Below are 58304 nucleotides of genomic sequence, written 5' to 3' on the forward strand. Positions count from 1 at the left end.
TTTTCACTGCGGTCACTAATACCCCTTTAAGGTTTAAGACTAAATGTGTGGCCTGTTTTAGCTCCAAAGAGGAAGGAAACCACAAAGTTCAATGGGAAGATTCATTTTTCCTCGGTTCTCAGGCCGAAGATGTGATGTAATCCAGGCCTGTGTAACGACGAGTAAATCACTAAATCTGCAAGCAAGGAATTAAACTACTGTAAACTATTTCATGGTGGTACAATCGTTATAATACTGCTGACCGATACACCTGAGAAACTATTCATTTCAACACAGACTGAATAAATAAAGAGTTTTTAACCACGATGGACACTGAAACAGAAGCTGTTCATCTAAATCCCTGAAAACTTAAAGCCAGAGCCAGCGAATATTTCAACATCCTGAAAACAGGATGAAACTCAAGATTTATTGGTTTACAAAGTACACAAAATTCCTTCCATATTCATTTGTCATTTATGGAACGCCTTCCATCAAAAGCTTTGACATTAAGACTTGACATCAACAGGTATACATGCATCATTAAATAAACAGAAACACAGGTATTAGAACATATAAAATTGCAAAACACATCCTACCAGCATTGTGTTTTTAATAAAAATAAATAAATTAAGAATCGGTTAGACACGCAATAAACGTGGGGTGCTGGGATAGAAACTTCTGACCCACGTTTCGAAATGAGAATCTTTTTTTTTCCGATTCAGATGAAAGAGCAAAGTCACGCCTCGTTGTGGATGACGCGAAGCTCAAAGTACTGAAATGGGGAAGAACATCAAAACAATACTGTGGTCCCAAACGTTAAAATAACACCACCCTGAGCAAAAATAAAGGACGGCTTCGATTCATAGACAACAACTAAATGCATAGAAAACCCTTGGAGTCAAAGTGTTGGTTAACAAATGAGAGTCAGCAGGGGAAGGACATGAATGGAACAGCACAACGTAAGTAACCAACTAATGAAACACAGCTATTATTACATTGTTTTGTTGCTTTGTTTATTCCACTGTGAGCTCAAGTTTTATTGGGATCTCGGTACTGAGGTAACACGTCTCCAGTGGAGGATGTTTGCGTGTCTTCACTTGTGTTCCAGTCGCAGCAGCTGCTCTTTGCCATTAATGGTTAATGAGCGTAGCCGGCCGTCCTCTTCCACCTCAACTCTCTCCTGACCGTTCTCTACAATTCTGCAGAAACAGAGAGCATTTACACCATCTTAATCGTGAAAATCCGTTTACACGTAAATGGGAGCAGCATTCGTACCGCTCGTCTGCTGGTGCAGTGTTTAGTCTGCTGAGATGTTGCTGAGATGATGATTAGGCCGGTGTAAACATGAGTCTAACTAAGCCTCACCTCCTACTTCCTTCCTACTCTCCTTAACTCCTGCCTACACTTCAAAAAAAGAGCTGTTTTTTTTGCACACTGGGTTTTTTGGAAACTTCCCTCCAAATTAAATGGCAAAAGTGTGTTTGGCTCTTTCTTCTTGATGCTGTTGTACTGAACAAAGTGCTGAAAATTACACCGGAAACACCTCTGGCTGCTTCTATACACCGATTCAAGCAACGGATCTTTTCCACTCCGAGGTTGCAATTTGACAAATGTTTCATGGTAAATGGTTCTTATATAGCGCTTTTCTGCTCATCTGAGCACTCAAAGCGCTTTACACAACTAACATTCACACACATTCATTTGGGGTTAGTATCTTGCCCAAGGATATTTGGCATGTAGACTGCCAGGAATCGAACCACCAAGCTTCCGATCAGTGGATGACCGGCTCTACCGCCTGCTACAGCCACCCCATGTTCATGTTGGTTCAGTTTGAAATGAAACCATCCATTTGTCCTATGCACTGATTTGATGTGTCGTTTGCAGGCAGAAGTTGGAATTGATTTAAACCAATAAAAAAAGAAACTGTGTGAATGTGAGCACCTGTATGGAAAGTGTAACCTGCACACAGGAACACCGTGAAGAGTTAAAGGCACAAATGTACAGGACTGGTCCAAGTCTCGATTTTAAATTCACAGTAAGACTGTCCAAAAACATTCATTATCCATCATCTATCAGACCACGTTTAGATCATTTTATAAACATCAGGGATTCAAAATGCAATAAGCCACGTCTGATGAAACTGTGACTCTGTGGAAAGGTAAGAAACAAAAAATGTTAAATAATGGTAAGTAATAAGGCGACCTTAAACTGGCAGAAAGCATGAAGCATTTATTCATATCATCTCCGATCATCTGGCTTTTGCGATGCAAACATCCGTACACGGTGCTGATAGCAGTCAGGAAAAACCTGTGGCAGAAAGCTTAGACCTTTTTCTGATTGATACGATTTCCACAGCAGTTCACAACTATCAGTGACAAACGTGCCACTCAAGGGGTCCAGAACAGAACTCAGAAAACATAGAGCCAGTTATGTTGTTGGACATCCACACAACAGGTTACATGCACTGGAAACACTGGAAATCTTCTGGGTTACAGAACGCGAACGGTTTGTTTACATCAAAGTGACTGTAAGTATAAAGATTGTGGGCTTCTTCCCGCTCACAGACCAGGAACACATGGACATTACAAAGATGGCTGCCATGTGATGAGACTATTACTACAAGATCGCCGCTGTACTAAACCTCAACCAACGTCTGCAAAGCTGATACCAGGAAACCTTCAGCCTAATCTGACTGATCTCAGCTGTGATTAAAAAGCATTCAGTTTTCATACAGTACATCCAGCTGAGGACGTTCCTCTGAGAATCGGTGTCGGCCAGCTGCTCTCGCTTCATTTTTAACCTGTGAAAAGCTGCTCAAACAGCTGCTTCCCTGACAAGTGATGCATTGAAAGGCCTCACTGTGTTGCTACACCAGGACGCGGTGATTTGTGTTCATCTCTCATTAAAGTTCGCACGACTGTTTGGTTTAGAATTGGGCGACACGGAAGCTGAGCTCACTGATGACACCACAGGATGGAATAAAGATTTGTGCACGATAACTAAGAACACGTTAACCGTACGATGCACATCACTGCTATGTGAAGATTTTGTCACATGCTATCTGGCAGGTCAGTACCTTTTAGTAGTGATCTTCCTGCCGTTGACGGTCTTGGTGGAGGTAGACACAGATCGAAAGTTGCCCATGCTTCCTCCACCTCCTCCTCCAAAAGAGGTTGATGAGAAAGAGGTGAAGCCGCCTCCTCCCATACTGCCCATTGTTGTCATGTGACCCATGTGACCGATATGACCCACGGCGCTCATGGAGCCAAAAGAACCAAAGGCTAAAAGTAAAAAGTTGATCTGTTTAATTCATTTAAGCAAAAGATCAACGTTGCCAACAGTTTTGGAGCCACTCTGCAGCAGCGGGAGCTTTACGCTGGCTAACAGCTTACCTGGGTCAAAAGGGGAGAAGCCGGCACCGAAGGCTGGGAAACCAAAGCCCCCCAAAAAAGGGCCACCTGTCCGGCTACGACTTGCCCGGCTTTGGTGCCGCCGGCCACTACCAAAAAACGAGTCATCACTAAATGGATCTGCACCTGAGAGGAGAAAGAGTCAGAGCGCAAGAATAACTGAGAACCACAGCAGGAGGCCCAAAGTCTTCAAACATGCAGCTCAAAGCTGGACGCAGTCACAGACTCAGTGATGCAGCTTTGTTCAGCTGAACGGAGGTCTTACCAAAAAAGTCTGCAAACGGGTCTCTGGCACCAAAGAATTCCCTGAAAACATCTTCTGGGTTACGGAACGTGAAAGGTTCATGGAAATGCTCTCCATTGTGGAAGTGCGCCCCTGAAACATCAAGTCAGTCAAAAGTGATGTTAAAAGTGTACATCCGGCCGGAGCCGGAAAATAATTCCAATTCCTTGGAATCGTTAAATCTGCCCGCCTAACGATGCCGCTTATCAGGTCTCGCACTCTCGCTATGATCAGCTGATTTCGTGTGTCGCTGGAGGGAAATAGTGACGCAGTCTCCAGCGTGGACATTCATTTTTATTATACAAAAGGATGAGAGTGCATGAGTAGTGTACTGCATTACTTTTAAGAAAAGTGTGTGTAATATGTGCAGTAATGACTGAGTGATGGGCCCAGCACTGATCACAACAAAGAGGGGAAGCACCTCCAACATGCACAAACATTTGAAACACAGCATGGAATTATTCTGTGGAAGGGAATTGATAACGGGAACTGGAAGTTCCATCCCTCTGTGCACGATTTGACAATCTCCATGGAAAATGTTAAAGTGAACGCGATCACATCGTAAAAATGCTGTAAATGTGATCTCGTGCCAGTGTTCAAACCAAGCAAACAAAGTTACAGGTGCATTTAAAAAGAGACGCTTACCTCTTCCACCGTTGCTCCCTGTCAGCCCCTCTTTGCCATAACGATCATATATACTCCTCTTGTTTGCTAAAACAGGAAAGTGACAAGTTTCAAAAGCTGAAAACAAACTGTGGGAGAACAGTAATAAATACAATACAGAAATACAAGGATCACCGAAGAGACAGTCGTGTGTTTTCACTGAGTCAACCTCAATGAAAACACACCGTCACACACAGATGTGATACAAACCATCAGACAGGACTTCATAAGCCTCCGACAACTCCTTGAACTTCTTCTCAGCCTCCTCTTTGTTCTCTGGGTTTTTATCTGGGTGCCACCTCAGGGCCAGCTTTCTGTACCTGCACACCAGAAGTAAAAGGTGCTGTTGCAGTGAAAACAATGAAAGCATGGCTTTTACCATCAATGAAAAAGTACAGACGTAAAAGAGCAAAACATGAGCACTTCTGATCTGAATTTTCTGACCAGATTTCAAAGTGAAATGTGCCGCCATGTGCCAGCTGAAGCCTCGAAGCACGCAGCACAGCGCTATGTTACGCGTCACGTTATTCATGTACATGTCAGAGGGGAAACTATGACTCTTCTCACAAAGGATAGTTCATTCAGCTCCCAGGTGGTGCAGATGTGACGCAGCTCTGCAGCATTTACCTGTTAGCTTGAACTCCTTCAGCAGTTTATTAATAAATAACCAGACACAGCCTGAGAAAACTGCAGGCGATGGCATCTCTGTGCAGGTTCTCAGCTAGGACCACATTTAAAACTTCAACTCACGCTTTCTTTATGTCATCTGCAGACGCATCCTTCCGTACTCCTAAAACCTGGTAGTACTCCACCATGATGAGTGGATGACTGGAGAAACTTCAGAGAGCCTGGTGAACCTGAAACAGTGAAGACAGCCACTGCTTATTAGCTTGATCGACTTAGCAGTGAGAAAGTCTGCAGAAATGTTGAATTCATGCCTCTCTGGAAGACTTTGGATTTGAGGAAGTCTTTTTGTGGGATCGCAGTCAAACAATCAATTTGTTAAGAAATGTTCCAGACCGAGCCGAGTGCCTGAGATGTGTTTGCGTGGCAGCTGTAATAAGATTAGATCAGATTCTCTTAACAACAGATACGAAACTACACTGGCTCCTTCATTACCTTATTCAGCAAAGAGGCACTTCCAACGTGAAGCGCGTGTTGCATTAGTTTCTAGAGAAACCGAATGCTTTAATAAAAGTCAAGATGAATCAGGTTTCAGAAGTATAAACAGCTGGGTGCTGAAAGGAATTCTGTGAAACTCCACACAGAAATGGTGGTGCTGGTTCCCAGGATGTTCCTTCTGTGAGGCAACAGTGCACCACCATGCTGCCTCATAGGATTTAATTACTTCCAGGGTGGAGTACTGTAATTCGTTATTATCTGAAAAGTCTTCAGCTGATCCAAAAAGCTGTACTAAGAGTACTGACCGGGACTAGAAAGGGAGCGCACCCTTCTCATACTGGCTTCCTGTTAAATTCAGTGCTGAATTTAAAATCCTGATCCTCACATACAAGGTCTTGAATGATCAGAGCGGATCTCAACTTGAAAACCTGACAGTACCGTCTGAGCCTGATAGAGCCCTTTGCTCTCAGGCTGCAGGCTCACTCGTGGTTTCCAGGATGGCAACTACGTCCTTTGTGTGACTGTTGGGTCTTTACCCACAACACGAAGCTGTTGTTGTGATTTGGTGTTTTAGAAATAAAACAGAATTGAACTGAAATTGAAAACTTTTTTAAAATGAACATTTATGCATTTCTCTGGCACAGGGCGTTTCCAGGGGTAATGGGTGGGACTGTGTGATATGGTGTTTTTATGCTCACTGTACACAGAGCGTGACGTGACATCAGCTGGTGCTTCGACCTCTTGACTTTTGTAACCTGGCACGTTGCGCCATGGCCACTGCAGCCGGGTTGAAGATACGATCGTGTTGGTTTTTATTACCATTTTAATGATATTCCAGCTCAGGAGTTAAAGGGGAACAGTTTAAAAAGTTTGCAAAGTCCTTGCTTCCAGTTGCGACTTCTTCTCTTCCAATATCAGCTCTCATGTGGTGGTATTATCTGAGGCGTCCTGCGCCTTAACCACGGGCAGCGATAGAGCAGTACAGAGGCTATACTGCCGCCCTTAGCCCGATCCCTGCTCTGGTACAAAAGGATTAAAAATAAAAATGACATTATCAACAAGAACCTTTGTGGTAATTTTTAAGGTCCCACCTGGTGAGAATTTAGTTAAAATAACAGGTTAAAACTGGCCCAGTAAGTGGAACTCTTCCTTTAGAGAGGCAGCGAGGATCACAAAGCAAACATGAGCGAATGCTGTTGATGGCTGTGGGACACTGAATCAGATGCTGTGTCATAAGGTGGAAAAGGGCTCCCCCTGGTTCAGTGTAGGCAGGTTATGAGGTCTTCTGATCATTTTGAGTTATAATTCTGTGGATCAGTCATAATGTTGTACTTTATAGTTAGTTTTCATTTGGACCTTTTAATCCAGTTTAATTTGGAGAGCGGGCTTGCTCGCTTCAGTTTTATTGGTTGTAAACGTTTCGTTTCAGTTACTTTAGTTTAATTTCAACCTTAGTATTAGTCTTTTTATATGAGCGTTATTAAAGTATGGAGGGCATATGCCGTGATTCAGAAAAATCGGTGCAGGTATTACAACAAAAAACAGAACTTTTTGAAAGCAGCGCCACTCTTCAAATTAAAAATAACTGAAAGACTTTGACTCTTCCGAGCTCCACCTTTCAGTATTCTGAACATAAAGATGTAGTTCAGCCCTGTGAGCCCCTCCTGTGCACAGACGTGTGGCCTGAACATGAAGACCAACAGCTGTGTCTCGACTTTTATCTGCCAGCTACATAAATAGTCTGAAAACAGGCAGACTGAGAAGATTTAAACGTAAAATGGAAGAATGCCTTTCAGTTACCATCTGAACCGGACGAAAACTCACTGGGCTTCACTTCTCTGAGCGGAACCCAGAGTAGCTGCTGCTACCCGGCTAACAAGGGCTGAAAGAGCCGCTAATGGTAACAGCGAGAAGACTAAACATAAGTATATTCAACAGAAAGCGACCTCACTGAAACACTACTCGTACCAGTAGCTGCTTGGCGAACCTAAAGTAAGCTAGCTCTGGCCGGCAGTAAACAAAAGTCGCCATATCGTGAAGGCTATCAGTCTTACCCAGCGGAGGATCGGCAGCCTGCACTCTCAGTCGGTTTGTCGAGCAGACACACGGTCTGATAATTGGGACGTGACAGAAACTAAAGAGGTTTATTCATCTTCAGCAATCTGCACATTCTCAGATTTAACACAACGTCCTGTTTCTTTCTTCTTCCCCGCCTCGCGTCTTCTTTAGCTACGACGCTTAACAAGCTTAGCGTCTCTATACCGCCGCCCACCGGACACAGGCTGCATAGCTGCTGACCACTCGCTGAAGTGTCCAGGATTTGGACAATCATTAAACATTTCCAAACAGACGTATGGGAATTCGTCTGTCGTATACTTTTACCCACTGTCAGTATTCACAGCATGTTCCGTGTCTAACACCAGCACTGTACAGAACCTGGATACAGAAACTTCTTGAAAGAAGACATGCTTCCTGCCACAAAGACATGCATGCTAGGTTCATTGGCTGTAGGTGTGCACAGTTGTCTCTCAGCAACAGATTGGTGACCTGTCCATGGTGAACCCCACCTCTTGTCCCACAACATCTAGGATGGGGTCCGGCCGAAATATGACAGTGAATGAATTACACTAGGAGAGCATCAGCTGATTCTCTGGAACCTTTGTCTGGTTGGTTCTAGCTTCTGGTGATTACCAGAACTTTTTGATCCAGGTGTTTTTCATGTGAACTTTCTATGAAATATATTAAAAAACAAACACTTGAATACCACGGCCTCTTGAGTTATTTTTCTCTTAAGGTATCCTGCTTTTGTTCCATTTCTTTTCATGCTCAGTCCATACAGGTAATGTGAAGTATCGGCTATTAAAAATGAAACGAAGTTAACTGAATGCTGTACACAAGTCAGGGGACAGCTAAGGTAAAGAAACATGACTGACAAGAAACAGAGTAACACAGGGAAGTTCAGTAAAAGGAGAGGACATAAAGTCTTGTGATGCAGTCCATTTAGACAATACAAATTGTATTTGTTTAAGCAGGCATGTGATCAGGAAAGAAGGAACAAAATGAGTGAATACAGAAAACAGGCTGCAAGAACCAGTGAAAAATAAAGTATCCTTTGTTATGCTAGTGTGACCGAAGGAGCTGGACATGGAAATAGGCTTTATTTTAGCAGCTTTGAGGTTGCCATGGAGGTCATTGTAGTCATGGTCGTCATGGCAATGGTGGGCACAGCGACGTCTTTAAAAATGGACTGTGTGACACCAGAATGTGACACTTTATTCTCGCTGAGCGTTCCGATGATCATCTGCCGCATCTCCCTGCTGGCATCACCACGCACAGCAAGCAGCGCCTGGATGTGCTCCTCCCTACAGAGAGCCGGAGGGACAAACAACCTCAGCCACATATAGGCAAACTCCTTATAGACACATGCTGTATTCCGCGTGGTGTTGATGGCCTTGGTAGCACTGTCACGGCTCACTCGGTGATCAGGCACACTTCAACATTAGTTGAGGCACTCTCTTTTTAAACTAAGTCTGAAAAGCTTTTTTCTCATGGCACGGTCATGCTTAACAGAAAGAACACCAACACGATTCAGCGTGCACGCCCTCATCAAGATGTGTAAACAGATTGCATGAAAAACTCTCGTTTCTAACGCTGCGACGTCAGGAGCAAGTTCCCACCTGGAGTCAGAGTGGAATATTAATCAGTTCATGTTTTAACTTTGTATGTCTTCCTTCCAAAGAGCACTTTAACCAGAAGCATTTCAAAGTGGACATGAAGCACTACATGTACAAAGGCGAACTTACACCATGGAGCTCTGCTCTCAAAGATGTGATTCTGTCTGTGAAGCTGGGTTTAAGAAACAAAGTTTATAACCTTTATAAAATTTTATAAAGGTTATAAACTTTTATAAATAAAAGTTTATAACCTGGTGATGTAACCTTGTGTACTGACAGAAGATGGCGCCAAACACTCAGAAATGTAAGCACTTCTTAAATCCAGCTACACAGACACTGTTACAGCTCTGTCAGGTTTGGAGAGCAGGGCTCAGTAAATGAGCTTTATACACTTAGTGCTTAATGTGCACTTAAAGCTCCAAATCAGTAAACACACAGCATTGGGAACAATAAAATTGATAACTAAAATGTATCAAATGAAAAAACTATACCTGCACACGAGAGGCAAACACTTGAATATTTAATCCACTATAAGTTTGTTAGAAGCTGCTTGATTTCTTTGCCCTGGTTCCCAGCACCAGTTCTGGATCTCCATTGTGGTTCCCTATAACTGCCACGGAGTCTTTCTTTTAAGTCTGTTTCCTGCAGCCCGTGTTTGGGTCATCACTCGTGGTGGTCTAATGGCTGCACTGTCGCAGCAAAAGTGTCTTGAACCCTGGCTGGGGCCTTTCTATGTTCTCCCTGTGAGCGTGTGGTTTCCTCTGACTACATCCTCCCTCAGTCTAAAGGCATGCATGGATGTGAGGTAGATATATAGAATAAAGTGTTGGTTAAGCTTAAAAACGAATAAATACTATATGAATGTGAGTATGTTGCATTACTCCTACACTAAACACACACCTAACAATAAGTACTTTGATGACACGTTCAATACTTCCAGATAAATCCAGCGTTACATCTATATCAGTCTCTGAGAGCAGGAAGTACTCTCTGTGCAAACTGTCCCGTTTCATTTTACTAGCAGACTTCACAGCTTTTTTTTTTTTTAACTGTTAATTATTGTCAGCCACTCCTTGGCCACGAATGTCATGTGACACTGTGCAGCTACAGTAGAAATGTATTGTGGTGGGTAAAAACCTTATTTTAAGGAAAAGCAACCTAATGTCTTTTATTCAAACTCAGATCTGACTGGTGACACTATTTGTGTAGGTTTTTTCAGGGTAACTACTGCAATTAAAGCTTATGCTATTTCCTCAAATGACCATGAAAGCAGCAATGTGAGAGAAAAAAATGTTTAGTGTAAATGTGCCATATAAAAAACGATCCCATCATTTCAGTTCTTGTATACAGTGGGGAAAAAAAGTATTTAGTCAGCCACCGATTGTGCAAGTTCCCCCACCTAAAATGATGACAGAGGTCAGTAATTTGCACCAGAGGTACACTTCAACTGTGAGAGACAGAATGTGAAAAAAAATCCATGAATCCACATGGTAGGATTTGTAAAGAATTTATTGGTAAATCAGGGTGGAAAATAAGTATTTGGTCAATAACAAAAATACAACTCAATACTTTGTAACATAACCTTTGTTGGCAATAACAGAGGTCAAACGTTTACTATAGGTCTTTACCAGGTTTGCACACACAGTAGCTGGTATTTTGGCCCATTCCTCCATGCAGATCTTCTCGAGAGCAGTGATGTTTTGGGGCTGTCGCCGAGCAACACGGACTTTCAACTCCCGCCACAGATTTTCTATGGGGTTGAGGTCTGGAGACTGGCTAGGCCACTCCAGGACTTTCAAATGCTTCTTACGGAGCCACTCCTTTGTTGCCCGGGCGGTGTGTTTTGGATCATTGTCATGTTGGAAGACCCAGCCTCGTTTCATCTTCAAAGTTCTCACTGATGGAAGGAGGTTTTGGCTCAAAATCTCACGATACATGGCCCCATTCATTCTGTCCTTAACACGGATCAGTCGTCCTGTCCCCTTGGCAGAAAAGCAGCCCCATAGCATGATGTTTCCACCCCCATGCTTCACAGTAGGTATGGTGTTCTTGGGATGCAACTCAGTATCCTTCTTCCTCCAAACACGACGAGTTGAGTTTATACCAAAAAGTTCTACTTTGGTTTCATCTGACCACATGACATTCTCCCAATCCTCTGCTGTATCATCCATGTGCTCTCTGGCAAACTTCAGACGGGCCTGGACATGCACTGGCTTCAGCAGCGGAACACGTCTGGCACTGCGGGATTTGATTCCCTGCCGTTGTAGTGTGTTACTGATGGTGACCTTTGTTACTTTGGTCCCAGCTCTCTGCAGGTCATTCACCAGGTCCCCCCGTGTGGTTCTGGGATCTTTGCTCACCGTTCTCATGATCATTTTGACCCCACGGGATGAGATCTTGCGTGGAGCCCCAGATCGAGGGAGATTATCAGTGGTCTTGTATGTCTTCCATTTTCTGATGATTGCTCCCACAGTTGATTTTTTCACACCAAGCTGCTTGCCTATTGTAGATTCACTCTTCCCAGTCTGGTGCAGGTCTACAATACTTTTCCTGGTGTCCTTCGAAAGCTCTTTGGTCTTGGCCATGGCGGAGTTTGGAGTCTGACTGTTTGAGGCTGTGGACAGGTGTCTTTTATACAGATGATGAGTTCAAACAGGTGCCATTCATACAGGTAACGAGTGGGGGACAGAAAAGCTTCTTACAGAAGACGTTACAGGTCTGTGAGAGCCAGAGATTTTCCTTGTTTGAGGTGACCAAATACTTATTTTCCACCCTAATTTACAAATAAATTCTTTACAAATCCTACCATGTGGATTCATGGATTTTTTTTTTCACATTCTGTCTCTCACAGTTGAAGTGTACCTCTGGTGCAAATTACTGACCTCTGTCATCATTTTAAGTGGGGGAACTTGCACAATCGGTGGCTGACTAAATACTTTTTTGCCCCACTGTATGTCTAAAGTACCATGCTGAAAATATGGGAATGATGCTGGCAACAGCTGGAATGCTAGCCAGCGTTAGCATGTGTCTGTGTACCTGATATCAGGATATTTAGACACCAGCGTGGAGACCTCCAGGAACAGCAATGTGGGGTCAGTCAGCTTGAACACTTCTGCAATAGCAGTGATGGCACCACAAAGCCAGTCCGTGTCCTCACCCTACATGGTTAAAAAACAAAAGAGAACCAAGAATATTTTCATGTGCTGCTGTGTGAGGATCGTGTGTATCATCTGCTTGGCTGTTAAACTCTTCACAGTACATCAATTAGAGTTGGGGTAGAAAATCCACACGAAAACAAAACTTGAAAGAGTCAAGTCTGAGCTCATTTAGGTCAATATAAAAATGAATGAGGTATTATGTTAAATTAATATACATTTGAAATATATTTTAGGAAGTCAGACATTATTGTAGTTCATTGTTTTGATTAATCTGAAACATTGTAGTCACTCGAGATCCTGGATTTTTGATTTTCATGAGCTACAAGCCGTAATTATCAAAATGAGAGAAGAAGCACACACTGTCCACATATTTCCATACCAAAGAGCACTGCACACATGTGAACTTACCGCAGCCAATTTTCTAAAGAGGAACTTGAACTGATCAGCTTCCTTCATCATCCTTTCAGCTCCCTCCTTTCTCTCGTCAGGGTTTTTAAAAGTGATCCTCTTTTGCATCACTGCTTTAATGTACTCGACTACCACCCTGCGCAGGGCCTCACTCGTCATCTCCTGCACACAGCACATAGAGCAGGTTAGTCCTCAGAGTAGAGTTACACTACAGCTGTGGAAGCTACGCAAACAGCTCAGACCTACATGCTGAAAACATCGTTATTCAATTTCACTGGACTCTACGGCTGTTTGCAAAACTTCTACCTGATTGAAAGGTTTCTTAATCTTGTTGAAGTCATTGAAATAGTCCTCCACCGTCACACAGATGGTATCCACAGCATGAGAGCCTGTCAGCCACTTCCTGGTCAGCAGTTCGTTCAAGTGACTCTGGAAAATGCAATGAGAGAATAATTTGTAATCAGTATTTAAACATCAGAGGAAATTCTTATCATTCATTCGTAATGCTAAAATAAATCCTCAGTTTAAGAAGTTTCACAAGTTCCTGTGAAACAGCTGCACCAGCTGTTTCACAGGAACTCAACTGCACCCTCGACTCACTTTCAGCTGATAAATCTGTAAAGTTTTTGTGTTGTTATTGTTACAATGTGTGAGCAAGGAGAGCAGGCTGCTCATTTACTCGCTCAAAGACCCTCGAAGCAACAACACCTAATATACAGCAGATTCATTTGTCTCTTATTGATCAACAGGAAATATATAATGGATTTAAATGTGATTATAAACACCTATATTCCTTTGAAGTGGACACCAAAATAGTAGCTAAATGCTTTGCTGCAAGACTAGAGAAAGTACTTCCTCTGAAAGCCGTGGACTGAACGTGACAGGCGTGTTTTCTGGACCACCCAAACAGTCAAACACTACTTTCAGGCTCCGTGCAATGAACACGACTGGCATCCTTTTATAATATATTTAATAAAAATCTGATTACAATATCAGACCGGAGTTTTGTTTTGTTTTTTTTAATAGAAAATGAAACTAGAAATACAACAAACACGATATAAACATGTAGTAACTATAGTATTATTAAAAATATACTTTGTTTTTTTACCTCAAGATCAAGGAAAACTTCATCTAACAGGAACTGACAACCCTCCTTTGCCACCTCATTGAGCGTCCTCTCTATGGCAGCATCACTGTCAGTGGGCTCTGATGACTGAGAGTACTTCCTCTTCAGACTGTTGATGGACTCCCTGAGTGACAGATGGGACTGTTTACAAATGAATCTTCATAACATGACTGAGCCATAAATCAGTTTCACTGACAGACAGCATCAGCGGTGAGCCGCTTTCACCAGCCTGTGTTTACAGAACACATCACACCCTAGTGGCTTATATTAATATTGGCATATTTTTGCATGTTTTCTCACCATAACTTCCAGAACACCACTTCTGAATTTGTGCATGCTGTTTTTTTTCGCATCAAAGTTTTGAAAACGAATTAAAACATAATAAATAATACAAGGACATATAACCTTATAACTGTTTAAACAGTACAGTCATTGCTAAATGTAATAGCAGTAAAGCATGAATTTGGGTAAAACCTGTGCAACAATAAAAAACATGATGCAACATCTTCCAGCTGACTGCAGTTCATAAAGAGTGACGGAGGACTCTACGAAGGACTGAGTAGCACACATTGCTGACAGTGGCTTATACTGAACATTTCACAGCATCAACCAATAAGCAGAGGCTTTTGTTATGAAAAAGGGACAATCCTGTGAAATTCTTATAATGACTGTCCCATTGCTTTTATTTTGAAAATCAACACATACCTGTGGTCAATAAAATAACTTCCTGTATAACACTAAGGGCTTATATTTTGAAAATCCAAAAGTGTCTGAAGCACATTTTCCTTCTATTAGGAAACTGAGGGCTTTTATTTTGAAAACTTGACACACTTTGTCCCTTCTGTTAGCCGCTGCTGTCTCTTGTGCACCAGGATGTGTGTAACAAACAGGAGCAGCTGATGAAAGTGATTTGCCTTCATTAAGATCTCAGCACATCACAGCTTTGCACAGCTTGAGCTCAGTGTCGCTGAGCTCTTACTGTATCAAGCACAGGTAAAAACAGAAATCTTCAACAATCTTTGCCAGCACACTGCCAGCCAGTGTGATTTGAACTTGTCTGAGATCATTCGTAGATGCACCTGTGGTGTCACAATCTTAGGTGTTCATGCCAAGCGCCTGCCCGCCCAGCGAGCTGATGACAATACCCCATCAGTCTGTTATGGCTGATGGGGTGAATTAGAGTAATCCACCTCTTATTTGGATAATATGTTAACACTAGTTCATGAATGAAATTACAACTCACTTAAATGTCTGGCAGTTGTTAATGATGGCTATCATATACTGCACATAGCACTGAGGCAGCTGCCTGTCTCTCAGGTGCTCTTCTTTGTAGCTCACCGCCTCCTCCCTGTACCTGCAAACAAAACACACATAGTTACTGGTAAAGATGTTCCCGTAGTTTGTTCTCTTACTTGCTCTCTAAATGGATGCAATTACTATTGATTATTAGCTACTTTTAATTTGGAGAACCGGGGACTTTTATGAACCACGTTGAGGGTGTTCATTTTGGGCCCAATGTTGCAAGATGCACTTGTAGCACACTTCCCAATGAAGTGAGAACAGAAACAATTAGAACCGGATTCACATCACAACAGGTTTATTCATCACAATGATCCGGATTCTCTCAAATGTTTAACAGCTTCTATTCAATGATTAATGACGAAGCCTCATCACGCTGGTTTTAACTGCTCCACAGTTTTTCAGAGAACTGTGTGTGTGAATTGTTTCAATCTGTCAGTCTCACAATAAGTCAACACTAGGAAATGCAGACTAATAATTCTCGCACACATTTTAAACAATGGTTATGTTGTGTGAAACTGTGATGTGAGGGTGCGCAAAAAGACAGCAGATGGAATAAGAGTGCTAAAGGGCCATTAGTATATAGTGCTGTGCAGCGTCAGTTCATTAAAGTTGCTGGTGAATGATTTTACCTGCAGCACCAGAATGGAAATAAAGGTATTTGTCAGTGTAACTACATGCAGTGAGTTGTCCCTTAGTGTACACCTCAGTGGAACTATTAAGTCCTCGTGAAAAAAGTGGTGCACACAAGGAAATAGCTGCAGGAAAATACGTTTGTTTGCACAGCGCTAGGGTTTGCATATGTCTGAGCATGAAAATCAAGGCCTGCAACTCACTACTCCAGGAGGAGCTTATCATAAAGCTGTGGTTTAAATGACACCTTCATAAAATTCAAAATCACTGACATTTTTCTTGAACTGTTACAAGAAAAGTTAAAAAAGCGTATGACAGAAATACCTGAGGAGGAAAGTGTTCATTTGTTTCAGGCAAAGCTTCAGAACCTTTTCTTTGAAATCTCCATCAATCTGTGCAGCAACTTGTAGGTTCTGCTCAAACATCTGAGGAGTCGAGACAGAATCAGAGGAGCACTTTCAAGAAGCAAGTACAACGTAGCAGACATCACACAGTACACTGAATGTCACAGCAAATCCTTCAAACTGCAGTCAGTGAGGGACAGCTTCAGTCTAACACTGTGCCTGAAAAGTCTCCATGACCTGATCAGTGTGACCCCGATACTTCCCCCACCACGCTTTAGATCTCATTTTTTCTTCATCAAGTGCAGTGAAAATAAACTGCTTTTAACAATGAGCAGTGTTGGAGAGTAACTAGTTAAACATAACCAAGTTTAATTACAGTCGTATAAAACTATCTCCTCCTTTCTGTGCTCTGCCTCTTCTCTGCCAACCAAAGTGCATTACTGCAGCAGTGACCCAGGCTGAGGCGGGTGAGCATGCCAGTGAATAAGCAGAGACAAATGTTTACAGGAATAAAAATGGTGCAATATCAAAAGACACCAACCTAACAGAACGTGTGGAACCTGTAAAGGATCCTCTGCTACTGTTGAAACATTTTTACAAATAATCAAGTGCAGTGTGTTTCTAGTAGTTAAACTAATTAAAATAGTTACTTGGCTTGTTACATTTTAAAGAGGTAGCTAGTAATGCTATTGAAAAAACAGGCGTGGTCTGTAATATGAGTGTTGACGCCAAGTTAAAAAAAACAGTGCGGACATCATCTGGCTGAGAACATTCACACGAGGCGTGTTATCAACACGGCTGAAAATCTTACAGCTCTGTACGGGCTCACTCCTCACGGGGGAGCTGCGTGTTACCTGAAAGACGATGGCCGGCAGTGTGGTCTGATAGTATCCGTCTTGATCAGCCTCAGGCTCTGTGTCCTTTTGCCAGTCTTTCTTATCCGTTTCCAGGGCCTTGCGCAGCCAGCCTGTTATATTAGACTAAAGACATGAACGTCAAACAGAAACAGGAATTGACTTGATTTCTGTTGTTTGTCATTTTTAATGAGATGCTGACATTACAAGTTACAGATATGAGGACATGAGGAGTTGGTTTCTTTTGCAGTTGGATGTTCAAGGAGCCGGCCTACTGTAGTGCAGCACTCACAGTTTTTAATTGCATGAGAACTTAAACTGCACAATATACTGTATAAATAATTACAGGCACAATAACTTGAATGAGACAATCCAGAGAGTTCCTGGTAGCAACTTACTGTAAAGGTCTTCACATATTTGCTGAGCAGGTCGTCCACCACCTCTCGCGGCAGCAAAGGCTCCAGCTGGTGGATGTCACACTCTGAACAGAGCTCTGGATGGCCCATCATCTCCACGCTGGGACAAACACACACACTCGTTGTATAACAGTACATCTGTCACACCTGCAGATTCCTCATGAGTTTTGCTCAGCAGTAGTAAGATGCCCCAGGGTTAGGTCAGTTTACATACATGCTTCCAAGCAAAGACTCACAAAGTGTGCTTTGTGTGTGTACCTCTTATATGTGTTGAGGACCCACGTCAGAAGAGACACAATCTCATTAGCCTCCAAGTCCTCAGAGGCCAGTTCTTTGACACGCATGGACACAGCATTATGGTAAAGACGGAAAAACCTGAAACACGCATACAGGGTGCACATGTGGGTGAGCACGTCTGTGAATACGACACACAAAAGCATATATGTAGAATATATCGTTGACTCGTGTTTATTTAAAAAGGACAATGCATACGAATGAACACGAGCCCTTAAATATACCAGATTTAGCCAGACTCATTTTCACATGTAGTCCTGGCGGGGGGCTACTAAATGTACAAAGCCCTTTACCTCACTATGGAAACAGTTTGATAGATCTGCAGATCTTCAGTTTTTTAGTGATGTACAAATAAGCTGAGGATTGTTGGGACTGAAAGACATTTATAGACATTTAACATAACTGCGACTTCACACTCTTACAAGAAATGATATGTCTGACCTGTTGAATGTGTTGTAGTGTGGAGGGAAACACTGCACCATGAGATTTTTGACAACAATCAGATCATCCAGAACATATTTCCTGGTTATTTCTAGAAGACGAACCAGCCACATTTTATCAGCCTCTCTTGTGACTGCTTGTGTGCCCTCAATGCGGGTGCTGACTGTACCCTCCAACACCTGCAACAGAATCCACCAAAGGCTTCATAAATGCTCACTGGCTTTGTGGCTGCGTCAACCATGAGTGCAAACACAGGTTTAAATGAGTCAAAGGGGTCTCCATAAGTGGATGGAGATCACTGTAGACATACACCAGTCCTACAGCTGACAGAATACTAACCACATGGTCAGAAATACAAAGACTGAAATATTTTATGAAGAAAATGAAAATAAAAGCAAAGGCTAGGGCTGCTCGATTATGGCAAAAATGATAATCACGATTATTTTCACTGAAATTGAGATCACGATTATTTGACGATATTTATTTAACCCTTTAAGACCTACCATAGAACCAAGTCCACCAGAGCTCATATTTTTTTTTTTTTTTTACATGCTGTAGTGCCATTTGTGGGAGCATTTCAAGTTGCTATACATCAATACAACTGTTATAGCCCATATTTTAATAATATGTATGCATTAAGTGCATAGTAATTACATAAATTGCAAAAAAGTGCAATAAACTACAAAAAAAATTGAAAATCGCTTTTGTTTTGTTTACATATATTTCTACTTGGAGAAATTTAAGAGGTTTATCCCTCAAAACTTTAAATACAATAAAGTTGCAAAAAATAGTTTACAACAACAGGAAATTTATTTTGAGTGTCTTCATAGTTTTATTTTGGAGATACAGAAATTTTTATATACTGCAGGAAAAACAAAAAACAATCCTATGATGCAAATTTGCAAAGAAAACAGCAGGTGCATCATTTCACTGTGGGAAGTGTTACGAACAGCTGATCGGATCGGCAAAGCGTGTTTCTGGAATATTATGTTTTTGTTCCTGCAAGCGCTTTTTATGCAGTTTTTGCAAAGCTATATGTGGAAGGAAACCGTGACCGAGGACAAGCTGATGGCATCAGATGTAAGTACAACTCCTCCGGTTTCATATGCAAAACAAATTATTGCGCTAGCTTACACGGTTCAGGTTCTACAGGGATTTAAAAATAGTTACGCAAAACGGAGCGTGCTGCTCTGACCGGCTTTAAAGGGTTAACAATGACTTTAAAAAAATAATATAAAATAGTGTGCAACACCACTGAAGTTTGTTTTTTTTAAACTCTCTTTTCAACCAACAGCAGTCACTCTCCTCTCCAAATAACTTCTGCTTAGCTTTCCGAGCTTCCCTCGGGTCCTCTTAATCAGCGGTCTTCAACCTTTTTTGCGCCACGGACCGGTTTATGCCCGACAATATTTTCACGGACCGGCCTTTAAGGTGTCGCGGATAAATGAGGGAGGGGCTAATAATCGGCTCAGTCATTTTTAATGATCGCTGAAAGCCCAGATCGTAATCGTGATTAAAATTCGATTAATTGAGCAGCCCTAGCAAAGGCAAATTAAATGTAAACAAGTTTTGGATAAGTACTCACAAACACAATGACTGATACAATTTAAGAAGAGTTGGCAGGTACTTAAAAAGATGTGGAGAGTTTTCAGACCCTTTGAAATGGTTTTTTCTCTCAGTATTTACAAAGTATTATCCTGTTCTGACCTCAAACATCTTGTCCTTCCACTTTTTGGGCCGCCCAGGCGGGATGAACCCAGTCTGCTTTTTTCGGTCAACCATACGCCGATCAATCTTCTCCTCCCGCTCAATGATACGAACTACTGACACCAGCATGGTGGGGTCACGACGAACTGTTACCATGGACCGCTGCAGTACCATCCATAATTGTTTAGCCAGCTCGTCTGACAGTCCCTGAACCTGGAAGAGAACAGAGAGAGCGAAAGCTTTTTGAGCGGCTTCTCTACAACTACCTGTGTTGAACCAGGCCATATTTTTAATCACAGGATTTTTTTGTCTGGTTAAATAAAGGTTAAAAAAAAAGAAGAATGAACACAAGTTTAAGGCATTGGTGTCCCTTCATGAAGCCAGTCAAACGATTTTTTACTCATAAACTGTATTTTTTTAAACACTTTTACTATCGGAGATTTTTATTCACTTTTTTCAGACGTAGCTCTTTTATGCCTTTTCAATGCTTTCAACATTCAGAGTTTTCAAATGACAAAAGCACCTGCACTGTGTGTGAATGACACTGACTTGTCCAATCAAATTCTTAAACAAGGCAGGTACTGCCAGTTGACCGGGATGCACGAACTTGTACCCAAGAGGACAATTCCAAGTGACAACTGGAACTCGGCTTTGCATGTATTCCACATGCATATTATTTGCATGAACTTTAAGCACACTGTAATGGAGTTTGACCACCAAATGTATTCTAGCAGGCACGTGCGCGCAACCACACAGGTAGTCTGAGCAAACTTATTTGTAACGTTTGTTGTATTTTGTGATGGATTTTGTTCCAAGCTATATTTTTAGGGGCAAGGCTGCCACTGGTCCAACTCTCTGCATCGACTTTGCTATGTTCGCTTACATCTTCAAAGTAGATGGAAATGAGATGCATGTCACTGGTGTTCCTGCTGTCCATACGGTACTGCTCATACATGAGGTCATCACGTGAACACTCCAGCTCCATCAGCTTCCTGTGGGCCTGCAGCAGCTCTGCCTGCTCTATCAGCTGCTGTGTCTCTCCCACTATCTCTGGCACTAGACACAAAGCAAAGGAAAAAGACACCCATGCCAGTAAAAACCAAGAGCAGATAAGGTTTCTATAGTAACAGAATATTGTTGGCATCTTTTAGATTGAAGTTTTTAGGTTCAGCTAAACTTACCAGAGAAGATATTTTTTAGGTTTTCCACAGCAGCAGCCAGCTGGCTGTGCTGAACTACAGCATCCTTGACATCTTTTAGGTTTTCAATGGTGTTAATGCTCTGCCTCCAGTCTTTACTGACATCAGCCAATGAACTCTGGATATCTTTGACATCTAGCAGAGCACTGTGCAGCTGGGTCAGTCCAGTCCGAACACCATCCAACTGGGACTGAATGGCTGCCTGAAGAACATCAAGGACCACCAGGAAACATTCATGTTCAGCATCATTGTTGAATTACTGGGACTTAATAACCTTGTGCTATATACAAATGCTTTGCTTTCTTGTTTAACGTGTATCCATCTACTGTGTAGATTACTAATGAATACATTCTCTATAAAAAAGCATACCTTTATCTTAGCTGTTATTGAATTAAATAGTAGACATTGCTAAGATAACAACAACAGTACACACAGAGGAAACATCACCTTGAGCCGCGCTTCCACTGACGCCTTTTTACGGGCTTCTCTTCTTCTGTATTGCTCCACTTTATCCAGCTGATCTGACCTCTGCAGCATCCCTGCCACACGCTGCACTGCAGTGGCAACTGCCTCCCTGCTTGTTTCCTCCATAGTCCTGCTCAGCAAATAAGGTGTCAGGTGTGTCCAAAGGTTTCCACACGAGGACCTGCTTAAAGAGAGAAATATCGAAAGGGCTGATCTTTATGTAGCAATGCTTTGCTTTACAAACTTTAACACTCATGACTGGTTTAGATACCTTGATTATTGTGGACATTAAACACTACGTGTATAAAGGCTAATTTACACCATAAAGCATCTAAAACCTGGCAGGAATTTTCACACTGTCTGGATTTAAGAAGTAAGTTTTTTGAACATGTTTAGCACCATCGTGTGCCAGTAATTCAACCTAATTCAATCTGATCTACAGATGCTCTTATCACTGTAATAACATTTTGAACGCTGTAGGCCATAACAAGATCATCTGTATCCTTCTCTAACTCTGTTTCTGTTTCTGTGATGAGCTCTGAAACTTGACTGAAACGCTTCAAATAAGCGATTCCTCTGCAGATGATCAGTTGGCTGTTTAGCAACTACTTTTTCAAGAATTTGCGATAAAAGGAAGGTAGTTAGCCACTGGTTTTGGGGACTGTATGCTGCGGGTCTAAGATGGTATTCCACTTGTGAAGACACATACAGATTTCAAGGTCCTGTTTATAAAACCAACAATGCTGTGCAATTATTGAAGGTAAAGTCTAATCCTGACACATCACATGCACGTGAATGTCACGTCCATTATTTTCTTCCGGTTATCCCATCCGGACGAAGGGGCGCTGGAGCTGTCACAGAGCAAGAAGCGGACTAAACTCTGCTCTGTCGCAGGGATAGAAAGCCATTTCCAAATGACAGTACTTCATTGGCAGACACTGTTAAATGGCTTCTGTGGTCCTAATGCCGCCGCCTAACGTTAATGCAACACAACAAAAGCTAGTGTTGCTTTTGCACTGACAGCTATAACACCGCATCAGAACACAGTCGTGACTGGATCAAGTACACAATTCAACTAACGGTGAAATGAAAACAGATGATCCAACGTAGTAAATGGATGCTAAGCTAACAACAGGCGAAAACGTCCCAGTGTCAGCGACAATACAACAAGCTAGTTCTTCAGAACCGGACACTTACCTCACTTAAGGCAAAACCAGAGGGGAGACAAAAACCATATCTACCAGTATTAAATATATTATTATTTCAACTAACACAGCCTTTGTTGTCGTTGTTCAACTTCCTGCTCCCAGCAGCGCAGGAGACGCCTGCTGCTCCTTCTTCTTGGCTGTTGACAAACAACGAATTGGTGAAATACCGCCACCAACTGGTATGGAGTGTGGATCCACATGTCACACAAATGCGTTTGTCCAAGATAATTAAATATGGCCTGATAACTTTTGCTTCCTGATTTATTTCTAAGTCAATCAATGAAATCTAGTTTAAGATTAAATCCATTTAGGCTTTCAATCAGTTTTCTTGCTTCTTCCTCATACAGTGTAATATAACATTCTCTATTGTCTCATCAATACTCACATTTTTCATTGCAATGTTTCCCTAAAACGAATAGTTTAGCCCAGTGTGCCGAAATCTTTTTTCTCCTCCTTCCTGTCCTTTCTTTCTCCCGTTGTTTTTGTCATCTCTCCTTCATTTTGTGTTTGTGTTATATTTTATTTTTATTGTACTAAAGCTGAACAAAAACAGTTTTTGGTTGCACATTTTTTTAATGTGTAATCCAATCCAAATAGAGCACGATTTAAAAACACAACTTCGGCGTGCTGTGCAAAGCACCCCCAAAGATTTATTACTTTTTTGACAATATTTGCTGTTTGTGTGACACACTACTAAAAATATGAAAAGCATACAGTACTGTACTTGGTTGAGATGTAATATTTTAACAACAAAAGTATAGATATCCCCTCTCCCAAAATGGTTTGTTCCAGCTCGCCTCTCCCCTGCTCTGGCTCTGGTGCCCTTTGTGCCAGAGCGATGGTGGCTGAGACGCAGCAGAGCGGAGGTGTGAGTGCCTGGCTTAAGACAGGACATATCAGCTGCATGTTACTCTTTATATAGTTAGGTAGGAGTCAGAGCATGTTTCTTTTTAGCTGAAAAACATTACACCAGGTGACCTGCATTGTTGAAAACGTGTTTTCCGATTATGTTTGCTGCCCTACAATCTGTCCTACTCTGTAGTAAAATCAGCGCCATTTGACCGTCCTGTTGCTCCCATTGAAATGTATACAGCCTATTTAAAAGCTAAAACTTACAATTGTTCGTAGCCTGCTGTTGTTACCACTGTCCTGTTTGAAATGGATACTTACTAGCTAACTGACTGGATGCCCATTACTCCTGTTGTGTGTGTGTTTGTGTACAGAGAGACAGCCAGGTTCATAATGGATATAAGGAAGTTTTTTTTTTTTTAAAAAAGGAGCCACATTCAGGTAAAAGTGTAAAATCAAATGATCTGTAAATCAAGAATAATGTTGGATCAGTGTTTCAATATTTATATCCTTTATTAGATGTTCGTGTGGTTTAGTTATTTGCCTTTTGGTTGAAAGTACACTGAGAGAGGACTTTTTGTTAGTGATCTTAATAGTATTTTTTTCATATTAATGTAATTTTTCATCTAATTGAATAAATTCTATTTGTGTATGATTGTCAGTCCAAAGAGGGAGAGAGGAAAGAGGAGAACGTAAGGAGAAAGTACAAGGTCAGGAAGAACCAGGTAAGAAAACAGACAGGGAGCAGTGGCAGGCACAACAGAAACTGTTAAACTGACAAAAAGAAAAAAACTGATTTTATTCATACAATCTGGAAGTTGTGTTCTCTCTATATTAAAGCTGCTATACAGAATCTGCGAAACAAACTGGGTTGAAACATTTTGACCCTCTTTAACAACATTCCAACATAACATTATAATGGATTGGGGAGATTAAAATTAATGATATATTTTTATGTGGTTCAGCCACAACTCTACTAAAACCTCAGCCAGTAATAGGTCGGCCAACTTTTGGACCATCCAGTTGTCTGTATGACTGCTGCAGTACATACATCACATTTGCTCACTATCAGAAAGTGCCAAACAGCCCTGGTGGAGTGAGGAGCTGTAAAGAGAAGCAGAGTGCTCTGTTTATATTCTACAAATGTTTTAAGCTTGCCCTCATTAATGGGCAGCTGCTTTGGGTCTTTCAACACCCTCCTTCTCTGGATCAAAAGCAGTTCAATGACATGAAAAGCTAACAGCACCTGGTATCCCCAGGCAGTCTCCCATCCATTTACTAACCAAGTCCAACCCTGCTTAGCTTCCGAGATCAGACGAGATCGGGCGTGCACAGCGTGGCATGGCCGTAACCTGCAGACCTGAGCACAAAGTGTCAATTTATGGAATCAAGTGGTGAGTTGGGCAGTACTTGAAGTTGCGAACACAACCCTCCAATTTAACTACAGTCTTAACGGTAACTGCATGCTTGCCTAATACCCTAACTCAAGGACTCAATTTAGCATTTAACCAGCAGCACAGGACCTGGTGTGGTGTAGGTGGCCTCAGCAAGAAGCACAGGCCCTGGTGTGGGGTAGTTGGCCTCACCCAGCAGCGCAAGCCCGCGTGTGATGTAGATGGCCTCATCCAGCAGCACAGGCCCTGGTGTGGGGTAGGTGGCCAAAGCCAGAAGTAAAGGACCTGGTGTGGTGTAGATGGCCTCAGCCAGAGCCACAGGCCCTGATGTGGTGTAGATGGCCTCATCCAGCAGCACAGGCCCTGGTGTGGGGTAGATGGCCTCAGCCAGAAGCACAGGCCCTGGTGTGGGGTAGATGGCCTCAACCAGCAGCAGAGGACCTGGTGAGGTGTAGGTAGCCAAAGCCAGAAGTAAAGGACCTGATGTGGTGTAGATGGCCTCAGCCAGAGCCACAGGCCCTGGTGAGGTGTAGGTAGCCAAAGCCAGAAGTAAAGGACCTGATGTGGTGTAGATGGCCTCAGCCAGAGCCACAGGCCCTGGTGAGGTGTAGGTGGCCAAAGCCAGAAGCACAGGCCCTGGTGTGGTGGAGGTGACCTCAGCCAGAAGCGCAAGCCCTGGTGTGTTGCTTTCAGCCTCAGCCAGCAGCACATGACCTGGTGTTCTGTAGGTGGCAAAAGCCAGGAGCACAGACCTGGTGTGTTGTAGATGGTCTCAGCTTGCAGCACAGGACCTGGTGAGGTGGAGGTGGCTTCATCCTACAACTCAGGCCCAGGTGAATTGTAGTTGGCCTCAGCCAGATGCACACGCCCTGGTGTAATTTAGATGACCTATGTTAGCAGCACAGGCCCCAGTGAGGTGCGGATGGCCTCACCCGGCAGCACAAGACATTGCTGAAAACAGCCAAAAAGAATGTCGATTATGTGCCCTCATTAATGGGCAGCTGCTTTGAGTCTTTCAACACCCTCCTTCTCTGGATCAAAAGCAGTTCAATGACATAAAAAGCTTACATCAACTGGTATTCCCAGGCAGTCTCCCATCCAAGTACTAACCAACCCCAACCCTGCTTAGCTTCCAAGATTAAACGAGATCAGGCGAGCTCAGGGTGGTATGCCCCTAAGGTGCAGGCCCTACCACAAAGAGTCAATTTATGGAATCAAGTGGTGAGTTGGGCAGTAGTTGAAGTTACGAACACATCCCTCCAATTAAATTACAGTGTTAATGGTAACTGCATGCTTGCCTAATACCCTAACCCAAGGACTCAATTTAGCATTTAACCAGCAGCACAGGCCCTGGTGTGGTGTAGATGGCCTCCACCAGCAGCTCAAGCCCGCGTGTGATGTAGATGGCCTCATTCAGCAGCGCAAGCCCTGGTGTGGTGTGTATATGACCTCAGCCAGAGCCACAGGCCCTGGTGTGGTGTAGATGGCCTCAGCCGCCAGCACAGGTCCTGGTGTGTATCAGTCAGCCTCAGCCAGAAGCACAGGCCGTGGTGTGTGGTAGATGGCCTCAGCTAGCAGCACAGGACCTGGTGAGGTGGAGGTGGCTTCTTCTTGCAACTCAGGCCCTGGTGTGGTGTGGTTGGCCTCAGCCGGAAGCACAGGTCCTCAGCTAGAGACACACGCCCTCGTGTAATTTAGATGACCTATGTTAGAAGCACAGGCCCCGGTGTGGTGCGGATGGCCTCACCCGGCAGCAGAAGACATTGCTGAAAACAGCCAAAAAGAATGTCGTTTATGTGCCCTCATTAATGGGCAGCTGCTTTGGGTCTTTCAACACCCTCCTTCTCTGGATCAAAAGCAGTTCAATGACATAAAAAGCTTACATCAACTGGTATTCCCAGGCAGTCTCCCATCCAAGTACTAACCAACCCCAACCCTGCTTAGCTTCCAAGATCAGACGAGATCGGGCGTGCACAGCGTGGCATGGCCGTAACCTGCAGACCTGAGCACAAAGTGTCAATTTATGGAATCAAGTGGTGAGTTGGGCAGTACTTGAAGTTGCGAAACACAACCCTCCAATTTAACTACAGTGTTAATGGTAACTGCGTCGTGGCCTAATACCCTAAACCAAGGACTCAATTGAGCTTTTAACCAGCAGTACAGGCCCTGGTGTGGTGTAGGTGGTCTCAGCCAGAGCCACAGGCCCTGGTGTGATTATGGTAAAATGGCCTGCATTTGTATAGCGCTTTTCTAGTCCCTAAGGACTCTAAGCGCTTCACACTACATCCAGTCATTCACACACACATCATGGCAGCTACATTGTAGCCACAGCTGCCCTGGGGCGCACTGACAGAGGCGAGGCTGCCGGACACTGGCGCCACCGGGCCCTCTGGCCACCACCAGTAGGCAAACATGGGGTTAGTATCTTGCCCAGGGATAGTTGGCATGCAGCCAGGAGGTAGCCTGGGATCGAACCACCGACCTTCTGATTAGTGGCTGACCTGCTCTGCCACCTGAGCTACAGCCACCCCATACATATATTAAAATGGCCTCAACCAGCAACACAGGCCCTGTTGTGGGGTATATGGCTTCAGCCAGAGCCACAGGTCCTGATGTGGTGTACATGGCCTCAGCCAGAAGCATAGGCCCTGGTGTGGTGTTGTTGGCCTTAGCCAGCAGCACAGGACCTGGTTTGGTGGAGGTGGCCTCAGCCAGAAGCGCAAGCCCTGGTGTGTTGCAGTCAGCCTCAGCCAGTACCACAGGCCGTGGTGTGTTGTAGATGGCCTCAGCCGGAAGCACCGGTTCTCAGCCAGATGCACACGCCCTGGTATAATTTAGATGACCTATGTTAGCAGCACAGGCCCCGGTGAGGTGCGGATGGCCTCACCTGGCAGCAGAAGACATTGCTGAAAACAGCCAAAAGGAATGTCGTTTAAGTGCCCTCATTAATGGGTAGCTGCTTTGGGTCTTTCAACACCCTCCTTCTCTGGATCAAAAGCAGTTCAATGACATGAAAAGCTTACAGCACCTGGTATTCCCAGGCAGTCTCCCATCCAAGTACTAACCAAGCCCAATCCTTCTTAGCTTCCGAGACCAGCCCTGTTCAGGGTGGTATGGCCATAAGCTGCAGGCCTCAGCACAAAGTGTAAATTTATGGAATTAAGTGGTGAGTTGGGCAGTACTTGAAGTTCCAAACACAACCAATTTAACTACAGTGTTAAAGTTAACCGCATGGTAACCAGAGATGGGCAGTAACGCGTTAATCCGATTACTTTTTTCAAGTAACGAGTAAAGTAAGGGATTACTATTGCAAAAACAGTAATTAGATTACCGCTACTTTCCCGTAGGACCGCTGCGTTACTAAAACCATGATTTTTTTGCGAGAATGTCTCACAACAGTGACGTAAGCGAGTGCGACGTTGGTGACAACAGCTGTGTGCAGATCAACAATGGATCATATATCGAGTGCGGAGAGAGTATGAGCGTGCAGCGTTTAAAGCGTGGAAGTACTGACCTTACTTTGAGTTTGATTCCATAAAAAGTGACAAAAACATTAGTGTCCGCTGTGCGTGGGAAGAAAACTTCTTTTTACAGTGAAAAAACCCCTAAACTTCCAACAAGCACCGAGTAGCTACGACGTAACGGGAAACTCACAGAGAAACTCACGGATTCTTCCACTGACCGCCGCGGCACACCTGCACCAGGGTAACCCTCCGCCTGCCCAACTCCGGCTTTACAGGTGAAAATAGAGCAAAAGGACCGCTGAGTCTTTGACTTTATTTATTTTCTGCTGTGTTTTACTTGCATCTATTTGAAAGATTGAGTGTAAACACAAAAAATATTTTATTTTATGTGCTGGAATGTGCAGAAAATAGGTTTAAATGTTAAACTAATTTCTTCCAGTCAGAGAATGTTGCATATAATTAAATCTTTGCTTGATGCATAAAGTTAAAAGATTAAAACTAATAAAACAAGTTTTAAAAAGAGACTTTTCCATTTGATTACATTTTGTATGATGGATTATGCAGAAAAAGTAGAATTGGGCTGAAAGATCTATCGCTTTATCACCTTTTCAGGTTGTAAATCGTGTTTTTAAAAAGTAACTAAGTAACTAAATAACTAAGTAATTAATTACTTTTAAAAATAAGTAATCAGTAAAGTAACGGGATTACTTTTTGGGGAAGTAATCAGTAATTAGTTACTAATGACTTTTTTCAAGTAACTTGACCAAAACTGATGGTAACAGCCCCGCTGGTTTAGAAACATTTCCGTTAACAAAGCAAGGAAGCAAGACGAACAGCTTTAACCGGTTTTACTTGCTAGCAAGGGAGGCTGGTCGGAACCAGGCTCTTGGAGCTGAACGCTCCTCACCCGCCTCCTAGCCAGCATCAAATAAAACAGCCTTCCTTGCAGCCTTTTATTGAAAACAGTTACATTGTAAAATCCCCCTGTGGTTCTAAAGGATAAGGTACCATGTGTGTATGTGTGTGCACGTGTATGCATGTGCGAGAGTGTGTGTGTGTGTGTGTGTTTGGGGGTGCGTTTGTGTGACCTTCTGACCACAAAAGGGTCATAAAGGCAGGAAGCTTACTAAACAAGAAAAAATCTTCACATAGTATGTGCCTATAATAAAACACTACAGCCTCCCCCACCAACAGACTGGCTGGAGAGGTGGTCAGAAACAAAGGAATGTCTTTGATCATACAGCTTAAACCAAGACTTTAAATTTAAGTGATTTAAGTAACACAATGACAACATTTAACAATTTGACTCCAACATCTGTATTCTGTGTGTGTGTGTGTGTGTGTGTGTGTGTGTGTGTGTGTGTGTGTGTGTGTGTGTGTTTCCAGCCATGCTATACATAGACATACGACCTTTCAGTGAACTTAAACTGTGTGTGTGAGGTATGCAGAAAAGCAGAAGTAAGCGTCTTGCTAAACTATAAAAACAGGAACTTGCAATAGGTCGTATCTCAAATGACCATTTAAAGGTTTGAAGTCTTGAACTTTAATAGAACAGTCTGGTTTCTAAATCTATAATGGAACATTATAACATCAAGGGTGCATGGTGCACAGAGTCCACACAGAGCTGCACACATGCACAAATGATTATATGTTTCTAAGCATAAATGGCAATATAAAAAATATCAATCCCAACAGCCGGGTAGAATGGAAGTGAGCGGCTGTGAAATTGGACAGCCTTCTAGCCTTCGTTCAAGTCTGCCCTTACTTCCGTGTTTTTCCGCTCGCTAACGCCACAGTGCAAAAACTGAAAAATGGACCAAGAAATGTTGCTCCGTGTGTTGTGTACTCTTTTAATTTTGAGGAGCTACAAAACCTGTATCAACGTCGCCGGCATGTTTGGTACCTTAGGCTCATCAGAGACAATCATATCTAGGTAAAATAATTCCCTTTAACCTACATAAATTTAGGAATTACTTAGCTAGTTTCATGGATAATTTCAGTGACTGAATGATTGCCGGTCATTTGTACACATTTACTGTATTATATAAAATATATAAACTAAATGTCTTTGAAACTCATAGAATCTAATCTTTTGGTTTCTTCTTTTACACAGCACTTTATCAAACTGTTGTCTGCTACAGAGTTGCAAGTATTATACTAGTAGTAATATCGCATCCACCATCTCCTGCTTGCATATTTCTGAAAACATCTTAGTGGTGTGACAGCCATCGATTGAGCCAGCCCTGCAAACCCTGTGGATGGACGATGCAGTGGACAGTGGGAGGAAGCATCCAAAAGCTCTCTTTAGACCACTCCGTGTGATTCTCCACTCGCCGACCAGAAAAGACAAACTGCCCTGGAGTGTCCTCAGGGAGAGAGGAAATTAGGACAGGAAGCCTAATGGAAGGCCTCTGTCCTATCACCTCATCCATGAGAGCAAACCAGGGCCAAGTAGCAGCAGTGGGCTTCCCACTGACTCCCTCTACTGACTCTGGATAAATGCAATCCTAAAGGCAGAGGAAATCAGAAATCTCAGTAGACAAATAAAAACAACACAACAACTCTTAGTTATTGTATATTTATTCAGTTGTGTTCTTAAGAATTATCGTTTTAATAACACATACATACTTTGTATTTTTTCTTTAAGTTATCCTAGTTCTTTCTTGCCTGCAAGGGGGTGACTTTCTTCTCCAGAATTGTCCTGGTCACACACAAAAATAAGAGAAGAGAGAAAACCATGGCAACTATGTTAATCCCTAAATCCAGAAGTTTTCACAGCTGAACACAAGAGAAATACCGTCTGGAGATAACAGTTTCTGTACATTATGAGGGCTAATAAAACCGTACTCATATGAATATGTGTAAATTGATTTATTCCTGTACCACAGTGGCCAAATTCTTCACCCCAGGAAAGAGGTGATTGTTTTCTCCTCATGTTGAGAACATATCACAAAAAGGTTAATTTGCAAAAGTCAAAATTGGCTGTATGTAAGCGCCAATACAATATAGTTAGGGTTATAATTAGGGTTAGGTTTAGGGCTGGAATGCATGGCTGGAACGTGTGTTACCACCGGGGGCGTCAAGCTATTGGATTCCATCCACAACCCAGTGTGGCTCTCGGGTTATCTTTCGCATTGCTGAGGGACGCCTCGGCATGTAACAAATCATCAGTATGTTACGTGATTGGAATGAGAATGGTCTTTGACATACTGTTTTAACACAATATAGTATTAAAATCAGAAAATCACAGTAGGAAATAGTTTGATTCGCTAAATACGTTTAGCGAATCATATCATATAGGATCATAACATGAAATGGAAATATAAATTGTAAATTTTTAAAACTACATGGCGGCTTTTTGGCTAGCAACTGTGTCGTCATTGTTTTCAGACAATATACAAAATAAAGGACTACACTACACACTAAGTATGTCTGTGAAGGTTCTCAGTCATCCAGGTCATCGTAGTCAAAGGAGCTTGCAAAGAAAAGCGTCTGGACTTCTTTAAGTTATTGAAGACGTTTCACCTCTCATCCAAGAAGCTTCTTCAGTTCTAAGGTCAAATGGTGGAGAGTCCCAGATATAAACCTAGTGGGAGTGTCCCCCCACAGAGGGACAAAAGGACCCCCTGATGATCCTTTCCTTGATTCCCTTTCATACTCCCGCACCAGTTGAAGGGTGTTCTTAGACCTTAGAACTGAAGAAGCTTCTCGGATGAGAGGTGAAACGTCTTCAAGTAACTTCAAGAAGTCCAGACGCTTTTCTTTGCAAGCTCCTTTGACTACACACTAAGTACACAATCCAAACACACACACACACACACACACACACACACACACACACACACACACACACACACACACACACACACACACACACACATGTCAGCTGCCTTGATTGATTGAGGGAAGATGAGAAGATGAGATTGAACCTCAGACATTCCTACGTTCTATAATTCTCTGTAGCATTGTTGGTCAGTTATTTTGTCACTGTCACACCTAGTTACGTTAGTTTGTCAGAGTTGAGAACTGTGTGCATGACTGCACATATGACTGATATGCTAAGGGATTACCTAAATAGATGATGTAAGATCATAGAGAACATATTCGGGTGAATGATTCATTCTTAGGGAATGTGACCTATTTCCTTGTATTAGTAATGTGGCTCAGTTCAATCTGTTAGATAGTCTCTGACAAGTCTGATTTTTTCATACTCCTCTGCTCTACCACGTCACTGTGCCATTTCTAATTCACCTTAAATTGACATCCGAATTCTGCTTTAACTCCCTCTGACCCTCTGTCCCATTCCTTTTTGTGTCCTGAGGATACTGATTTCACTTTTTTATTGGTCACAGCAATGTTTTCATGAGCCTGTGCCTGTCTATGTCATCTGCGTTATGTGCCTCAATGGAGTTTGTGTCACCAAAAATAAGTTGAAATAATGATTCAAACACACACACACACACACACACACACACACACACACACACACACACACACACACACACACACACACACACACACACACACACACACACACACACACACACTATTACCTATTACAGCCATTTCTGTATGTTCCCCTTAAAGACTCATGACAGCATGAACACAGCGTCTGTGCAGTGTGATGATAATTGAGTTTGGTAAAAGATGGTACCAGGACTCCCCCAGCTTTGTCCTTTGATGAAATAAGAGTGGAAAATCTCTTTAAATTGACTAAGACTAATACAAGTCTAGGGTCTGATAATATATGTGGCAGGTGCTCAAAATGTGCACTGAGAAATTATGCAGAAATTTTTCTTATATCTTTCTCTCATAACTTCAGAACAGCAAGAGACACAGGGACTCTTCTATACCTACTGCTATTGATCAATAACATTAAACCGTATGTCACGGTCCTAGGTCTTTTTGACCCAGCATCTTCTGTTATGGTTATATTATGGTTTTGGTTCTGATTCTTAGTTGTGCTTTCTAATTATTGTTATTATCATCATCATTATTATTATCATGTTAGTGTAGGTTTAGTTTAGCGTCTAGTCATCCCTGCCCACGTGTGCCCTCTGTACTCTGTCAGTATGGTGTCTCTGAGTTCAGTCAGTGTATTTCCTGTTTTACTTTGAAGGTCCTTGTCTGACGTCAGTGTATCCCTGTCTCATCACGTTAATTAGGTTCAGCCGTGACTCCCTCCTGTGTGCTGTTTTCTTGTTTCCCTCTGTGTATATTTATTGTGTGTTCTCCTGTGTTCATTGTCGGGCCGTCTGTGTTCCTCCGCTCATCATGTTTTTTTCCCTGAATTTTATGGTTTCAGGTTTGTTTACCAGTTATTTCTCTGTTCTGTCCGTGCCACCCTCACTTTTCTTTGTTATCACCCACTGTAAATAAAGCTCACTTGCATCCATGCCAGTGCCTTCATTTTGGGTCTATGTTTTTTGTGTGATTTTAGATCAATTGTGGTAATACGGTATATCAATGAAAAAATACCTGTAAAGTAAGACATGTAAGAATGATACCAAACACAGGCAGGCAAACAGTTTTTTAAGGTGATATATGAAGGTAAAATCAAAAATAGTCAGAAATGGCCAATTTTATGTTGTTATTTTTGTGCCTCTATTCTGAGTGTCCTCAGTCATACAGGTCATCATAGTCTAAGGAGCTTCACATTTTGGACAAAGAAGACAGATGGTTTGAAAGAGGAGTGAAAGAAGCATCTATGTCCACTGTGCTTAACATATTTGTGCTTAACATTCACACTTCAGTGGATGCATTAAAGACTGAATTGGGATTATTGAGGATATTTGGCATCCATTCTGGAGCAGCCAGGGGTCAAACTACCAACATTCGGATTAGTACATGACCTGTTCTACCTGAGCTACAGCCACTCCATTGACCCCTACATCACAACACAATACAAAGTGTTTGGTTTAATTAAACGTTAGTGTTATAACCTCAGGATAAAAATGCTCGGAAACTCAAGTGCCAGTTTTAGGACGTTTACTGACCACTTTTTGAAACAACCACAGCTAGTCGCACACATACAGGAAACTGTCCCACACATAATATTCCGGCAGGGGGAACCCTGAAAATCCTCTGAAGGTTCCGCAACGCCCCCAAACATACATTAACAACAACACTGTCTATAACAGATAGAGCTTCAGGTCATTAAGGCTAAAGGAGTATTTTTAGTTCACTTTTTTAAAATTGTTAATCCAAATTTACAGTTTATTATTATTAATAAAAACATTACAATTCATAAGACCCTTATGAAAAGGACACCGAGGGAACAGTTTACCCTGCCCGGGATAGGGTTATCGGGGCCCCGCCCTGGAGCCAGGCCCGGGGAGGGTGCCCGAGGGCGAGCGTCTGGTGGCCGGGCCTTAGTCCATGGGGCCCGGCCGGGCACAGCCCGAAGAGGAGACATGGGCCCATCCTCCCGCAGGCCCACCACCCGCAGGAGGCGCTATAGGGGTCGGGTGCATTGTGTGCCGGGTGGCGGCCAGGAGCGGAGGCCCTGGAGGACTGACCCCCGGCTGCCAAGACTGGCAATAGGGACATGGAATGTCACCTCTCTGGTGGGGAAGGAGCCTGAGTTAGTGCGTGAGGTTGAGAGGTACCGGCTAGATATAGTCGGGCTCACCTCTACACATGGCTTGGGCTCTGGAACCAGTCTCCTGGAGAGGGGCTGGACTCTGTCTCAGTCTGGAGTTGCCCCTGGTGAGAGGCGGCGGGCTGGGTATCCTAATATCCCCTCGGCTTGCTGCCGGTACGTTGGGGTTTTTCCCGGTGGACGAGAGGGTTTGTTCCCTGCGCCTTAGGGTCGGGGAACGGGTCCTGACTGTCATCTGCGCTTATGCGCCGAGTGGCAGTTCAGAGTACCCAGCCTTCTTAGAGTCCCTGGGGGGGGAGGTGCTGGAGGGTGCTCCACCTGGAGACTCTGTTGTCCTGCTGGGAGACTTCAATGCTCACGTGGGTAACGACAGCGAGACCTGGAGGGGCGTGATTGGGAGGAACGGCCTCCCTGATCTGAACCCGAGCGGTGCTCTGTTATTGGACTTCTGTGCTAATCACAGTTTGGCCATAACGGACACCCTGTTTGAACATAAGAGTGTCCATAAGTGCACGTGGCACCAGGACGCTCTAGGCCGTAGGTCGATGATCGATTTTGTAATCGTATCAGCAGATCTGCGACCATATGTTCTGGACACTCGGGTAAAGAGAGGGGCTGAGCTGTCAACTGATCACCACCTGGTGGTGAGTTGGATCAGGTGGCGGGGGAAGACGCTGGACAGACCCGGTGCACCTAAACGCGTAGTGAGGGTGTGCTGGGAACGTCTAGCAGAGGCCCCAGTCCGCGAGATCTTCAATGCACACCTCCGGCAGAGCTTCAACAGCATTCCGAGGGAGACTGGGGACATTGAGTCCGAATGGACCATGTTCAGCGTCTCCATTGCCGAAGCTGCTGCATTGAGCTGCGGCCGCAAGGTGGTTGGTGCCTGCCGTGGTGGTAATCCCCGAACCAAATGGTGGACACCAGAGGTGAAGGGAGCCACCAGGCTGAAGAAGGAGTCCTATCGGGCTTGGTTAGCCTGTGGGACTCCGGAGGCAGCCGACAGGTATCGACAGGCCAAGCGGAATGCGGCTCGGGCAGTGGCTGAAGCAAAAACTCGGGTGTGGGAGGAGTTCGGAGAGGCCATGGAAAAAGACTTTCGGACTGCCTCGAAGAGATTCTGGCAAACCGTCAGACGTCTCAGGAGGGGAAAGCGGTGCTCTACCTGCACTGTGTATAGTGCTGGCGGAGCGCTGCTGACGTCGACTGAGAAAATTGTCAGGCGGTGGAAGGAATACTTCGAGGACCTCCTTAATCCCACTGACACGTCTTCCGAGGAGGAAGCAGAGTCTGGGGATGAGGGGAATGACCCGCCAATTTCTGGGGGCGAGGTCACTGAGGCAGTTAAACAACTCCTTGGTGGCAGAGCCCCTGGTGTTGATGAGGTCCGCCCCGAGTTCCTGAAGGCTCTGGACGTTGTAGGGCTGTCCTGGTTGACACGCCTCTGCAATGTTGCGTGGAGATCAGGGGCAGTACCTGTGGACTGGCAGACCGGGGTGGTGGTCCCCATCTTTAAGAAAGGGGACCGGAGGGTGTGTTCCAACTACAGGGGGATCACACTCCTCAGCCTCCCTGGGAAAGTCTATGCCAGGGTGCTGGAAAGGAGAGTTCGTCCGTTAGTCGAACCTCGGATACAGGAGGAACAATGCGGTTTTCGTCCTGGTCGCGGAACACTGGACCAGCTCTTTATCCTCTCCAGGATACTTGAGGGTGCATGGGAGTTTGCCCAACCAGTCTACATGTGTTTTGTGGACTTGGAGAAGGCATTCGACCGTGTCCCTCGGGGTGTCCTGTGGGAGGTGTTGCGGGAATATGGGGTGTCTGGCCCATTGCTACGGGCCATTCGATCCCTATACAACCGTTGCAAGAGCTTGGTTCGCATTGCCGGTGTAACGGTGGACCCAAGAAATACCAGCCGGAGCGACTTTGACAATGCAGAACTTTTTATTAAACTCGGGGTTGTACGTGGACACATATGCTCCCGCTCTCTCTTTCTCTGCTGTCACCTCCGTCTCCGTCTGTCACTGCCAACATATAAAGAGACACAATCACTGTCAGATCCCAGCACACCTGTTCACCCCGCCCCTGCGCCGCCCCGGGAGCTCACTGCGTCACTCCTCCTCTGCAGCTGGCCAAGGACCACACCCACGCCACACATCCCCACCGCCCGACTGAGGCCGGGGCCCATCCGGCCGAACCTACTCCCCCCCCCCCCCGCGAGCGAGAGAGGAAATCGGCCACGACCATCTGCGCGCCCGGCCTATGGATCACCTTGAACTTAAAGGGCTGCATGGCCAGATACCACCGAGTGATCCGGGCGTTGGCATCCTTCATGCGGTGGAGCCACTGCAGCGGGGCGTGGTCCGAGCAGAGGGTGAACGGGCGGCCCAGGAGGTAGTAGCGAAGGGAGTCGACCGCCCACCGGATCGCCAGGCACTCCTTCTCCACGGTGCTGTACCGTGACTCGCGGTCCGTGAGCTTCCGGCTGATGTACGCGACCGGCCGGTCAACTCCCCCCACCTGCTGGGACAAAACGGCCCCCAGCCCTCTGCTCGAGGCGTCAGTCTGCAGACAAAAAGGGAGGGAGAAGTTAGGTGTGAACAGCAGCGGCTCTCCACAGAGAGCCCGTTTCACCTGCACAAACGCCGCCTGGCACCGCTCCGTCCACTGGACCAGATCTGGGGCACCCTTGCGGGTGAGATCAGTCAGGGGGCTGGTCAGGTCCGCGAACCCTGGGACGAACCGCCGGTAATAGCCGGCCAGCCCCAGAAACCGTCTCACCTCTTTTTCGTCTTGGGACGCGGGCAGGATGCAATCGCCGCCGTCTTCTCCACTTGAGGTCGCACCTGCCCGCTCCCCAAGTGGTACCCCAAATACTGTACCTCCCTCCGTCCAACCGCACACTTCTTCGGGTTGGCCGTGAGCCCCGCCTGCCTCAGGGACTCCAGCACCGCGGCCACACACCGCACATGCCCCGCCCACGTGTCACTGTAAATGATGACGTCGTCTAGGTAGGCGGCAGCATAGGCAGCGTGGGGCCGCAGCACCCGGTCCATGAGGCGCTGAAAAGTGGCAGGGGCGCCGAACAAGCCGAACGGAAGCGTCACGAATTGGTACAACCCATACGGAGTGGAGAAGGCCGTCTTTTCCCGGGACTCTGTAGACAAGGGAATCTGCCAGTAGCCCTTGGTTAAATCCAGAGTCGTAAAAAAGCGAGCGGTGCCCAACCGGTCCAGGAGCTCGTCGACCCGGGGCATGGGATAAGCATCAAAACGTGACACCTCATTCACTCTGCGATAATCGACACAGAACCGTATAGACCCATCCTTCTTTACTACAAGGACGATGGGGCTACACCAAGCACTGTGTGATTCTTCTATTACTCCCAGCCTCAGCATTTCCTTCAATTCCCGGAAAACAATTTGCCTTCTATGTTCCGGCAGCCTGTAGGGCCGTGAACGCACCGTCACGCCAGGCCGCGTCTCAAAATGGTGCTCTATGAGAGAAGTACGGCCGGGCAAGGGGGAGAACACGTCGGCAAAGCGCTGTTGCAATGCAGCAACATCCGCCCTCTGGGCCTGTGTGAGATGGTCACTGCAATGGAGGGAGGCGGGGATGCTAGACTTTGGCGCCTCCGGCCCCAACTCATCTCTCCCTCTTACCAAGCTCACTAGAGAAGCGGTCTCCGCCTCCCTCCAGGCTTTGAGGAGGTTGAGGTGGTAAATCTGCGTGGCCCCGCCCCTGTCCGACCGTACCACTTCATAATCAACGTCCCCCACTCGCTGTGTGACCACGAAGGGTCCTTGCCACTTGGCGAGTAATTTAAGCTGGAAGAAGGAAGTAACACAAGCACCTTATCTCCCGGTGAAAATTGCCTGAGTCTAGCCCCTCTGTCATACAGGCGTCGCTGCCGCTGCTGGGCCTGGAGCAAATTCTCCCGTGAGAGCCTCCCCAGTGTGTGCAGCTTTGCTCGCAGGTCCAGCACGTACTGAATTTCACTTTTCGCAGGGCTCGGACCTTCCTCCCAGTTTTCCTTAATCAGGTCGAGCACCCCCCGCGGCTTCCTGCCGTATAACAGCTCGAAGGGAGAAAATCCCGTGGAGGCCTGGGGCACCTCCCGCACTGCAAACAACAGAGGGTCTAACCAGCGATCCCAATTGCGTTCATCCTCGCGAATGAACTTACGAATCATGGATTTTAAAGTCTTATTCAGCCTCTCCACCAACCCATCAGTCTGAGGGTGGTAGACGCTGGTCCGAATAGATTTAATACCCAGTAATTCGTACAGTTCCCGCAATGTGCGCGACATGAACGACGTGCCCTGGTCAGTCAGTATTTCTTTCGGAATACCGACTCGGGAGATGACCTGAAACAGTGCCTGCGCCACGCTCTTCGCTGAAATGGTGCGTAGCGGCACTGCTTCCGGGTACCGCGTTGCGTAGTCCACCAGGACCAGCACAAAGCGATAGCCGCGTGCACTCCGGTGCAATGGCCCGATGAGATCCATGCCAATACGCTCAAACGGGATCTCCATCAGCGGTAATGGGCGCAACGGCGCCTTTGGCACGGCCGGCTGGTTAACCAGCTGGCATTCGGGGCACGACGCACGCCAGCGGCGCACGTCGGCCCAAATGCCCGGCCAATAGAATCGGGCCATTATGCGCTCCAGAGTTTTCTCGCCACCCAAGTGCCCTGCCATGGGGTTCGAATGAGCCGCCTGGAAAATCATTTCCCGGCGGCTTTGCGGCACCAATAACTGTGTGCGGATTTCATTAGTGTGAGTGTCACGGCTCACTCTATAAAGCCGATCGTTCCGCAATTGGAAATGAGGGTACGTTCGCGCAGCGTCGGGGCGCACCGAGCGACCATCAATATCCATCACTTGGTCATAGGCTGAGCGTAGGGTGTCGTCCCGAGACTGCTCTAGTGGAAAATCTTCCGTGGGGTACACAACGGGAGGCGGCGGGGCTTCCGTGGAAGTCCCCGCCTCCTCCTCCCCCCCAGAGTCAGCGTCGGTCGACCCCGCGTCACCGCCGAGCGCCGCGCAAACGTCACACGAATTTACAGACCGCGATCGCATCCCCGCGTACTGCCCCAGTAAGCTGTGGAACCCCGGCCAATTCGTACCCAAAATAAGGGGATGCGACAGGCGCGGGCTAACCGCCGCCTTCACTCTATGCGTTTTGCCCCCGAATTTCAGCAACAGTGACACTACTGGGTACTTGTGAATATCCCCGTGCACACATTTAACCTCCACCCAGTCAGCCTCCAACAATGCCCCGGGGCGAACCAAACTTTGGTGGACCAGAGTCTGCGTGCAGCCCGTGTCCACCAAAGCATGGCGAATACCCCCTTGACACCTTACCGGCACGCGGTACGTCACTCCTGGACCGGGGGCGGGCGCTGGAGCGCCGGCAACGCGGAACACCTGCCCCACCTCCATGAGCGGACAGTCTCGGCGCAGGTGCCCCGGCCGCCCACACTTCCAACAGTCCGGCCCCGGCGTCTGTGCGGCTCCCCGTGGCTCCGGGGCAACCTCGGCGGCCGCCGGGGTTCCGGCGGGAAGCAGCGGCCGGAACGGGTTCCTGGGGCTCCACCCTGCTGCCTGCTCCGTTCCCGCAGGGCCGCCGCCTCTCCTCTGCGACGCCGCCGCCGGTGGCCTGGGCGGCGGAACACGGGCGCCCTGCCGCGGCTCCTCACGGCCCGGTACCGGGTCGGCCGCCAGATGGTCCTCTGCCAGCGTCACCGCCGCCGTCAAATCCGCCGGGCGGTGGCAGCGAACCCAACGAGCCGTCGCCTCGGGCAGGCCTCCCACGAACTGCTCGAGGACGACCATGTTCAGCATCCGCGTCTCCCCAGCCGAGGGGCCCGGTCGCAGCCACCTCGCTGCCGCATCCTCCAGCTGCCGAGCCCAGGCAAACGGCCGCTCCCCCCCCGACATCCTGCTGGCCCGGAACTGACGGCGGTAATCCTCTGGGGAGAGCCCCAAACGATCCAGCACCGCCCGGCACACGTCCTCGAACACCCCCCGCGAGCCGGGGGGCAGGCTCAGCGCCGCCGTCTGGGCCTCACCCGACAGAAGCGGCAGCAGCCGGGCGGCCCACTCCTCCTCCGGCCACCGACAGGCCACCGCCGTGGCCTGGAAAGCCTCGATGAAAACCAGCGGGTCCTCCCCATCCCGCATCCGGTGCAACGTCACCGACAGCGGAGGGGCGGGAGCCGGCGCGGCCGCATTCCCCAGCAGCTGCCCCAGAGCCACGGTCTGCTGCTCCGATTGCAGGCGAAGCAACGCCAACTGTTGGTCCTGCGTGGCCGCCTGACGAGCCGCCATCGCCGCCATGTCCACCATCATCTGGCCCAAGATCTGCAGCGGCTGGGCGGGTGGCGGGGCGGGCGGCGGCGCCGCCGGGGGAGCAGGGGGAGCCGGCAGGGGACCGGACATCACGCCAGGGTTTCGGCACCAGTGTAACGGTGGACCCAAGAAATACCAGCCGGAGCGACTTTGACAATGCAGAACTTTTTATTAAACTCGGGGTTGTACGTGGACACATATGCTCCCGCTCTCTCTTTCTCTGCTGTCACCTCCGTCTCCGTCTGTCACTGCCAACATATAAAGAGACACAATCACTGTCAGATCCCAGCACACCTGTTCACCCCGCCCCTGCGCCGCCCCGGGAGCTCACTGCGTCACTCCTCCTCTGCAGCTGGCCAAGGACCACACCCACGCCACAGCCGGCAATAAGTCGGACTCGTTCCTGGTGGGTGATGGGCTCCGCCAGGGCTGCCCTTTGTCTCCGGTTCTGTTCATAATTTTTATGGACAGGATTTCTAGGCGCAGCCAAGTGGCGGAGGGCTTTCACTTTGGTGGCCTCAGAATCTCATCTCTGATTTTTGCAGATGATGTGGTTCTGTTGGCTTCATCGGGTGAAGGCCTCCAGCTCGCACTGGAACGGTTCGCAGCCGAGTGTGAAGCAGCGGGAATGAGGATCAGCACCTCCAAATCCGAGGCCATGGTTCTCAGCCGGAAAAGGGTGGAGTGCCCACTCCGGGTCGGGGATGAGTTCCTGCCCCAAGTGGAGGAGTTCAAGTATCTCGGGGTCTTGTTCGCGAGTGATGGGAGAAGGGAGCCGGAGATCGACAGACGGATTGGGGCTGCAGCTGCAGTAATGCGGACGCTGCACCGGTCCATCATGGTGAAGAGGGAGCTGAGTGTAAAAGCGAAGCTCTCAATTTACCGGTCGATCTACGTCCCTACCCTCACCTATGGCCACGAGCTGTGGGTAGTGACCGAAAGAACGAGATCGCGGATACAAGCGGCAGAAATGAGCTTCCTCCGAAGGGTGGCTGGCCTCTCCCTTAGAGATAGGGTGAGAAGTTCGGCCATCCGGGAGGGGCTCAGAGTAGAGCAGCTGCTGCTCCATATCGAAAGGAGCCAGCTGAGGTGGTTCGGGCATCTGACAAGGATGCCCCCTGGGCGCCTCCTGGGTGAGGTGTTCCAGGCATGTCCCACCGGGAGGAGGCCCCAGGGCAGACCCAGGACACGCTGGAGAGATTATATCTCTCAGCTGGCCTGGGAACGCCTTGGTATTCCCCCGGATAAGCTGGAGGAGGTGGCTGGGGAGAGGGAGGTCTGGGCCTCTTTGCTTAGGCTGCTGCCCCCGCGACCCGGCCCCGGACCAAGCGGATGAAGATGGATGGATGGATTACAAATCTTTATAATAATATTTTTAATAATGATATGTAACACAGGGTACTTGCACATACAGGCTACTTGTGCCTTATAGTGTAATTATTTCATTGTTTCTTGCAAAAACCTGCGTTATTGCCATAATAACAGGGTATTTACGCCTTATTCGCATGTTGCATTATAAAGTGTTACCGTAATAGTTTCCCAAATTGAGCAAAACAAATCTTCCCTCTTATTTTGGGGATAGAAGTTTTTTGAAATTAATCTGGGTTATTTTGCTTTGCCACAAGAACTTCAGTAATTTTTTTCATCCAATGCCCAACAATGAATTGGATGGGCAATGACTGTAAATAAACAGTACATTCATCCTCACTGTTTCTATTCTTCCTGATAAAAAAATATATGGGAAGGTCTTCACTGATTTTATGTGTCTTATTAGCTTTCTATAGTTAGCGTCCTAAAGATGTGATATAATAGGTGTATCCATTATACCCAGGTATGTGAATCATTTACCAGTCCTACTGAAATATTTTTTTTCCTTCAATTCAGTCAGACGTTCACGCGCTAAAATCAGGGCTTCTGATTTGCTTTCATTAGTCAGGTATCCATACATTTGTCCACATTCAGGCTGGACCAGTGATGGGATTAGCATGATTGGTTGTGGAATCTAGAGCATCTAGAGCATCCCACAGTTTATAATGATACTTCTCCATTACTGATTATTTTGCTTAATTTTGGCTAATTTCCTGTATCATCTTTTTAAGTGATATAATTAAAATGTTCCTGAATGGCCATCAGGCCCGGTGGGTCGATGGTGATTTTTTGTTTTTACGGGCCAATGTTTTTTTTTTTTGGTTTGTTTTTTTTTTTGGGGGGGGGGGGGGGCAGTATAAACAATAAAAAGTGGTGGACTGGCCAATTGGTCATGTTCAACTCTGGGCTGGACCAATTACAGGCAAGGAGGCCGGATGTGTCTTTACATTGTGAAGCTGCATCTTCTTCTCTCATTCTCTCTCCCTCCCTCTCCTGTTATCTAACCCAGTTAGCTGAGTGGGCATACTTCCTTACATGTGGCAGTGGCAGGTGTCATGGACCTGGGTCGTGCGACCCAGTGTTTTGAGTTTTAGTCTTTTTTGATGTTTATTGTTTGTTTGTTTAGGTTCATTAAGTTATTCTAGCTCATTTGTTATTACATTACCCTTGTGTTAAGTCTCCCTTACCCTTCATGTGTTTATGTTTGTGTGTCTTATGTTGTCAAGTTCATGTTGTCGCTTCTGTCATCTTCCCCTGTACTCGGTCTCCCTGGTTCGTGCGCCTACCCGTTATGTGTCATGTCTGTGTGGCTCTTGTTGTCTAGTTCGTTTCATGCCTATGTCTCCATGTTTCCTGTTTTATTTTGAAAGAGTCTGTTCTTTGTTCACTGCATTTAGTTTACTCTCCCCTGTGTTGTCATTATGTTTCATTCTAGTCAGCTGTGTCCCCATGTGTCTCCACTTCCCCTGATCACCTCGTGTGTACTTAGTCCTCAGCCTTGCTGTGTTCAGTGTCGCGTCGTCTGTGTTATCTCCCCTACCCCTTGTCACAGTTTCCCAGCCATAGTCAGGATATTGTTTAGTCATAGTCTTAAATTCTCAGTAAGAGTCATAGTTTCCTAGTCTATGTTCAGGTTTTCCCTCAGTTACTTTGTTGTTGTTTCTTCCATGCGTTTTCGGCCCTAAATAAAGGCTCGCTTTTTGTTAAGTCCAGTTTTTGTCTGCTCTTGGGTCCTCAACTCACTCCACATGGTCTGCCCCGGCAGTCCGTGACAGCAGGTCCTTAATTAAGGTGATGGTACCTCGCCTGCAACACTCCACTTGGGTAACTATGGCATGCTAGGCCAAGTTCCTTTGCAGTGAAGGCTCAGTGGATCTTGAAGGACGTGTCACGCTGTGAGGCAGGAGAAATGGAGAATGGCACAGCGGTACTATGTATGGTACCGATGTCTTGACAGACAGTGTGGAGTGCAAGGTCCTTGGCTGTCCCATGAAGCTCCAAGCAATCACCTGCTTCACATCAGATATAGCATAGGTCTCAATCATGTTGGTCGTGCTCTTAATAATGACATAACTTAGCTTGAGTAACACCTGACTGCTATTGGTTGGCCCACATAGCGAGTCTCAGGAATGGAGCTCACTAAGCAGGTGCTTTCCCGCAGCACACTCGTGGAATCAGAAGCTGTAGCATCTTGGCTGGTATTAACGTCACGAAGAACTTCAAGGCATTGTAGTCCATGTTTTACACTTGGCTTTAAGGTTACACTTAACGGCTTAATGATCACAGGTACTGTACATCTCCAGCACCTCTTATTGGCTTTGATCCACTCTGTGTTCTTCTCATTCAACAAGAGTTTGAAGTTACTGCACTGTTTCAGGTAAGGCTGCACAATATCACAGAATGGGCAGTACTTTTTTGGCTTTACTTTTTAATTCATCCACTTGGGTCAGATCCACACATGTGGAACATAATTAATCACACCTAAATGGACCCTGTCAATTTTGTACACCACATTATATTTGCACACATACTTGTCCTTTTATATTTATATGTATATTTATATTTATACCTATATAATCTTGGATGAGTGCAATGTTTGACCTGATCATCATGTTGGAGGTGGTTCTTAGCAAGGTAATCAACCAGTTCTGGAGGTATGACAGCAGCTACATCAGTGTGGACAGTTACACTGTTTGTATGGGTCTTTCTCTTCCATCCTGAACATATAAGGCTAAAGCAGTTGCTCAGATTCGGCTCCAAATGATTCCAAGGTTTCATGAAATCTGACCTGCCTGCAATCTCGCCAGAGTGTCGGGTCAGAGCAGAAAACAGTTCACAAATAAAGTTGTCATTCTTTATATTTAAAGCTGAAAAATGTGCTTACATGTACATGTGTGAAGACAAAAGATAATAAAACAAACCTATTAGAAACTAAATTGCATCATAAATGTAAAGATACAGCCAAGCTGCACTTAAATACAGTATATAACTAAATAATGTTCCTCTGTCAGCGTCTCTCTGCCCCGCATCCCGTTTCTTATGATCTCAGGTTTGTCATTTAGTTTTCCCAGTCTAGGTTTTTTCAGTCATTCATCACACCTCACTGCCTGTTCTGTCACTCCACTCCTTGTAAATAAACGTCACTAGTATCATCAGTCTACTGCCTGCATTTTGGGTCCTTTCTCCCTCCAACACCACACGGCTCACGTCGGCAGCCGTGAAAACATCATCATTAGGGGATCCTGAGTACTTCAGATCACAAACAACCTTGTGTCACCGGGTGGAAATGGACAAGTTAACTAAGTTTTTATCTCGCATGAGTTGCTGTGTTTTATTATTGTTAATATTTTAATATTGTATTGTGGAGGTATGTAATAACGACAGGAGAGGTCTCAGTGTCTCACTCCAACTTTATTAACTGACTCTCAGAACTTCACATATAGTAAGCGCCAAAATCTCCACCCGAGCACTTCCCTTCAACTTGGGTGTGAGTGGAGCCACCTGCTGGTCCGCCACACATCCCCCCCCCCCCCCCCCCCCCCCCCCCCCCCGAACACACAGGTCTCTATTCAGTCCAGGACCCTGGGCCTAAGCAAACGACCCGAACGACTGAACCTGGGAGGGAGAGAACAGGCAGAGGAAGGTCCATCCTGTGAACGAGGCTGGTGAAGGCGAGCAGCAAAGGCAGGAGGAGGCTCAAACGCCGGTGGTCCGGGGGTAGTTCTGGGGGGAAAACCAGAGTCTGTCAACCCCATCGAAGGAGGGCGGCCACGGCGAGGAGCCTGGGCCGGCACTACATTACTGTCCGGAAGAACATGTGCAGGTTTAAGTCTGTCAACACACACAGTCTCCCTTCGACCCCCCAAATCCAAAACAAAATGTTTCTTGCCCGGTTCGATAACCCTGAATGGGCCGTCATACAGCGGCCGCAGCGGTGTCCTGTGGGCATCGTGCCTGACAAAAACAAACTAGCAGTCTCTAAAGTCTTTGGAACAAAAGTGTCAGGCACGCAATGGTGCACCGGACCAGGAACCTGAAGTGAGTGCAAAAGCGGGTTGAGAGATAGCACCGATGGATCGAAGCAGGGAGGAGGATTTTCAGGCAAGAATTCTCCAGGCATGCGGAGGGGCTGACCAAACACTAGCTCAGCTGGAGAAGCGCCGAGATCCTCCTTAACCGCAGAGCGCAACCCAAGTAAAACCCACGGGAGGCGGTCAACCCAATTGCCATCCTTTAAGGACGCGTGAAAAGCAGCCTTAAATGACCGGTGGAACCGTTCACACATCCCATTAGCTTGCGGGTTGTATGCGGTTGTGCGGTGGACTTTAGCCCCCAGTCCATCAGCCATGGCCGACCAAAGCTCGGAAATGAACTGGGGGCCTCTGTCTGACGTAATGTCCGTGGGTGGGCCGAAACGCGAGACCCAGGTTGACAAAAACGCCTTGGCCACCACTGCTGCGGTAGTGGACGCCAGGGGGACCGCCTCCGGCCACCTGGTGGTCCGGTCAACAACAGTCAAAAGGTGCGTAAAACCTTGTGACTGCGGCAGAGGACCCACCAGATCGACATGCACATGATCGAAACGTTTGCCGGGTATGAAGAATGGCTCCAGGGGCGCCTTGGTGTGTTTATGAACCTTCGCACGCTGGCAGGGAATGCACGGGTAGATTTAAGCGCGTGGATGTCCGGGTCACCGCTCTGATCGGCAGCCATGGCGGAGTAGTCTATGCCGAGAAAGATGGGAGAAACCAGAGCACGGGACAAACAGTCAGCCACATGATTGGATTTACCAGCCACGTGCCGAATGTCCGTGGTAAACTCAGAAATGGCTGCCAACTGGCGCTGCTGGCGTGCACTCCATGGATCAGAAACCTTGGACATGGCAAACGTCAAGGGTTTGTGGTCCACGTATGCGATAAAGTGACGACCCTCGAGAAAAAAACGGAAATGACGAGTCGTCAGGTGGAGTGCCAGTAGCTCCCTGTCAAAAACGCTGTAATTGCGTTCGCTGTCACGCAGCGTACGGCTGAAAAAGGCGAGCGGTTGCCAGACACCCGAGATTCGTTGTTACAGCACCGCACCCACCGCTATGTCCGACGCATCGGTGGTCAATGCAATCGGCGCTGAGGGGGATGGGTGGGCCAGAAGGGCAGCATTAGCTAACGCTGACTTAGCATCAGAAAACGCTTGGATGCTTTCCGGAAACCAGTCAACGGAGTCATTAACGTTCTTACCTTTTAACTCCCCATAAAGGGGCTTCAGCAGATGTGCCGCTCTGGGGAGAAAACGGTTGTAAAAATTCACCATCCCCAAAAATTCCTGCAGTGCCTTAACATTCGTGGGACGCGGAAATTCCGAAACAGCTCAGACTTTGACAGGCAACGGAACCGCGCCCTCGGCGGAAATACGGTGCCCAAGAAAATCGAGAACGGGCAACCCAAACTGGCATTTAGACGGATTAATAATCAGTCCATGCTCCGCCAAATGCTGAAAAACCTGATGCAGATGGAACATGTGCTGCTCCTTCGAGCTGCTGGCCACCAGTATATCATCAAGATATACAAAAACAAAGGGCAGCCCGCGCAAGACCGAGTCCATCAACTGCTGGAAGGTTTGGGTGGCACCTTTCAGGCCAAACGGCATGCGCAGAAACGTGAAAAACGCCGAAAGGTGTAATTACGGCGGTTTTGGGGATATCCTCCGCGCGCACGGGAACCTGGTGATATCCCCGTACCAAATTGATCTTCGAAAAAACCGAGGTCCCCGCAAGATGGGCAGAAAAATCTTAGATGTGGGGAATGGGATAACGATCGTTCTCTGTGACATTATTAAGACGGCGGAAATCCCCACAAGGTCGCCACCGACCATCAGATTTAGGCACCATGTGTGAAGCCCAGGCACTATTCGAACGCTGCACGATGCCCAGACACTCCATGGTGGCAAATCCTTCCCGAGCGACAGCCAGTTTGGCAGGGTCGAGGCGGCGCGCGCGCGCGAACACCGGGGGCCCTACTGTAGTTATGTAATGCTCCACCCCATGCTTCATCACCGTGCTCGAGAAAGTGGGGACAGTGAGTGAGGGAAACTCAGAAAGCAAACACTTAAAAACGTCACCCGAATCTACTGAGTTAGCATGCACCACGGGCTGAGCATCCCGAGTCAAACAGGGTAATGAGGAAAATGACACAGCATCAATTAAACGTCTGTTAGCAACATCAACCAGCAGTCCGTGAGCACAAAGAAAATCAGCGCCTATTATAGGCACAGAGCTAGCAGCAACAACAAAGTTCCACTGAAAGTCACGGTCATGAAAGCAAACAGTCACCAACCTTTCACCGAAGGTTTTGATGGGAGAGCCATTAGCCGCTGTTAGCAATGGCCCGCAGCCCTCAGCTAGCCTGTCCGAGCCAACCGGGGGAAGAAGGCTCTTCTGTGAGCCGGAGTCCACCAGGAAACGCCTCCCCGAGCGTGAGTCTTCTAAGAAAAGCAGCCTTTCCTTGTTGCGGCTGCTACAGAGCGCTGACATGCCCGTTTCCCTGGGTCTGGAAACTGCAAGGCGGGAGACAGCGCCGTGCCTTCGCTCCAAAACGCTGGTGATAAAAGCAAAGCCCTTTTCCGCGGTGCCGCCGTGCAGCGATTCCAGCCACCGTGGACGAGTCGGAGGGCCCCTGGAGCATCGGTGAGGGGGCGGGGGAAAACGCTGGTGAGTCCTGAACAATCGCCTGGACGCCGAAACTCCTGGTAGCCAGGAGGATGCGATCCGCCTCTTCCACAAGGGAGCGGTCATCCTTCGTGGCCAATAGCGGGGAGTTGGCAAGGCCAGCGCGCACTGGAGCCGGCAGCTGTCGGAGAAAGAGGTGGGTGAAGAGAAATCCTCTGTCATCCGCGGATAGCATGCTCTCCATGAGCTCGAGAGTGGTGCCGTCGCCCAGGCCCGCGAGGGAATGGAGTTTCTCGGCCTGCTCAGCATCAGAGAGAGAGTAACGCCGCAGCAGCAGCAGCGCCTTGAGGGCAGCGTACTTGCCTCGGGCTGGGGGGTCCCGGAGGAGAGTCATCACGCGGCGGGTTGACAGCGGGGTCAAGTGAGGCTACCACATGGTGGTATTTAGTATCGTCGGCTGAAACTCCACGAAGAGCAAACTGAGCTTCTACGTGCACGAACCATGAAGGAGGATCGTGAAGCCAAAAATCCGGCAATTTAAGCGCCACAGCAAACGCAGCCATCGGCTGAGGTGAAAGTCCGGCGGCAGCCGATGCTTCCAGGCCGGAGCTGGCTTCGTCGTCGAGCCTTAGCATGTTCGCTACAGGGGTCACCAATGTGGAGGTATGTAATAACGACAGGAGAGGTCTCTGTGTCTCACTCCAACTTTATTAACTGACTCTCAGAACTTCACATATAGTAAGCGCCAAAATCTCCACCCCAGCACTTCCCTTCAACTTGGGTGTGAGTGGAGCCACCTGGTGGTCTGCCACAGTATAGTGTTTTATTCTTGTTTTATTGCATGCTGCATGCTTTTATTGTATTTATTGTAGACTTGTCCAGGAGAGACTCCACCCCTCCCTGATTTCTAACTTGGCACACGTGGGAGGTCACAGAGGCCCAATATAAGGAGAAGGGGAGTAGCAGAGATGGCGGAGTAGATGGTGGCAGGCAGCGGCGTCGTTGTTGGTGCATGGTGAGGACATACAACGGCCAGTACGTGGAGAGGCAGTGAGAACTGTGCTGCTCTGGAATAGCTTGCGGCCAGAGGACGCTGCGGTGACCGTCGCTGCCCCTCTCTTTACAGCACCTCGGAGCGGAGAGATTGACAGGACGGCCGAGGACGCCGCCGGGTTTTCCTTGCCCCGCTCCGATTGACTGGATTTTAATTCCGTGGCTGACACCACTGGACTTTTAGTGTGTTTATGTTTTATTGGTTTTTATTGTGTGTTCTCCCTGGCCAGGGTTGTTTTAATTGCTTTTAATCTTTTAAACGGTTTTTGTGTAATAAATTATATTTTAGTGATACAGTTTTTATACTGTTCTATTCCCTTGGCTGCTCCACTGCTCCGTCCATTTTTTGGAGGGTTTCCCTCCTTAGAATAACATCTGTTAATCCACTATTACACTTGTACAATAAAGAGAAAAATACAGACTCAAACTGGTAGAAAGTAGCAGAGCAAGGAACAGGGACTGAAGGGTCAAGAGCAGGTGGTGTCATCTGAGCCCTGGCATCATTCACCTTTTCCACAAAGAAATTTTTCCCACATGCTTCAGAGGAATGTTCCATACCGTCAGACTGAGGAACATTTAGAACAACATCAACCGTATTAAATAAAACACAAGGTTTAACAGTTTAACAAAATGATATTTAACAGATACTTTATTTTGGCATCTTTCACGGTACCCACAGTCCCCACAGTCCTCTAGCATTTGAAATGTCATATGGATGTTATATGTATATATTCAGAAAAACAGTCGCTATTCTTCCGCCTCAGCCTAAAGTCCGGGAAGAATTAAAATAAGCACAGATAGGCGGTAAGAAAAGATGCTGGACTCCCTGACATTCACCCAGGTCTCTGTTATGTAGAGGAAATAGAGGGTATTGAAGGTGAAGGTAATTGATCTTTCTGAGTTAACTTCTTCCAAACCATCCACGTGCCTTTTAGATATTCCTACATGACTGCTCAATTAAGTCCTATCATAATCATGCCAATACCACTCTGCCTCTAATCATTAGTCATTATTAATCTCGGTTTCTCTTTTACAGCATCTCTTTGTTCTGTCTTTCTCTCCTCACCCCAAACCAGTCGCACAGATGTGCGCCCCTCCCTGAGACTGGTTCTGTAGGATGCTTATTCCTGTTATAAGGGAGTTTTTCCTTCCCACTATTGCTCAGGGGGGTGATATGACTGTTTGGGTTTTCTCTGTTTTCTTTGTATTTTTGTAGTGTCTTTACCATACAATATAAAGTGCCATGAGGCAACTGTTATTTTAATTTGGCACTATATAAAATTGAATTGAATAAACTTAAGTGTCATTACTGTTTGTTACAGAAATGTTCCAAAAGGTGACGTAATGAAACATGGATATAAGAAGTTGGATATTGTATTCATCAATGTTAGAAGCAAGTGGAAAAAGTGTTGAAATGAACAAAAAGGAATAATGTCTGGTTAATGTGGGAATTGAGATATCAACATACATCAGTCTGTTAGAAAGTGAAAAGAGCAAAGTGTCTTGAGAAGAGCATAGTATTCAGCAAACACGGCTGAGTCCTGACAGTGGAAGGAAGTGAAAGCTGAAAAATTTTAATAGGGAAACAACAGAATTCATAGTGGGAATAGGTCAGAGAAGAAAGTGGCAGAGAGAGAGAGAGTAAAACAGAGAAAGGAAAAGCGAGAGAGCTAGTGTGCTATGCCCGAGGACTTGAGGCTCACACACAGAGCACAGTGCTGGCAGAGAGACAGCAGCAGAGGGGAAACTATAGAGAAAAAGGGCTTCACACTCTGTGAGCAGCCACAGCTTTTCACAATGATTGCTACTGTTAACACAGGGACAGATCTGCAGTACACAGATAACAAGAGCTGAAAAGGGATTAAGAAAACTCAAACTGATCCAAGATTGAAGAACAGCGGAGTGGAGCTGGACAAACAGAAGCCCACAGAGGTGGAGGATAACATGAACTAAAGAGACAACCTGACAAAACCAAAACATTTTCAATCCCTAAAAAAAAAACAAAAAAACGGACACACAGGAAGGAGACTGTGGCAGCTTTCTTCAGTTTTTTTTTCAAACAGCATAAATGACTTTTTGAAGAAAAAAAACTTGAAGAAGCCAAAACTCTGGAAGAAGAAAAGGACAAACCCTGGAGTATAGAACTAATATTCTGCTCAGCAGCAAAGATGCCAAAGTCCTCCACCCATCTTGGTCAACCGGGATCAGCAGGTTCTAGAAGTCCCAGCTTAAGAAAAGAACAGCAGTTCAATCGCTCGTGCATGCTGCGGATTGGAGAGAGGCTGATGAGGGCAGGCAGTGAGAGCAACCTGGTCCAGAGACCCACTCCAGTGCAAAGTCAAAACCAGACTTCCTCATCTGGATTAGGGCAAAGGTCAAATGGCAGGACACAAACTTCAGCCCATGAGGACAAGCTCAGTAAGTGTACAAGAATAACCTCCAGCAAGGGTAGGAAGTCTTCCCTCTGTTAATCTAACTGAATGCTTTAATAACAAAATGTAACAAAAGTTATTCTCCAGATATATTTCAGAAGTAGAAAACAGAAAAACAATCTTCCAGCACAGCTGCTGTCACAAAACTGGTTTTAAATTGAAAAACGCAGTGACTTTATCCATAATGTATTTTACCAACCATCTACATGTCCTCTTTCGCTACATCCATGAATCTCCTCTGAGGTCTTCCTGGCACTCTATTTTCAACATCCAATATATCAACCATCCCTCTGTTGTATGGCCAAATCATTTCAACCTTGCCTCTCTAGCTTTTCTGATTTCACTTCTAATTTTATCAACTCCGGTGACTCTCAATAAAAATCTCAACGTCGTCAACTCCACCTACACCACCACCACCTCCAGTTCAGCCTCCTGTCTTTTTGTCAGTACCACCATCTCCATACATCATAGCAGGTCTCTTTACCATCTCGTGAACCTTCCCTTTCACTCTTGCTGCTCTCCATCTGTCACAAAATCCCCGCTGACACTGGTCTATCCTGTCTGCACTCTCTTCTTCAACTCTCTTGTGCAGTATCTGTTGCTTTGGATGGCTAATCGCACGTATCTGCCTTCAATATATCTACTCCTTGCATGTTCATCTCTCCCCATGCCTCCCTCATACACATGTATTTTCGTGTTTCTAATAATTTCACTCATGTGTAAATAGCTGTAACTGAAAAAACACTTTTTTTTCCTTGACCTCTGTAAACATGCTGCAGTGTTCATTGCCTTAATTACAGGTCATACTGAATGAAAAATCAAATATATTTTGTGAAATATTTCATATCACTCCAAGCCTCTTACTACACTCTTCATTTCTTTGCACTCCTTTCTGGCAATTGCATTGTAAAATGATGATATAACTATAGTTATCTATTTACTATTAGCTCATGCCTGGAACACCTCACTCAGGAGGTGCCCAGGAGGGATCTGTCTCAGATGCCCGAACCATTTCAACTCGTTCCTTTCGTCTGGAGGAGTATTGGCTGTAGTCTGAGGGACTCCTGGATGGCTGAACTCGTCTTGTGAACAAGACCCTGATATACTTAAGCTGCTCCACGTTAGACTTTACCTCAGTGCTATTCAAAAAAAATAATCCTATTTCCTTAAATCCAAACAGTGGTTGCAATCTACCACTACACTGATTTCTCAGACTTTTTATCTGATTTAGTGCTCAGCTCAGATAAAATAATTATTGTAGGTGATTTTAACATCCATGTAAATACTAAAAAAGACAGCCTCGAAACAGATTTAATCAGTATTAGACTCAATTGGTTTCTTTCAAAATGCAAAAAGAACCAACCCACTTCAGTAACACTCTGGATCTTGTGCTGACATGTGGCATAGAAACTGAGCAGTTTTCCTGAAAACCTCTTTTGTCCGATCATTTCCTGATAACATTTACATTTACAATAATTGATTACACAGTAGTAGAGAATAGATTTCATCACAGTAGATGTCTTTCTGAAAGTGCTAAGTAAGTAAGTAAGTTTAAGGATATACATGTAATTCATCCACTGTCATCTTCTTCAATGCCGTGTGCCAGCACAGTACAGAGCAGCTACCTGAACACTACTCGCACCAAGGTTGATTATCTTGTTATCTTGTTCTTGTTGTTTTTAATTCTTGTACTTGACTCCCTAACACAACTCTCAAACACGCACCTTAAAACAGATAACTCATAAGCTGGAGAGGAAATGGTGTCTCACTAATTTAGAAGATCATCATTTAGCCTAGAAAAATACTCTATAAAGAAGCTCTACATGAAGCTAGAGAATCTTACTTTACTATCTGAGAGTGAAAAAAACAGGTTAAAAAGTAGTTCGTCCAATTTTTTACTTCTAGGCGGGACTACTATAATTCATTACTATGAATTAAGGATTAAGGATTAAGGATATTAAGGGTGTCCTAAAAACTGCCTGAAAAGCCTTCAGTTGATCCAAAATGCTGCAGCAAGAGTCCTGACAGGGACTAGAGAGAAAGATCATATTTCTCCTGTATTGGCTTCCCTTCATAGGCTCTATGTTAATTCCATCCATCCATCTGCTTCCGCTTTATCCGGGGCCGGGTTGCCAGGGCAGCAGCCTAAGTAGAGAAGCCCAGACCTCCCTCTACCCAGCCACCTCCTCTAGCTTATCCGGGGAAACACTAAGGCGTTCCCAGGCCAGCCGACAGATATAATCTCTCCAGCGTGTCCTAGGTCTGCCCCGGGGCCTCCTCCCAGTGGAACATGCCTGGAACACCTCACCCAGGAGGCGCCCAGGATGCCACCTCAACTGGCTCCTTTCGATGTGGAGGAGCAGCGGCTCTACTCTGAGCCACATCACTGCGGCCGCAGCACCAATCCGTCTGTCGATCTCCGGCTCCCTTCTCCCATCACTCGCGAACAAGACCCCGAGATACTTGAACTCCTCCACTTGGGGCAGGAACTCATCCCCGACCTGGAGTGGGAACTCCACCCTTTTCCGGCTGAGAACCATGGCCTTGGATTTGGAGGTGCTGATCCTCATTCCCGCTGCTTCACACTCGGCTGTGAACCGTTCCAGTGCGAGCTGGACGCCATTACCCGATGAAGCCAACAGAACCACATCATCCACGACAAACAGAGATGAGATTCTGCGGCCACCGAAGTGAAAGCCCTCCGCCACTTGGCTGCACCTAGAAATCCTGTCCATCAAAATTTATGTTAATTCATAATCAAAGATAAAATCCTATTCCTCACAAAGAAAGTCTTGAATAATCAGGTTCCATCTTATTTTAATGACCTTATATTACCGTATCACCCGGATAGAGCACGTTGCTCTCAGACTGTGGGTTTGTTTGTGGTTTCTAGAGTACCAGCTTCCAGACAGACACCCTCTCTACTTTTAAGATTAGGCTTGAAACATTCCTTTTTGACAAAGCATATAGTTAAGGCAATAGGTGTAGCTCGCTGGGGGATGATGCAATGAGTGTTTCCTCTTCCTCACCCTTTTTACTCACTATGTGTTTATACATCTCTCTGCATTTAATTATTGGTTATTATTAATCTCTGGCTGTCTTCCACAGCATGTCTTTGTCCTGTCTTCTTCCACTCACTCCTAACCAGTCATGACAGATGGCCACCCCTCCCTGAGCCTGGTTCTGCTGGAGGTTTCTTCCTCGTAAATGGGAGTTTCTTCCTTCCCACTGCCACCAAAGCACTTCATGTTAGGGGGTTCTTAGGGAGAAAGTCTAATGGTGTGATAGCTAAGACACTGTAATGTCCTTACCATGCAGAAGTTTGCTGGTTCTAAATTAGTGATATATAGGGATACAAAGTAAATAAACAACTTAAGCTCAAGTGCATAGAACAGAGTAGCTAGTAGTGGATGCCCATTCATTAATATCCACTTCTGAACAGACAATTGTTTTGTCTCTTGTAAGTTCATTTGGTCTGAGACATTAAAGTTCCCAAACTAGAGAATAGTTGGGTTTAGGATACTGTCCTTGAGGATCTGTCATGGGTGGAAGAAGTCTGCAGGAAAATGCCATAATTTGTTTGTGAGAATAAAGGACCCAAGGCACAAAGCACTGATGGTACATGGAAGCTTTATTTGCAATGTTTATGTTCGCACCTGTGCAGGTGCCTTGTTCCGTGCCACACCTTTCTTGTCAGGTCCCGACATCCTACTGAAGTAGGGAGGCATGACAGGGTGATGGAAAACAGCTGTGTGGGCCAGGCTTCCCTGACACCACACCCTTGAACCCGTTGCTCCATTCTCGGGCTGCCACAAATGATTATTTTGATAGTCGACTAGTCACCGATTATTTTTGCGATTAGTCGACTAATCAGATCATCATCCATTGGACGTAAAACTACAGCTTATTGCACCAGCAGCATCTGCTCTTATATAACTATCATTAGCTTACAGCTTGAAGTGTTTAAGGTATGTGCTAACTAACAATAAAGACAAGATGATAGTTCATTTTTATGAAATTTGCAGATTGTTTCGGTGAAGTTGAATAAACTCCTTGCTATCTAAAATATAACAGGACACCGGAGTAAATTCTCGAGCATCTCACACTTCTGATAATCAGCTGTCTGCTTGACGTTTATTCAGCTGTGTAAAAACTATAACTTTAATCTCAGCCAAACCGATTTACTCAGGAACAAATAAAACACTGAAAAAAGCCAAACAATAAAATTTTTAAGTTATCTAAGTGACTCATATATCATGTTTAACCTGAGTAGCGAAAGAGGGCGGTGGGTTTGAAAACGATTTGCTGGGAGTCCGGTGTTCTCACGGCTCTAGTGAGCCTTGCCCCCGGCTCGCTATCGAGCTAGTGGGTAACAGATGTCTCCGAAAACGTCGGAGCACTTTTGAAAATTTGTGTCTTGATAAACCAAACAGATATTTGAGGTTTACACAGCTACATTCTCGCCTGAAAATATGTTAAAAGTTTATTTTGTGACCCAGAAAGAATAATAAGAGTAATATTAAAACTAACTAGCTGCCGCCATTGTTGGAAACTGAGCTGGGCCGCACGGTTCCTGAATTTGGACACAGCTACGATACCGGACACAGCTTCTTCTTCTTCGTTGTTTAACACCAGCTGGCATCCTTGTACATGCAGTGCTGCCATCTCCTGTTTCAGTCCGTTATTACACTCTTAAATCCTGCTACTTATTCCTGCGTCTTTTGGGATCTTACAAAGCTTCAAACGACGCGTCGACTATTAAATCAGTTGTCAACGATTTTAATAGTCGACGTAATCGTGACTAGTCGACTAATCGTGGCAGCCCTATTCCACTCCTCCCCTGCAGCTGAGCTACAAACCACACCCCGCCACATAGTTATCATGTCTTTTTTGTGAGTCTTTGTGTTTGTCCCAATTCCGAGGCTGCATTTGAAGGCTGATTACATCACAGCCAGGCAGCGAAGGCTGTCCCAATTCAAATGCATCCTTCATCACCCCGGATTTCAAGGATGGGTCGGTGTATCTTTCGTGGCCCAACCTATTAAAGAATTCATAGTGCGGCCCAAGAATAACTCCAAAACATTGCTTTGGCATTGCTTGAAATAGAATCAAATGTGAAAAAAACAAAAAACAAATGAAAGCCGTAGGATAAATTTTGTTATTTATTGTATTTATGTATTTATTTTTGGCACAATAGTATAGTAACACAATAAAGATGTTCTTCTTCTGATAATGTTATCACTCTATAAATGTTATTAGAAAAACATGACACTGACACTAATAGAAAATAATTACCTAGACCAGAGACTCTGCTTTGCCAAAAGGCTAGAGGGCTTTCGCTTCATATTGTGCTACTGCTTTGAAACAGTCACTGACCCTGTCCTGGCTCATTTTTGTCTTTGCTGTAAGGGAAAATTGTGTTGGCTCAACACTATGCTACAGATGCA

The 58304-nt window shown here is 45.8% G+C and overlaps 3 protein-coding genes across 4 annotated transcripts; all 3 read right to left on the bottom strand.

Annotated features, from left to right (window-relative positions):
* Positions 1-366: 366 nt before the first annotated feature.
* On the bottom strand, positions 367-7708 carry dnajb6a (DnaJ heat shock protein family (Hsp40) member B6a). Its single transcript, XM_080907486.1, has 8 exons — positions 7512-7708; positions 5086-5192; positions 4546-4655; positions 4318-4383; positions 3655-3765; positions 3372-3515; positions 3056-3260; positions 367-1178 (listed from the first exon to the last, which is right to left on the bottom strand). The coding sequence occupies exons 2-8, from the start codon at positions 5148-5150 to the stop codon at positions 1073-1075; spliced, it is 807 nt and encodes a 268-aa protein (XP_080763612.1). The 5' UTR covers positions 5151-5192; positions 7512-7708; the 3' UTR covers positions 367-1072.
* A 522-nt stretch (positions 7709-8230) lies between these two features.
* On the bottom strand, positions 8231-22816 carry exoc3 (exocyst complex component 3). Of its 2 annotated transcripts, none has more exons than XM_080907488.1 (16): positions 22673-22816; positions 21458-21656; positions 20993-21212; positions 20695-20867; positions 19812-20024; positions 18105-18283; positions 17628-17744; positions 17352-17469; positions 16954-17079; positions 16080-16180; positions 15067-15177; positions 13806-13947; positions 13004-13126; positions 12698-12859; positions 12168-12289; positions 8231-8819 (listed from the first exon to the last, which is right to left on the bottom strand). In XM_080907488.1, the coding sequence occupies exons 2-16, from the start codon at positions 21599-21601 to the stop codon at positions 8615-8617; spliced, it is 2256 nt and encodes a 751-aa protein (XP_080763614.1). In that variant the 5' UTR covers positions 21602-21656; positions 22673-22816; the 3' UTR covers positions 8231-8614. The 2 variants fall into 2 exon arrangements, with proteins under 2 accessions (XP_080763614.1, XP_080763613.1); XM_080907487.1 differs by having other exon boundaries at positions 21458-21659.
* LOC308413025 (uncharacterized protein) lies at positions 22768-41433 on the bottom strand (the record flags this gene model as incomplete). The annotated part of the gene is made up of 7 exons (XM_080907808.1): positions 22768-22820; positions 25119-25230; positions 25324-25648; positions 27550-27730; positions 27814-27832; positions 37194-37556; positions 40357-41433. 7 exons carry the CDS (start codon positions 41431-41433, stop codon positions 22768-22770), a joined length of 2130 nt encoding a protein of 709 aa, XP_080763934.1.
* Between the last annotated feature and the right edge of the window lie 16871 nt (positions 41434-58304).

The sequence above is a fragment of the Rhamphochromis sp. 'chilingali' genome, assembly GCF_963969265.1.
Source record: "Rhamphochromis sp. 'chilingali' genome assembly, chromosome: 16".
Taxonomy (NCBI): Eukaryota; Metazoa; Chordata; class Actinopteri; order Cichliformes; family Cichlidae; genus Rhamphochromis; species Rhamphochromis sp. 'chilingali'.

Bases quoted from the DNA above. Each gene is read 5' to 3' on its own strand.
- dnajb6a (XM_080907486.1), bottom strand. From the start codon at position 5,150: ATGGTGGAGTACTACCAGGTTTTAGGAGTACGGAAGGATGCGTCTGCA. The intron at 3,766-4,317 runs GTAAGCGTCTCT...TTGATGTTTCAG, and splicing joins AGGGAGCAACGGTGGAAGAG to GGGCGCACTTCCACAATGGA. The intron at 1,179-3,055 runs GTACTGACCTGC...CTGTTTCTGCAG, and splicing joins AGGAAGATCACTACTAAAAG to AATTGTAGAGAACGGTCAGG.
- exoc3 (XM_080907488.1), bottom strand. From the start codon at position 21,601: ATGGAGGAAACAAGCAGGGAGGCAGTTGCCACTGCAGTGCAGCGTGTG. The intron at 20,868-20,992 runs GTAAGTTTAGCT...CTTTGTGTCTAG, and splicing joins CCTAAAAAATATCTTCTCTG to TGCCAGAGATAGTGGGAGAG. The intron at 17,745-18,104 runs GTCAGACATATC...TGCGTGTTTCAG, and splicing joins CACTACAACACATTCAACAG to GTTTTTCCGTCTTTACCATA.